At 40.2% G+C, this 72,089-nt stretch overlaps 2 long non-coding RNA genes and 1 pseudogene across 3 annotated transcripts; 1 reads left to right on the forward strand and 2 right to left on the reverse strand.

Annotated features, from left to right (window-relative positions):
- Nucleotides 15,723-16,443, reverse strand: Gm19243 (predicted gene, 19243; annotated as a pseudogene).
- Gm32216 lies at nt 27,394-49,053 on the forward strand. 2 transcript variants are annotated; one of them, XR_867577.2, is made up of 4 exons: nt 27,394-27,478; nt 41,045-41,285; nt 46,751-46,924; nt 47,827-49,053. It is a non-coding gene; the product is annotated as a predicted gene, 32216 (long non-coding RNA). The 2 variants fall into 2 exon arrangements; XR_375986.2 differs by having other exon boundaries at nt 27,403-27,478; nt 46,751-49,053.
- Nucleotides 43,795-55,957, reverse strand: Gm40130. The gene is made up of 3 exons (XR_867576.1): nt 55,844-55,957; nt 53,196-53,906; nt 43,795-43,887 (listed from the first exon to the last, which is right to left on the reverse strand). It is a non-coding gene; the product is annotated as a predicted gene, 40130 (long non-coding RNA).
- Nucleotides 55,958-72,089: the final 16,132 nt, after the last annotated feature.

The raw sequence follows: 72,089 nt of genomic DNA on the forward strand, positions 1-72,089 counted from the left end.
CCCCTAGATCCCTAACCTCAGAAGGATTACTGGCCTTACAGCTAGTGGAAAAGGCTATTGAAGAACAGTTCGTCACTTACATAGATTACTCCCTGCCGCTGCACCTGTTAATTTTTAATACGACTCATGTGCCTACGGGATTGCTATGGCAAAAATTTCCTATAATGTGGATACATTCGAGGATTTCTCCCAAACGTAATATCTTGCCATATCACGAAGCAGTGGCTCAGATGATTATCACTGAAAGAAGGCAGGCATTGACTTATTTTGGAAAGGAGCCAGATATCATTGTCCAGCCTTACAGCGTGAGTCAGGACACTTGGCTGAAACAGCATAGTACAGATTGGTTGCTTGCACAATTAGGGTTTGAAGGAACTATAGATAGCCACTACCCCCAAGATAGGTTGATAAAATTCTTAAATGTACATGATATGATATTTCCTAAGATGACTTCCTTACAGCCTTTAAATAATGCTCTATTGATTTTTACTGATGGCTCCTCTAAAGGGCGAGCTGGATATCTTATTAGTAATCAACAGGTTATCGTAGAGACTCCTGGTCTCTCGGCTCAGCTCGCCGAATTAACAGCAGTACTGAAGGTTTTTCAGTCTGTACATGAGGCTTTTAATATTTTTACTGACAGTTTATATGTTGCTCAGTCAGTACCCTTATTGGAAACCTGTGGTACGTTTAACTTCAATACGCCGTCAGGATCTTTATTTTCAGAATTACAAAACATCATTCTCGCCCGGAAAAATCCTTTTTATATTGGCCACATACGGTCTCACTCTGGTCTTCCTGGACCTCTGGCAGAGGGTAATGATCGCATTGACAGAGCTCTAATAGGAGAAGCCTTAGTTTCAGATCGGGTTGCTTTGGCCCAACGTGATCATGAAAGGTTTCATCTCTCTAGCCATACCCTAAGGCTCCAACATAAGATCACAAAGGAGCAAGCGAGAATGATTGTAAAACAATGTCCTAAATGTATTACTTTATCTCCAGTGCCGCATCTAGGAGTTAATCCTAGAGGCCTTATGCCTAATCATATTTGGCAAATGGATATAACCCATTATGCAGAATTTGGAAAACTAAAATATATACATGTTTGCATTGATACTTGTTCAGGATTTCTTTTTGCTTCTCTGCATACAGGAGAAGCTTCAAAAAACGTAATTGATCATTGCCTACAAGCATTTAATGCCATGGGATTGCCTAAACTTATTAAGACAGACAATGGGCCATCTTATTCCAGTAAAAACTTTATTTCATTCTGTAAAGAATTCGGTATTAAACATAAAACTGGAATTCCTTACAACCCCATGGGACAAGGAATAGTTGAACGTGCTCATCGCACCTTAAAGAATTGGCTTTTTAAAACAAAAGAGGGGCAGCTATATCCCCCAAGGTCACCAAAGGCCCACCTTGCCTTCACCTTATTCGTCCTAAATTTCTTCAAGGGCCAGTCTGCAGCGGATCGCCACTGGCATCCAGTTACTTCTAATTCTTATGCATTGGTAAAATGGAAGGACCCCCTGACTAATGAATGGAAGGGTCCAGATCCAGTTCTAATTTGGGGTAGGGGCTCAGTTTGTGTTTTTTCACGAGATGAAGATGGAGCGCGGTGGCTGCCAGAGAGATTAATTCGTCAGATGAACACAGATTCTGACTCTTCTGGTAAGTATCATTCTAAAGACTAAAATTCCTTTTGTGCTTAAAATTCAGCTGAGAGCAAAAGCTCCCAAAGCTGTTCTCCAGCTACTCTCTGAGCCAGCTCCCGACAGGAGGCCGGAGACTAGCCTCAGCTTTACAATTTGCACTTGAATAAAGTACCTAGACTTCCCGGAAAGAAGTTCTGCTTTCCTACTTTCTCACTGTCGAGATTTTGTCTTTCAAGCAGGTAAATCAACATTCTCGAAGCGGACCAGCGGATGTGCATCCCCGCCCCCCTAGAGCACACAGGTGGCTGCTGTTATCTCCTTTCCAAGGACATTTCCAGCACGTGGCTTTCAGTCTGAGTTAAAAATTAGGTTTACCAAGAGGGCTAGAAAAGTAGATATTTCTATATTAATAAAGATTGGTTTTTATTTTGATAGACAGGCTTAGTCCCTTAGCTGACCTCTGGCTTTTCACCCTTGCTGTTACTGCAAGGTGTCCTTAGGCTGTGGAAAAAACAGGGATGAGGAGGAACGACTTGCAGCTCCTATTCTAGCCACAAATCGGGGTGTTACTAACGACATAATTCTTGCTTAGGCTTTGCTAAATCTGAGGTTGATAATTCTCCTTTAGGAGCTGCACAGCACTCAGAACTGTGCATACTGGTTTGTGATCGTACAAATTCAGTATGGGCATCGCTTGGTGCAGAATAACTGCAGGGGAAGGTCCAGCTTGACCATTTCTGAGTTTCCTGTGAGATAAACCCGGTTTGAAAGAGGTTGGTATCATATTTTGGTTAAAAATCAAAAATATTTTTCGGCTCTGCCTCACCTCCCCAAAAGATACCCAGAGCCACAGGTGTGGGTCTTATCAGTACCCACGGGAGGAATCGGGTCCATGTCCACCCAAGCCAAGGTTAAAAGCCCACTCATCTACGGATGAGAAAATCATTTGATCACCTCAGTTAAGCGCTGCCTTATTTAACTTAATTAATAGGGGGGAGAGAGATTGGAGACGTACTATTGAAAGGGCAAGCCCTTCACTGCCTCCCACCCAAATAAAAAAAAGCCAATTGGCCTTGTACTACAAGAGCCAGTCGAACTCCTTCTCCCTGTTTCCCACCTATCATCCAAAAATGCGGAGGTCAACTAGAAAGTTACCTACCAAGTACTAATTAGCATCTTAAAGTCAGAGCCTGCAGCTCCAGGCCTTTCAGTTAGTTGTTTACTAAGAAAGGACAGTCTTAAGCCAGATACAGTTTACCATAAGAAAAGTTAAAGAATCCCAGTGAAGCAGGTTTTTTTCTTTAGCCCTAGATTCCAGGCAGAACTATTTGAGCATAGATAATTTTTCCCCCCTCAGGCCAGCTTTTTCTTTTTTTTAAATTTTGTTAATAAAAGGGAGGAGATGTAGTCTCCCCTACCCCAGCCTGAAACCTGCTTGCTCGGGGTGGAGCTTCCTGCTCATTCGTTCTGCCACGCCCACTGCTGGAACCTGAGGAGCCACACACGTGCACCTTTCTACTGGACCCGAGATTATTCGGCGGGAATCGGGTCCCCTCCCCCTTCCTTCATAACTAGTGTCCCAACAATAAAATTTGAGCTTTGATCAGAATGAATTTGTCTTGGCTCCGTTTCTTCTTTCGCCCTGTCTAGATTCCTCTCTTACAGCTCGAGTAGCCTTCTCAGTCGAACCGTTCATGTTGCGAGCTGCTGGCGGTCGCAACAGTAGTAGTCATTCTAATATCGAATAAAATTGACTTCCAACCCAAAGTTATCAAAAAAGACAAGGAGGGGCACTTCATACTCAACAAAAGTAAAATCTACCAAGATGATCTCTCAATTCTGAACATGTATGCTCCAAATACAAAGGCAGCCACATTCATTAAAGAAACATTAATAAAGCTCAAAGCACCCACTGCACCTCACACAATAATAGTGGGAGACTTCAAGGCCCCACTCTCACCAATGGACAGATCCTGGAAACAGAAACTAAACAGAGACACATGGACACTAACAAAAGTTATGAAACAAGTGGATTTAATTGATATCTACAGAACCTTTTATCCTAAAACAAAAGGATATACCTTTTTCTCAGTGCTGCATGGTACCTCCTCCAAAATTGACCATATAATTGGTCACAAAACAGGCTTCAAAGGATACAAAAATATTGAAATTATCCCATGCATCCTATCTGATCACCACGGACTAAGGCTGATCTTCAATAACAACAAAAATAATAGAAAGCTAACATTAACATGGAAACTGAACAACACTCTACTCAATGATTCCTTGGTCAAGGATGAAATTAAGAAAGAAATTAAAGACTTTTTAGAGTTTAATGAAAATGAAGCCACAACATACCCACGCTTATGTGAAACAATGAAAGCATTTCTAAGAGGAAAACTCATAGCTCTGAGTGCCTCCAAAAAGAAACTAGAGAGCACACATTAGCAGCTTGACAACACACCTAAAAGCTCTAGAACAAAAGGAAGCAAATTCACCCAAGAGGAGTAGACAGCAGGAAATAATCAAACTCAGGGCTGAAATCAACCAAGTGGAAACAAGAAGAACTATTCAAAGAATCAACCAAACCAGGAGCTGGTTCTTTGAGAAAATCAACAAGATAGATAAACCCTTAGCCAGACTAACTAGAGGGCACAGGGACAGTATCCTAATTAACAAAATCAAAAATGAAAAAGGAGACATAACAATAGAACCTGAGGAAATCCAAGACATCATCAAATCCTACTACAAAAGGCTATACTCAACAAAACTAGAAAACCTGGTTGAAATGGACAACTTCCTAGACAGATGCTAGGTATCAAAGGTAAATCAGGATCCGATTAATGATCTAAACAGTCCCATTTCCCCTAAAGAAATAGAAGCAGTCATCAATGGTCTCCCAACCAAAAAAAGCTCAGGACCAGATGGGTTAGTGCAGAGTTCTATGAGACCTTCAAAGAAGGCCTAATCCCAACTCTTCTCAAACTATTCTACAAAATAGAAACAGAAGGTATTCTACCCAATTCATACTATGAAACCACAATTACTCTGATACCCAAACCACACAAAGATCCAACAAAGAAAGAGAACTTCAGACCAATTTCCCTTATGAATATCAATGTAAAATCCTCGCAAACCGAATCCAAGAACACATCAAAACGATCATCCATCATGACCAAGCAGGCTTCATCTCAGGGATGCAGGGATGGTTTAATATACGGAAATCCTCAATATAATCCACTATATAAACAATTTCAAAGACAAAAACCACATGATCATCTCATTAGATGCAGAGAAAGCATTTGACAAAATCCAACACCCCTTCATGGTAAAAGTCTTGGAAAGATCAGGAATTCAAGGCCCATACCTAAGCATAGTAAAAGCAATCTACAGCAAACCAGTTGCCAACATCAAACTAAATGGAGAGAAACTCGAAGCAATCCCACTAAAATCAGGGAGCAGACAAGGCTGCCCACTTTCTCCCTACCTATTCAATATAGTACTTGAAGTTCTAGCTGGAGCAATTTGACAACAAAAGGACATCAAGGGGATACAAATTGGAAAGGAAGAAGTCAAAATATTACTTTTTGCAGATGATATGATAGTATATATAAGTGACCCTAAAAATTCCACCAGAGAACTCCTAAACCTGATAAACAGCTTCATTGTAGTAGCTGGATATAAAATTAACTCAAATAAATCAATGACCTTTTTCTACACAAAGGGTAAACGGACTGAGAAAGAAATTAGGGAAACAACACCCTTCACAATAGACACAAGTGATATAAAATACCTTGGTGTGACTCTAACTAAGTAAATGAAAGATCTGTATGAAAAGAACTTCAAGTCTCTGAAGAGAGGAAGATCTCAGAAGATGGAAAGATCTCCCATACTCATGGATTCGCAGGATTAATATAATAAAAATGGCTATTCTGCCGAAAGCAATCTACAAATTCAATGCAATCCCCATCAAAATTCCAACCCAATTCTTCACTGAGATAGAAAGGGCAATTTGCAAATTCATCTGGAAAATAAAAAACCTAGGATAGCAAAAACTGTTCGCAACAATAAAAGAACCTCTGATGGAATCACCATGCCCGACCTAAAGCTGTACTACAGAGCAATTGTGATAAAAACTGCATGGTACTGGTACAGTGACAGACAGGTAGATCAGTGGAATATAATTGAAGACCCAGAAATGAATCCACACACCTATGGTCACTTGATCTTTGACAAGGGAGCTAAAACCATCCAGTGGAAAAAAGACAGCATTTTCAACAAATGGTGCTGGCACAACTAGCAGTTATCATGTAAAAGAATGCAAATTGATCCATTCCTATCTTCTTCTACAAAGCTCAAGTCTAAGTGGATCAAAGACCTACATATAAGACCAGAGACACTGAAATTAATAGAGAAGAAAGTAGGGAAAAGCCTCGAAGATATGAGCACAAGGGAAAAATTCCTAAATAGAACAGCTATGGCTTGTGCTGTAAGATCAAGAATTGATAAATGGGACCTCATAAAATTGCAAAGCTTCTGTAAGGCAAAAGACACTGTCAATAAGACAAAAAGGCCACCAACAGATTGGGAAAGAATTTTTCTCAATCCTAAATCTGATAGGGGACTAATATCCAATATATATAAAGAGCTCAAGAAGCTGGACTCCAGAAATTCAAATAACCCCATTAAAATGGGGTACAGAGCTAAACAAAAAATTCTCAACTGAGGAATACCGAATGGCTGAGAAGCACCTGAATAAATGTTCAACATCCTTAATCATCAGGGAAATGCAAATCAAAACAACCTTGAGATTCCACCTCACTCCAGTCAGAATTGCTAAGATCAAAATTTCAGGTGACATCAGATGCTGGCGAGGATGTGGAGAAAGAGGAACAGTCCTCCAATGCTGGTGGGATTGCAAGCTGGTACAACCACTCTGGAAGTCAGTCTGGAGGTTCCTCAGAAAATTGCACATAATAGTACCAGAAGATCCAGCAATACCTCTCCTGGGAATATACCCAGAAGAAGTTCCAACTGGTAATAAGAACACATGCTCCACTATGTTCATAGCAGCCTTATTTATAGTGTCCAGAAGCTGGAAAGAATCCAGATGTCCCTCAACAGAAGAATGGATACAGAAAATGTGGTACATTTATACAATGGAGTACTACTCAGCTATTAAAAACAATGGATTTATGAAATTCTTGGACAAATGGGTGTATCTGGAGGATATCATCCTTAGTGAAATAACCCAATCACAAAAGAAGTCATTATATATGCACTCGCTGATAAGTGGATATTAGCCCAGAAACATAGAACACCCAAGATACAATTTGCAAAATACAAGAAAATCAAGAAGAGGGAAGACCAATGGGTGGATATTCTTCGTTAGAATTGGGAACTAAATATGCATGAAAGGAGTTACAGAGACAAAGATTGGAGCTAAGACCAAAGGATGGACTATCCAGAGACTACCCCACCTGGGGATTCATCCCATAATAAGCCACCAAACCCAGACACTATTGAATATGCTAGAAAGATTTTGCTGAAGGGACCTGGGTATTGCTGCCTCGAATGGGGCTATGCCAGTGCATGGCAAATACAGAAGTGGATGCTCACAGTCATCTATAAGATGGAACACATGGCCCCCAATGGAGAAGTTAGAGAAAGCACTCAAGGAGCTGAAGGGGTCTGCAACCCTATAGATGGAACAACAATATAAACCAGTGCCCCCAGAGCTCATATCTCTAGCTGCATATGTAACAGAAAATAGCCTCGTTGGCCATCACTGGGAAGAGAGGCCCCTTGGTATTGCAAACTTTATATGCCCTAGTACAGGGGAATGCCAGGGTCAAGAAGCAGGAGTGGGTGGGTAGGAGAGCAGGGTGGAGGAAGGGTATTGGGAACTTTCAGGATAGCATTTGAAATGTATATAAAGGAAATATCCAATAAAATTAGTTAAATGGCACCTACTGATGTACAAATAGTTATTTTTGGAATGAATGGATCTTCATTTTGCAACCTGAAGGTCTTAAGTATAATTAAGTATGCATTTTTATGACATATATACTTGGTAGTTGGCAGCATGAGAGTTTAAATGCTTGTTCTCTGTTGCAGAATCTCTGTCTTCTATCCTGATAGCTGAGCACAAAGAATATCCAGTTTTGGGTTGGGGAGCATCATGGTTTACCTATCCATGAACTCCTCCATGCTTAAAACAGTGTGCAAAATATCTTAAGTGTTTTAGGTGATGATAAGTACTTTGAACACGTTGGTGATAGGAAGTGGAGCAAAAGGTGACTGATAGGCTTACAAACCCCAGCTTAACACTAACTCTGAGCTGAGATGTGAACAGCCTGGCAAAGCCAGATAGATGTAAGTGCTTCAACTATCAGATCCTTTTACAATTTCTGTATTTTTATTCTATGTGTATTGTATGTGTGTCAGGGTGACTGTGTAGGATTAGTGGTGGTTATGAGCTTCCATGTGGATACTGAGAATTAAACCTGTTCCTCTAGAAGAGCAGGCAGTGCTCTTAACCACAGAGTCGTCACTCCAGCCCCAACAACTGATCTTAGAACCCCCCATTCTTTTGTCTCCTTATATAAAGTCTTGTCTCTATAAAACAAAACACCTAAGAAAAATATGATTAAAAGAATAGGGAGTATTACTTGAGCTTAACATTTTAAAATAAAATAAAATTTAAAGGTCCTGACAGTGACTATTTCTTTTGCCTGGATATTTCCTTCCACTGGATACATAGACTCATACACACACACACACACACACACACACACACACACACACACACACACACACACACACACATGCATACAGGTCTGCTTAAATATCATAGGCTGGATTCCTCTACTCTATCCATTTATCTTGATTTGCCTTTTCATAACAGATTGAGGTACTGGACAGTATACTTCATATTCATTTGGAGCTTGTCATCTTCAACATTAGCTGTAAGGCTCCTGGAATAGTACCTTATCTTTACTGGAATGCCACCATATCCCTAGAACTAATAATAGTACCTAACACATTATAAAATTTTACTAAAGTCTACTTTATAGACTAGATAAATCAATTAAAATAATTCAAGATGGCATCAAGGCAGACTGCAAAAATCAACATAATACATAGTACACTCTAAAGAAAGAGACTGAATTCATACACATCAGTGACTAACAGAGCAGCATCTATGCTACTAGAAACATTATTTATATCAAACAAAACCCAAGACATTTTGTTTATCTTGAAAGAAATTCCTTGTATGTAATTTTTTTCTTGTGGAGAAAGATGTTTATATAGTTTTTAATACTATCTTGAGGTTGCCATGGGAACCGTATGCTTTACATGATCAATTACTCCATTTAGGAAACCTTCCAATGTCATTAAGAAGAAACAACCTTCAGAAACTTTAGAAGGTATTGCTGGTGATTTTCAATATAGTCTTGGAAACTATAAGATGCAATATCAACAAACACATGAGGCAGGGAAGAAATGACCTGGCTATTTTGTCTACAAATAATGAAATTTTTTTAGTTTACTAATTATTTACTTCCTAACTTTATAGGAAAAGTATTTGTGGTGAATTGAATTTAAAATGCTCTATCTTAACTGACTAGATATTTGTACATGGATGTAGCAAGAAGTTATTACATATTAAAGAATTATTAGCACGGGTGGTTTGAATGAATGCTATGAAGACTATTTTTAAATAAGGCTTTTGTCTGTTTGCTTTTAATCTCCTTTGTTAGGAAAATCTGAATGTAAATACTAGATACCAAGGAAAGGACTCTTCAAGCAGTACCATTATGAACTGAATTATATTCTCTAAAGCTGATAACTGAAGCTCTAAGTTCCAATGAGACTGAACCCATATGGAGTAAGGAATTAAACATGGTCATATGAATGGGATCCTGATCCAGTGGGATTTGTGTCATTTGTTTTAAGATTAGACATGAAAACAGATTGTCCCTTTCCTGTCCCCCCACTCTCTTTCTGTCTTCCTCCCCATCACTGTCACTATCTCTTCCTGCTTCAATTCCTGGGGAAGCCATGAGAAGTGAACAGCAGACAGATCAGGAAGACAGCCCTCTCTCCATCAAAGAAACCAATCAGTCTATACCTTAATCTTGGACTTCTCAGCTTCTAGAATTCTGAGAAAGAACTTTTTGTCATTAATAAAACTACTCAACTTAAGTAACTTGTTATGGTATTCCAAGCTGACTAATACAGAGGCCATATAAGCTAAATATGAATAAGTGTTGAAAGTAGTATGTCACACACACTCAGTCCACATGAAAAGTCTCAATGCATGACTCTAAAGTATTGCTTGTATTGTAAATCTGTGCCCACATACTAAATGGCATATAAGAAATCTTAGGGCAAAATAAAATGTTTAAATGAGAGGATTAAATTTTATAGCACCAGTCAGTACTGCTGTGTAACAATGCCCCCAAAGGAATGGTTTTAAAAGGTATTACATCATCTGGGTTACAACCCCTTCATGCATCTGAATCAGCCATGGGTATAATCAGTGGCTTTCCTGCATTTGACTGGACGACTGTCTTCACATATTCCAAGGCCATTTGGCATCAGCTGGAGCAATGAGACTCTTTTTTCATATGTCCTCTCAGTCTCTGAGACTGGTCCAGGCTCATTCATGTGGTAGCAGCATGGTGACATGTTTTCAAAAGGAAAACAAACCATCTAGGGCTTATAGGGGACAGGCTGTTACTACTATAGCATCTTAGCAGAAGCAAGCCACAAGACCAACTCAGGTTTAAAAAGAAAGGAAATAGGCTTTCTTTTCTTGGTAAGACCTGCAAAGTTATCTTCTAAAGAGCATGGATACGGAGAGCTGTTAGTTGTGGCCTCAGTGCACAGGATCTCCACCATCTCCACAAAAGAACTGGAAAAGCAATTAACAAAGAGAATCCATGAGTTGAAATGAAGGTGGGCGGTGGGGACCAGGTGGGGCTAAATCAAGGCTGACATTTCCTAAGCATAATAATCATGGTTTAAGGGGTAATTATGCATACAAAAGAGTGGGAGTGGACAGATTATTTTAATTTTCTTAATGAGAGAAAATTCACCACTTTAAGGAAAATCTAAGTGTGCAAGATCTTAATTGTATAGCCTTGATAGGAAGATAGTCATTGTTTGAAGTAAATCAATTCACATTGTGCTGAAATCAGCTTCATTTTCCCTTCCTATTGTATGAATACATCCTGTTTATAATTCCCTTTATGGAGCAGATTCTCTGCTCAGCCTCTCTGCCAATTCTGGCTGAGTAGGAGGCTGTTAAATGGCATAGGGGAGGCAGGAAAGAGGCAGCTGTCTTTCTACATCCTGAAGCTCAAGAAATACCCGAAGCTCTTAGTCACACAGAGATGAGACTTGAGTTTTAGAATGAGGAGAACAGAAACAGAACTTTCCCATGACAACACCTTTGAAACTAGAGGAGACAAAACCTTTCAATTTTATTTTATTTTTTCTAGTTTGATGGAGCTCAAGTAAAGTGAAGTTACAGCCATACTTTTTAATCTTATATATGGTAATTTTGTAAATTATAACCAATAGATCATTTAACAAAAGCAGATTCAATTCCTATTTGAAGCACAAGTATGATAAGTATGTATTTCCTATATTTGGCTACACATCACATAGAACAAAAATGCTCTTCTTCTGTAATTATGTCTAATTTCTACTTTGCATAGAATCTTTCTGAGGAGGTGACAGCATCAGCATGGCCAATTTCATGATCCTTTCACATCCCTCTGACTGACTGCACGTAAGCTCATATGATATACATAATTCTGGGATTTTGAGAAGAGACATTTCACATACACAGTGTCTACTGTGGACTCTGAAGTCCACAGGGATGCCCAGCCTCACTCCTGGACCTCAACTGGAATCCGCAGGGATGCTCAGCATCACACCTACACCTCAGGTCTGTTAGGTCTAAGCAGGCTTTCAGAAATGACAGTGCCACTGACAATGTCCTACAGGGCTTAGCCCAGGTTGGACCATGATGGGGTAAAAGGAAGGATTGCTATCAGATAACAAGACCTGAAAACCAGATTCCTCAGAAATCGTCTGAAACAGGTTTATGTTTGTCAGGACTAACTACATTTTCATGGTGCAGTGTGTGGAAATTTTAGTTGATCTGTGATGAGGTCATACAACTAGACCTTTACAGAGTTGGTACATGTTTCTTCTAGCTTCCTTACCCTGCACCTTCAAGGGTGTTGTGTTTGTGTTTGGTTTGGTTTGCCTTTTTAAGATCAGTCATTGAATCCCAACCATTGACCTTTCACCTTGAACCCCTGACATCTGTACTTAGCAATTCTCCTTTCCCCTAGAAGATCTCTCCGAAGTGGATTGTGGGTAGAAGGGTTGCTCTCTCTTGCCTTTTCTACATGTTTTGTCAATATTATAGACAGCTTTCACTTTTCTAAGCAAAAAAAGTAGGTGTTTGATCTAGGTTTGGGAACTACTAAAGCAAAAATTTGATTTTTTAGAAGTGAGATATGGATCTTCTTCTATATTTAATTCTACTGAAAATATGCTACATAGGGAAAGCAAGATGGCTTAGTGGAAAAAGACACTTAGCACTCCCCGCTGCCAGGCCTGGAGTTCTATCCCAGGACATACGTGATGAAAAGAGAGAACAAACTCCAACAAGTGGTCCTCTGTTCCACAAGTAAACACACTCAAACTCTCTCTCTCCTCTCTCTCTCTCTCTCTCTCTCTCTCTCTCTCTCTCCACACACTCAAACTCACACACACACAGACACAAACACATACATATACACCATGGTAAATGAATAAATATAATAAAATAAGTTAAATATTTCAAAAAAGAATTTTACTCTGCCATTTTCTGATGATATTCAGAAAGATCATTTTATGTATAACTAGATTTAAATATGATCCTTCAAAGAGAAAATGTCAAAAAGAAGCTCTTTTTTTCTATTTTCTGTGTTTTGGTCTACATTTCTACAACTATCTCCTTAGCACTTGCGACAAAGAAAGGTTGAAGAAGAAAAACAAATAGAATGGGAATGAAAACTCAGTAGTGATTTAAAGAGAAGACTTTAATATAGAACAATCATGTTTGCTTTACATAGAATCATTTTTTCATTGAAAGATGCATTATTTTCTCTGACAGAATGATCAAAACTACATGATGATAGAATCATCCAAAATGTAGGTCAAATTTGATTCAATTCCATGAAATGCTTGATAGTCAATTATAAAACAAATGGTCCAGAGTGGCAGTGAGAGCCTCATGCTTCCTGGAGATGAGACTTGACTTCTTGGAAACGATGGACCTCTCTGATTGCCCTATAAACATGCTTAATGCTGCATTATTTCTCAAATAATAGAAGATAGGAACATTTTATTTATTGACTGGCTCAAAAGTACAGTCCATCTCTCAGCTACTCATCTATTTAGTTCATTTGTAAAAATATTGGAGGTGAACTAACAGTTCTTACTTTATTCTGCTATATCATAGCAGGATCAAGATAATAGATACCACAACCAAAAATGATATGGAAGTTGTTCCACAGACTAAGAATGTGTGGATAGAGTTGTGGTTACAGGTGCACTGGTGTAACCATTGTGGGTCAATCTTTATTTTAAGACCAAACACAAAATTTTATTTACTCTGTTCTAGTGTAAGTCAGAGTTGTTGAAAATTAGTTTCCAATTTTGCCAGGGGTCAGATTGAATATACAGGACCACTGGGTCTTTGGTAGTAAGCATTAGGCATTGCCTATAATTTTCCTGTATCTTTTGATTGATTCAGGCAATGGGAGTTGAGTGTGTGGGACAGAGGTAGAGTACTTGCCTAGTTTGCAAAAGGCTCTAGGTTCAATTCCCAACACTGCAAAAAAGCAAAAACCAAAAAAATCCAAAATCACTATTTATCTTGTTCTGCGTTGGCTTCCATGAAAGAAAAATCTAAGATAATCCTGTCTTTAGATCAATCAAGGCTGCTTTGAAGGTCAGAGGATACGAAAGAAAGAGAACAGAAAGAATACACAGAAAGTAGAGAAAGGTCACTGGGAGCTCCTGCTTTGCTGATTATCACTCAGGACTGGTGGGATTCAAACCCCACTGGGAAACTGTGAGAAACCGTACAGAAGGTGACCAATTGACCTGAGTTATTGCCTGACAGCAGCCCTTGGGGAGGCAAGCTCATCTTTGAACATTTTGTTTATTCTTGTTCCCAGGCACTGCACATCTACTATAGTCTTGAAAAGCCAACAAAAATGGCACACCAAGTGGTTATCCAAAACCACAGTCTTCTTTCTGTCTACATTGGCATATCGTTTGTTGTTGTCCTTATTCAGCTCAAACTGAGGGAACCATGAGGGTGAGATTCTTTGAGTATAGCTTCTGCCATCCCTAGAAGACAATCTCACAACAAACTCCATTCCTCTGGCTATTACAATGTTGCTGTCCCCTTTACTGCAATGTTTGCTGAGACTTAGGTATGAAAATTGTTTTGTAGATGTTTTCATTGGGACTTGGTATCATAATCTGAATTCTAATTGCTTGTGGCTCTCCATAGTGGTCTCTGTGTCACAGAGATGTTCCCTTGCCGAGGGGTAGCCACCATACTTACCTGTGGGTGTCTGTTTAGATGGTTGAGAGGGATTATGCTGGTTCAGGAAATTGGTGCTTGTAGATCCTCCTCTCAGATTCATGACTCCACTAACACTGAATACCTAACGAAGTTTCCAGTGCCAGGCATGGTTTCCTTCTTGTTGGGTGATCTTAAGTCCAACAAGAGAGTTGTTGGCTACCACAAAGGCATGACATGCACATTACTGAACCCTGTGTTACTGTGCCATGATGGTTGCTGATGTGGTTCATAGGCATCTCCCAGCACTTAATCCTTAAAACACAAAACTACAATACTTCTAACATTTGAATGCAAATAGACCATTAATTAAGGAATCTTCAAGGAGAATTTTGTTATGAATTATAAGATATATCTTATTTTACTCTTCTTTATGCAGGGGTTGCATTGAAAGCATATGTATTATCTTATATATCCTGATGATAACCCGATGAAATCGCTCTTACTGCCCCTTCTTTATGTGATAAATGCAATTCTACTCTGCCATGAAGAATTTTTAACTTTTATGTGTTTTCCTTAAATTCTGTATCCCTTCCTGTTACTCTGATTTTCCACAGGAAGGAATCTAATTCCTTTTTTTGTGAATGGATGAACCCTCAGTTATTACTGTTTTGGTACCACCTTGGGCAGAGACCCCATGCAGCAGCTTTGCACAGGGGCCAGCACTTCATGACTCACACCCATGATAACACAAAGGTGGGGTAGAGAAAGGATTTAGAAAAGGAGAGTGGGGATCATGGCAGATAGCACTGCAGGAACAGAGCCTTAGGAACTGGATTCAAAGATTCAGCCAAGGATGGCCTTCTCCATGCTATTACACCGTGAAGCTAAAGAGACCGTTTATGCTCAACTTCCATTCAGATTTTTATTTTTATTTTATTTTATTTTTTTTTTTGTGAGACAGGGTTTCTCTGTATAGCCCTGACTGTCCTGGAACTCACTTTGTAGACCAGGCTGGCCTCGAACTCAGAAATCTGCCTGCCTCTGCCTCCCGAGTGCTGGGATTAAAGGCGTGTGCCACTACACCTAGTAGATTTTTATTTTTTTTAATAACACTTAAACCTCAGTTTATTTACCCTTTTTCTTAGATTTATCTGCTTGGGTTAAGGAAGAAGGGAACACAAATACGCCCTGATCCAAGTGTGGAAGTCAGACACAACCTGAGGGAGTCTGTTTTCTCCTTCCACCATTTAGGTTCTGGGGACATAAGACAGGCTTGTTGTCAAGTGTCTCTGCTGGCTGAGTCATCTCTCTGGCCCTTAAATATCACTTTTGAATGGAATTTAATCTTCAAGACCTTCTTGACCCGAAAGGATCACTCTTCTGGTTACCCTGGAATACTTGAGGCACCCCCTTCCTATCAGTTAATCAAGACAAACACTATATAAACCACAATGCATTTAATTGGGAAGGTCCCCACTCATCTTGAGTTAGGGGCTTTCAGTGCTGCTTCCTCCTGAAGGAGCATCCTTCTGTCAGCCTTGCTTTTCCACCTGTAGGCTGACAGAGGACAGTGGAGCAGCCAACACACAAGATGACTGTCTTAGTCAGGGTTTCTATTCCAGGAAAAAACATCATGACCTAGAAGCAAGTGGTGGAGGAAAGGGTTTATTCAGCTTACACCTCCAAATTGCTGTTTAATACTAAAGGAAGTCAGGACTGGAACTCAAGCAGGTCAGGAAGCAGGAGCTGATGCAGAGGCCATCAAGGGATGTTTCTTACTGGCTTGCTTGCTTCTCCTGGCTTGCTCAGCATGCTTTCTTATAGAACCCAAGACCAGAGATGAAACCATCCAAAATGGGCCCTCCCTGCTTGATCACTAAGAAAATTCCCCACAGCTGGATCTCATGGAGACATTTCCTCAACAGAAGCTCCTTTCTCTGTGATAACTCCAACTTGTGTCAAGTTGACACACAAAACCAACCAGTATAATGACGGTCTGTGCATGGCTAAAGACTGTGGTGATTTTATTGCAGCCTGGGCATTTCACATCTGTAAAGTAGGAATTGGAGCTCCGCACCAGGTGATTTTTCTTGTGTTTCCTCTTCTTTTCTGGAGAGGGATGAAGGCAGTCCTTTGTGAGAGGCATGGTCTCTGAGGGAGGTATTCACTGCCAGAAAGCAAATTCAGATTTCTAGGATAAAACTAACATTCGGTCTTACCTAACCTAGATGTTGTTCCAAGTAGAATGTGTTAAGCAAATGAAGAGTTCCTTAATCAAATCCCACAGTAGCATGCCTGACTGACAGTCCTAAGAACTTTGATGAATAATGTTGAGAGGTTGCCTAGTCTAATGCATTATGCTTTTACTTTAGCAATTCAGCTTCCATTTTTACTAAAATGCATTGGCAGTAACAGAAGACTTGCCTGTGAGAAAACTTTCTGTGTTAAGAGAGGATCTCGTATAGACTAGGTTGGCCTCGAGCTCCCTATATAACAGAGGATAACCTCAGACTTTTGAAACTTCTGCCTCTGCCTTCTGAATGCTGAGATTGTAGGCATGTTCCACAATGCCTTGTCTAGGTTGTCCTGAGAGTAGAAATCAGGACCTTATGCATGTCAGGCAAGCACTTTTATCAATGGAACTATATCCCAGTCTCATCTAAATGATTTTATTATATGACCATTAAAAATGCCCATGAAAACATTGTCTTAAGACTTATCTCATTTTTTCTATACATACTACCAAAGGTGGTTGAAAACAAATTATTAGTACTAAATTACTAATCTATATATTTTAATAGCAATAAAATAGAGATAATGAAAAAATCTGTGTTGTTTTATTCCTCTGAATCCTTCCTCTTTGAAGAGAAGGGCTTTTATGTTGAAGTTGTCTCCATTTTCAGTTTCATTTCCCTTTCATATTCTACACCAATTTTTAGAAATATATAAAACACAAAAATTTAAGAGAAAAAAATCATCCTATTATTATCTTGCAATTGCAGGCACTTATGGAAGTGTGGCTACCCCATCCCTTCAAGAGATAAAAGAAAACAAAGGAACTTGGCTGCACAGTAAGCCTCACATAATTAGCATGGGGATTTTTGCTGAAGAGATGGAGGCATTTTAAATTATTGTTCTTGCCTAAGCTGATATTTTGAATGAGATTTTAAGTTACAGAATCAGTCTCAAAGCATCACAGTCCAAATATAAACATAATACCAGTTTGTTTTATTTCATAATATTTTCTTCAGGAGCTCCCATGAACAATTACATTCTGGAAAGTTTTTTGATATGGCATATGCTTGACAAAATTATGTGGGTGCCTTACAGTTGAGTGGAAATTCTACTGTACTCTAAAGCATCACACAAAGAGGAATTCTGGTAACCGTCAAGAGCATTCATTCTTCCTGGCTATGTTTGTGTATTCAGCATGCAAGAAGGCTCTGGCTCTATGAGGATGATCACAAATCCAAGCTTTGCCATCTTTGTGGCTTATGTAAGACTTAGAAGAAGGAGGGGAAAAAAAACCCTGTTTTTCATTTAGCTCAAGATTTGCAAATCGAATCCACTGTCCTTCAGACTTAGAATTCCATTGCAGGCTTCATCTTTCAATATATCTGGAAGTAGTAGCCACCACTAAATTGTCTCAGTAGCATCTCTTTGTGGATTTCCCCAGCATGCTCAGTGAATATATAAAGACAAAGACAAACTCAGATGGTCATCTTCGCTTGCCTATGTTTATCTTTGTTGTTGGTTTGTAATGGAGGAAGTGAAAATGGATGACTTCTATCCACAGTAACACTGAAATACAGTGCTGGCAAGATATCTAAGCAGGTCAGAAAGGTACTTGTCACCAAGTCTGATGACCCGAGTTTGATCTCTAGTGCCCACATGGTGGAACTCACAAGGAGAAAAATGACTCTCAGAAATTGTCCTCTGGTTTCCACATGCATGCTGTGGCATGTGCATTTCTGCCTGCAGTCAGACACATCACACACACACAAAGCAAAGAAATGTTTAAAGAATTTTTAAAAGAGAGACTAGCATTGGTGAGGCAAGTATCTACAGTGTTTTTTTTCATATCACCAACTCTATAAGATTCTCTGTCCAATATTATGAAATAATTTTTTTCTACAATGTAAATGTAAGATACCCAGTTGGTGCTGGGCAGTGGTGGTGCATGCCTTTAATCCCAGCACTTGAGAGGCAGAAGCAGGTGGATTTCTGAACTTGAGGCCAGCTGGGTCTACAGAGTGAGTTCCAGGTCAGCCAGGGCTACACAGAGAAACTGTCTCAAAACAAACAAACAAACAAACAAACAAACAAACAAACAAACAAACAAACCCAGTTGGCAAGAAGACATAGGTCTGGGGAGATGATCAGTTCGGAGAGGGCTGATGATGAAAGCGAAAGAGAACCTGGCTTTTATTTCCAAGCCCACATGAAGAAAACCAGGAATGATACTGAATAGCTTGCAATCATGACTCTGGAGAGGCGGAGACAAGCAGACCAGTGGATTCACTAGTCATCAAGCCTCATCATGTTTGGTAAGCTCTAGACCAATGATTTTTCAACTTGTGAGTCATGACCCCTTAGGGGTCAAATGTCCGATAACTTGTATGTCAGATATTTACATTATAATTCATAACAATTGCAAAATTACAGATATGAGCTAAAAATGAATTTCATGATTAGAAGTCATCACAACTTAAGGAGCGGTATTAAAGGATCACAGCATTAGGAAGGTTGGGAACCACTTCATGAGACCAAAGAGGGACATTACCTAAAAAACAAGATGGGCGGCACCTGTGAAAGAACACCCAAGGCTGTCCGCTGACATTCATATACATGTACATACACGTGGACTTCCCCTGTGGCTCATGTGTGTGTGAAACACATGTACATATGCACACATGCACACACACACACACACACACACATACACACACACACACATACACACACACACACACAGAAAAGCTTTGTTTTAGGAATGAACTCTTGCATGTCTTACAGCAGTCTGCATGCTTGGAGATGCATAATGGAAAGATAGTCACAGTCTTTCAAGCACTTTGACTATTATCTATTCAACTATCACTATCTCCTTTGTTGAATGGCTTATAAAGTGGCTTTTATATAAAAAAAAAATCACCAACAAAATCCCTAATTGGTAAGAGTAAGAAGGTTATTAGACATGAAAGAAAATCCTTTGGTCTTTAAGCAGAAAGTAAATTTCTCTTCAAAGGTCAAAATCCCCGATACAAATTGAATAATGAAATGTGGCACAGTGTCTTGATCAAAACACTAGTTGCCACCTTTGATGTGCTTCCTCCACATTGGGTGTCCCTTGGGAAGGCCTTGTGAAAGCATCAAAGAAAGGAAATGCAAAAAAAAAAAATCCTCTTCTTGTCTGTTATCAGTGAGTGAAAAGTAAGTATGGTTAGACCCACTAGAGAGGCCTTACTCAGATCAGCTTACACATGCCTAATTACGAAGACGTTGAGAAAAACATTTCTTATGTTGGGATCATGTTAATACTTTTTATATTTGCAGTGTGTGTGTGTGTGTGTGTGTGTGTGTGTGTGTGTGTGTGTGTGTGTAAGTAAGAGTTACTTTGGTCTATGAGAATCCGATCTGTGACAAAGAGATGCTCACATTTTCTGAGGAAGTCACACAGTGCATACAAACATGAATACAGAGGAACATAATAGAGAGGAATGGAAAGCTAGAGTAATTTAGGTCCTCAGTTGCTCGGAGGTGTTACCAGATCATGCCTTTATTCCCCAGTGAGTACTTCTAATTATGTGTGCAAGACATACCCAAATAAAATGCTATGTTTCTGGGAGGCTGAGGTTAAGATGCTATGTCTCTTTCTTTTTTTCTTTTTTTTATTAGATATTTTCTTCATTTACATTTCAAATGTTATCCCCTTTCCTAGTTTCCCCTCTGAAAATCTCCTATCCCCCACCCCACTCCTGCTCCCCAACCTACCCAATCCCGCATCCTGGTCATGGTATTCCCCTATACAGGGGCATAGAACCTTCATAGGACCAAGGGCCTCTCCTCCCATTGATGACCGACTAGGCCATCCTCTGCTACATATGCAGCTAGAGACATAAGTCCCACCATGTGTTTTCTTTGATAGGTTGTTTAGTCCCAGGGAGCTCTGGGGGTACTGGTTAGTCTATATTGTTGTTCCTCCTATCAGGCTGCAGACCGCTTCAGCTCCTTGGGTCCTTTCTCTGCTCCTTTATTAAGGACCCTGCACTTTGTCCAATGGATGACTGTGAGCATCCACTTCTATATTTGCCAGGCAGACCTTCTCAGGAGACAGCTATATCAGGCTCCTGTCAGCAAGCACTTGTTGGCATCCACAATAGTGTCTGGGTTTGGTGATTGTTTATGGGATGGATCCCCAGGAGGGACAGTCTCTGGATGGTTGTTCCTTCAGTCTCTGCTCTGAACTATGTATCTGTAACTCCTTCCATGGGTATATTGTTCCCTCTTCAAAGAAGGACTGAAGTATCCACACTTTGGTCTTCCTTTTTCTTGAGTTTCATATGTTTTGCAAATTGTATCTTAGGTATTCTGAGTTTCTGGGCTAATATCCACTTATCAGTGAGTGAATATCATGTGTGTTCTTTTGTGATTGGGTTACCTCACTCAGGATGATATCCTCAAGATCCATCCATTTGTCTAAGAATTTCATAAATTCTTAGTACCCCATCATGTTAATGTACCACATTTTCTGTATCCATTCCTCTATTGAGGGACATCTGGGTTCTTTCCAGCCTCTGGTTATTATAAATAAGGCTTCTATGAACATAGTGGAGCATGTGTCCTTATTACAAGTTGAAGCATCTCTGGGTATATGCCCAGGAGTGGTATTGCTGGATTTTCCCTGGTAGTACTTTGTCTAATTTTCTGAGGAACCTCTAGACTGACTTTCAGAGTGGTTGTACAAGCCTGCAATTCCACCAGCAATGGAGGAGTGTTTCTCTTTCTCCATATCTGCTGTCAACTGAGTTTTTGATCTTAGCCATTCTGACTGGTGTGAGGTGGAATCTCAGGGTTGCATTTGATTTGCACTTCTCTGATGATTAAGGATGTTGAACATTTTTAGGTGCTTCTCAGCCATTTGGTATTCTTAAGTTGAGAATTCTTTGATTAGCTCTGTACCCCATTTTTTAATAGGGTTATTTGGTTTTCCAGAGTCTAACCTTTTGAGTTCTTTATATATATTGGATATTAGTCCTCTATCAGATTTATAATTGGTAAAGATCTTTTCCCAATCTGTTGGTTGCCATTTTGTCTTATTGACAGTGTCCTTTGCCTTACAGAAGCTTTGTAATTTTATGAGGTCCCATTTGTCTATTTTTGATCTTACAGCACAAGCCATTGGTGTTCTCTTCAGGAATTTTTCCCCTGTGCCCATATCTTCGAGGCTTTTCCCCACTTTCTCCCACATAAGTTCCAGTGTCTCTGGTTTTATGTGGAGTTCCTTGATTCACTTAGACTTGAGCTTTGCACAAGAAGATTAAGAATGGATCAATTCGAATTCTGCTACATGCTAACCTGCAGTTGTGCCAGCACCATTTGTTGAAAATGCTGTCTTTTTCCCACTGGATGGTTTTAGCTCCCTTGTCAAAGATCAAGTGGCCAATGGTGTTTGGATTCATTTCTGGGTCTTCAATTCTATTCTATTGATCTACCTGTCTGTCTCTGTACCAGTAACAGATGCAATGTCTCTTACTCAGAGCTGCATACATTCTTTAGCCAACAGAAAGTTTATATGAATGCCTGCATTCTTTGGCCAGTTTTTCATTATGGGGTTTTGGTGATTTCCCACATCGCAAGCTCCTGTTTACCAACAAAATATACGACTTCATGTTTGTTCATATTTCAGTCTTATCACTCTGTAGAGTTTTCCCTTCATGAATTTTAGGTATTCCATCTGAACCAATATATCTAAACCTGTGGGTCATGACCCTTTGCAGGTTGAATAACCTTTTTACAAGGGTTTCCCAAGACCATCTGCATATCAGATATTTACATTGCAATTCATAACAGTAGCAAAATTACCATTACAGATTAGTTGGGGGTCATTACAACATTAAAAGAGTTGAAAACCACTAATCTAAATCAACCTGAACCACAGACATAGGCTAACTATTTGGGGGCTGGCCCAACTTTAAAGTGGGAAATCCATCCTTAGGAAGAATTTTCTTCTGGGTAGACACTCAGTAGGCACTTCCTAAATATACATGGTTAGGTTGATGATGCCATGCTCACTAAAAACTGTGCCTGTCACACTTTTAATGGCATCCAAGTGTCACTTAAATATTTAATTGTGCTCTTTTTATGTGTGCTCTTCTCATTTTCCAGAAGTTTTGGTTATAAAACAAGACCAAGAAAAAAATCTGCTGACTTTTCCATAGATGAATAAGAATTTTCATCTTCCAGCAGTTATAAGGAAAACAACCTAGATATGCTTTATATCTTTCTCTTACTATTAGAAAACTCTCTCCATATACATAATTATCGTGTAACAAGCGTCATGTGATTCTGTGTGTGTCTCTGTGTATGTGTGAGTGCAGGTGCACACATGTCACATGGTGCACACGTGGAGGGCTGAGGACAACTTTTGGGGGTCAGTTTTTTCTTTCTACCATGTTTGGGGACTTCTTATTTATAGCTCAGTTAAAATTCTTTTGGCTGATCTTCTTTCAAAGCTTTCTCTTTCCACCCATTTTCTTAACTTTAATTTATAACGTAACTTGATATATGTGCATTCCTAAAGTCTCCTTTAAAATACTCTTGGTTACCAATGAAATATTGAGGGAATGAAAGATTGAGGAAGAATGTTAACTATCAGTTGTACCGGTGCATTTGAAATTTGGACTTAATTCAGAGCACAGATCAGGAAGATGACCCTTGATTAAATTGTCTCTTTGCCCGTATGCATGTTGTATAACCACCTAGCAGCCCTGGAAGTGACTTGTCTGATAGCAAGAGCTTTCTTTTCCCCCAAGTTCTTCCATGTTCCCGGACCTTAGAGCACCACATTGCCCTTTGCCCTTTTCTCTTTGCACTGGAGCATTGTCCAGTAGACATTACTCATCTTTCAAGACTTCCTGCAGTTGGAAGCTTGGGATTCCTTCCAAGGATTTTCAGTCAGAAGTGAATTATTATGGACACAAGAATCGGTACATATTATATTTTCTAAGGTCAGATGATAAATTGGTTTAAAGCTTTCAAAATTTCCATAGGGGTGAGTCATGTTTTCTTCCAGTGGAGGCCAGACTTTTTGTATCATCATTATACATTGAGGTGATTTGAATGAAAATGGCCTGCATAGGCTTGGTCCCCAGTTGGTGGAACTGTTTGGGAGGAATTAGGAACTATGGCCTTGTTAAAGGAGGTGGGTCACTGGGGCTGAGTTTGAGGTTTTTAAAGACTCATGCCTTTCTTTCCCAGTGTACTCCTTGCCTCCTGTTTATTGCTTTTGAGATGTGAGCTTTTGGATGTTGCTCTTACTGTGTTTTGGCCCCTTTGCCACCATGGACTCTAACTCTCTGAAACTGTAAACCTAAAATAAACAACTTCTTTTATAATTTGCCTTGGCTGTGGTGTCTTACCATAGCAATAGAAAGGTAAGTAATACACACATGGATGTTTTATGTGTTAAAGTGGAGCTAACAGAGGCTTATGAATCTAACACTTGAGTTCTGACAGTTCTTCACAAATGCAATTTCAAACAAGGGGCAGAAGTTATTGGAGTCATTAGTGGAATGGAGTCTACATGGTTGATGTGAGACAGTAGCATGTGGTGTGAGGTCTGTGAGATGATTTGCACATGGTAAAGCAGTGTTCACATATAGAGTTGACTGAATCGATGGTCACTCTGGAAGTAATTTAGTTTCCATTCCATGTCCCATGACAATCACTCATTTTTACCAAGCTTGCCACCTTATGGTTCTGAGGTCTGTGACACAGATGACCTTGTCACTGCTGGGCTTACTCTTGACTTCTTTACTCACTGTGGTGGCATATTGGATATTGGATAGCTTATTTACTTTCTTGTAAGTCTCACTTATCCAGTCTATAGAAATAGGACTTTGATTTTAATTAATTAGGTTGATTTCAGGGTTTATGAGACAAGCTATTACAAAGTGGCTATTATGGTACCAGTTACATAGACAATTATGCATATTAATGGAACTTATTACTCTGAGCACAGGGAGATGATATAATTCTTGGAGTATGGCAGCTGACATTTCATTTTTCTTCCCTACAAAAGGGTAACAGAGTGCTGTAGGGCACAGGGTGCCTGCTGTAAGAACACATGCCAGTGTTGGACACTGCATGGGACTCCATCATTAAAGTGATTACCCCCCCCATTTATCTTGAAGTCATTCTAATTTTGATTTAACTTCTTAACCTTCTGTTCTTTCCATATTCTGCCATAATTGGAGGGTACACACATGTCATAGTTACTTTGATTTCATTTTTCTCTTCAATGTCTGATATATGACAGGTTTTGACTTGTGCCATTACTTATAGGGATAATTTTGTAAAAGAGAATAAATAAAACTAAACTTAATTATACATCTATTCAACATCAATGTAGTAAAGAGCATAAAAAGATATAAAATACATCCTGAAATGGAAGTTTTATATATGTGGAGATGGTTAATGGATTAATGATGTGGAATAATGAAAATTTTCTTAAGATTTTGGAAGCTTTAATTAGTTTTAAAGACCTGTGCTCATTTTTGCCTTTACTGTTAATGAGGACATTATTGATGGGTAGCTGTAGACTGAAGGTTTAAGACCAAATGCATTTGGGGAGGGCGAGAGCAAATGAGAAAGCTAATAGACTGAGTAGTCATTTCTCTGATAGACATGTTCCTGTATGAGTTTGGAGAATAGTGAATTACATTATTTTTGCTATACATTAATTTCCTGTCTAGCATCTCATCCATGAATGTTTACTACAAATAGGAGCCCAAAGGCATTCATTAAGTTGCATTTATGGATCAGTTGAGATATAGGATCATTCTTCACAATGAAATATTAGTCAGCTATTAAAAACAAGGACATCTTGTATTTTGCAGACAAATGGAAGGAACTAGAAAATATCATCCTGAGTGAGGTAAAAGCACATGTAGATCCCAAAGCACATGTACTCACTTATAAGTGGATATTATCCATGAAGTATATGACAACCATACTATAACCCACAGTCCCCCACCCCAAGCCAACTATCAAGGAAGATCCAAGAAAGAATGGTTAACTCTTTCTTTTAAAAGATATCAGAATTGGATGGGAGGAGGGAACTTGGTAGAAGAGGTGAAGAAGAGGGGAACCTATTGGGGAGGGGATCTGATATAGGGAGAGCAGATGAGACCAGAAATCAGTGGGGGCAGGGAAAAGGATGGGGAAAGGGCAGGCTGTCTATGGCTGTGACTATAGCTGAGACTCCTAGCAGTGGGGATATAGATTCTGAAGTGGTCACCTCCTGTAGCCAGTCAGGACTCCCAGTGGAGGAGTAAGGACAGCAACCCACCCACAAAACCTTCAATTCAAAATGTGTACTGCTTATAAGATGTACAGGAACAAAGATAGAGAAGAGATAGAGGTAATAGTCAACCAATGTCGGGCTTAACTTGAAACCCATCCCATAGACAAGAACCAATCCCTGACACTATTAATGATACTCTGTTATGCTTGCAGACAGGATCCTAGAATGACAGTCCTTTGAGAGACTCTACCCAGAAGGAAATAGAAACAGATTCAGAGACACCCCAGCCAAACATTAGCAGAGTCTTGTGGTAGGGTTGGAGGGAGGATTGAGGGACCTGAAGAGGACAGGAACTTCACAGGAAGACCAACAGGTCTAAATAACCTATACCCTTGGGACTCCCAGAGACTGAACCACCAACCAGAAAGCATAGGTTGTACATAGCTCCCTGACCCCTGCAAATATGGAGCAGAAGTGCCCTTCGTGTTCATGCAGATCTCCCAGCAACTGGAGCAGAGGCTGCCCCTGAATCTGTGGCCTGCCTGTGGATCCCATTCTCATAACTGGGCTGCCTTGTTTAGCTTCAGTAGGAGAGGATGTGCCTAGTCCTGCATTGACTTGATGTGCCAGTGTGCGTGTGTGTGCGTGTGTGTGTGTGTGTGTGTGTGTGTGTGTGTATGTGTGTGTGTGTGGTATGTGATACCTAGAGGGGCCTCCCCCTTCTCAGAGGAGAAGGGGGTGGGGGAATGGGGAAAGGATCTATGCAAGTGTGTGTGTGGGGGGAACTGGGAGGAAGGGTGTACTGATATTCAGATGTAAAGTGAATAAATGAATAAATAAATTAACTAAAACTGATCTAGGATAATTCACAAGAATGCACCCGTGTTTGGTCATCCTTCTGACCCTCTTCTATCTTCAAAGTTTCTTCATTACATTTGCTTTATTTCCCCACACTTAAAACTCCATCGTAGATAAATAAACAAGAGGAAGAAAAAGATGTTCCCTTCTGAGGCCTCTATACTCAGGAAGTCATTTAGTTATTTTCTATGGATCTCTTCTCATATTTCCTGTCTTCATCAATCTGGTGTTTTCCCAGTCCCATCAATACATACACTTTGGTTAGGCTTCTCTCTCATCCTTAGTGACCCCAGTATGGCAAGTGCTGGTCTTGATGTCGAAGGCAGGCACAGGTGAATCAGCCCCAGGTTGTGAGAGTGAGAGAGCTGGCCCAGGTCTGCAGTGGCTGCAGCACAGTGAAGTTGGCTCTGGAAGCATGGGCATGTGCTGGCCCTAAGGGCAAGAGAGCAACAGAGCTGATCCTGCCTCCTGTACATGGTGGCATTGGGTGGCCTAGCCAGAGCAGTGTGGGAGAGCTTGTGCTGGTGATGCTGATAAGGGAGAGCCATCGGGTTGATCACTCACCCCAAAATCTACGTAACCTGTAAATGGTTGGTGAATGTGAAATGGTTCATCCAGCTGAGCCAAAGCTGCAGGATCTCCATGACACAGGGCAAAACCAAGGTAACCAGGAGGAGTCCACATGAAGGTCCAATATTGATGGTGTCACAGAAGCCAGTGACCTCACACCAGACCAATGACTCATTGCAATGAACCTTGGCACATGAAGATGTATGAAGAGAGGGATATACTGTGAGCTGTACTATGACACACTATAGCTTCCACAACAAGGTATTTACTGTGCTTTGTTGTGTTTATTTATTTATTTTTGTCTGTTTGTATGCTTTTTGTTTGGAGTGGGAGGTTGGAAGGGTGCAGAGGCCAGATACGAGGGGATAGGGAGATGAATGGGACTAGGGTACTCACAAAGGATCAATAAGAGGCCTTTTAAAATGTTGTTTAATAATGTTGGTATACATTCAATCATTTATTAAAAATTGTGAATATTAATTTGACATTTTTGGTCAGGAGCTATTCTTCTAGTTTCCAGCTGTGTTTTGTCTTTATTTTCTCAAATATCTCTGTTTTGTGTGTCTTCGGAGCCTGTTCTAGTTTCAGTGATATCTTTAGATGAGCAGCAAGGAATAGGGCTAATAGGGCTGCAGTCACAGCTAAGCTTTGTTTAACTGAAAGATACAAAGCAAAACAGCAAAAGGACAAATTGTACCATTGTGATGTTGATCCATTCTCTCTGAGGCCCCTACAGCAGAAACACAGGACTCAACTGTTTCAATGCAGAGTGATGGCAACATATGCAGTGTTGTGCACAAGGAAGAAGCAATAGAGAATCAAACCCTAACTTTTTATTGGTGGCTGCTCACATAGGTACATTCAGCATAGCACATACCCTACATTTCTAGAGTCTCAGAAGACAAGGAAGCATTCATTTATAGTTTATTGGTATAACTCGTGTAGGCAGAGACATCATCAAGTTAAGGACTGACCAAAGCCTCCTCAAATATAGTTCCAAGACACAAGTCCAAAGTTTTGTAAGAAGATCTCACAAAAGTGTCTTGTCTGCACCCATAAACATTCCTCGACACACTACTGTAGGCATTGAAAGCCTTTTAAAAGCCTTTTAGCACTCCTCTGATGAAATGTTCTGATTTCCATCTGTCATACTCCAAAGTCAGATCAGATTTAATGGTGTGTTCTGAAGGATCTTCCTTATGGCTGTGTACAGAGTATGTTCTCAGTTCATTTTGTAAATCATTAGAGAAGTATATGAAATCTCTCTTAATTTTGTCATATTCCACAAGCCCAAAGCTATCAACCTCCCCTGGTCTATACTTTACATACTCTAAACTCTGCTCTTCTTTCCACATTATGTCACATTTTCTAGATCTTTGGAATATATTCTTTTTTTTCCCCCTGAAAGTTCTTCCTTTCTTAGTTACCAGACAGAGCTAAATGTTAGATGAAGAGTGAGGTTCTAGTCTCTTATTCATTATAATGACTTTCAGGCAGAGCTTGTTTACTGTGTTGCTTTCATATGGATAACAGACCATTATTTTAAAGCTTTAATTTTTTACATTTATTTATTTGTGTGTATGTGTATATATGTGTATGTGCATGCCATGGCACTCACAGAAAGGTTAGAGGACAATTTGAATGAATAAGTTCTCTTCTCTCAACACTTTGAGCCTCAGAGTTGATCTCACGTTGTCAAGCTTGGTGATAGTCTACTTGAAAAGGAATTTTAGTCCAACTACATGGTTGCTCTGGCTGGTTTGTACACCCTTACATCATTCCCAAACAATGTACATAAGGTTAGTTTGTAGAAGGAATCAGCCATGTTTGAAAGTAAACTGCAAAGCTTCTGCAAGGCAAAAGACACCGTCAATAAGACAAAAAGACCACCAACAGATTGGGAAAGGATCTTTACCTATCTTAAATCAGATAGGGGACTAATATCCAATATATATAAAGAACTCAAGAGGATGGACTTCAGAAAATCAAATAGCCCCCTTAAAAGATGGGGCTCAGAGCTGAACAAAGAATTCTCACCCAAGGAATACCGAAAGGCTGAGAAACACCTGAAAAAATGTTCAACATCCTTAATCATCAGAGAAATGCAAATCAAAACAACCCTGAGATTCCATCTCACACCAGTCAGAATGGCTAAGATCAAAAATTCAGGTGACAGCAGATGCTGGCGAGGATATGGAGAAAGAGGAACACTCCTCCATTGTTGGTGGGATTGTAAGCTTGTACAACCACTCTGGAAATCAGTCTGGCGGTTCCTCAGAAAATTGGACATAGTACTACCGGAGGATCCTGCAATACCTCTCCTGGGCATATATCCAGAAGATGTCCCAACCGGTAAGAAGGACACATGCTTCACTATGTTCATAGCAGCCTTATTTATAATAGCCAGAAGCTGGAAAGAACCCAGATGTCCCTCAACATAGGAATGGATACAAAAAATGTGGTACATTTACACAATGGAGTACTACTCAGCTATTAAAAAGAATGAATTTATGAAATTCCTAGGCAAATGGATGGACCTGGAGGGCATCATCCTGAGTGAGGTAACCCAATCACAAAAGAACTCAAATGAAATGTACTCACTGATAAGTGGATATTAACCCAGAAACTTAGTATAGCGAGATATAAGGTACAGTATGTAAAACATATGAAACTGAAGAAGAACGAAGACCAAAGTGTGGACACTTTGCCCCTTCTTAGAATTGGAAACAATCACCCATGGAAGGAGTTACAGAGACAAGTTTGGAGCTGAGACAAAAGGATGGTCCATCTAGAGACTGCCATATCCAGGGATCCATCCCATAATTGGCCTCCAAGCGATGATACCATTGCATACACTAGCAAGCCTTTGTTGCAAGGACGGTGATATAGCTGTCCCTTGTGAGACTAGGCCGGGGCCTAGCAAACACAGAAATGGATGCTCACAGTCAACTATTGGATGGATCACAGGGCCCCCAATGTAGGAGCTAGAGAAAGTATCCAAGGAGCTAAAGAGATCTGCAACCCTATTGGAGGAACAACATTATGAACTAACCAGTACCCCAGAGCTCTTTTTTTTTTTTAAATTAGGTATTTTCCTCGTTTACATTTTCAATGCTATCCCAAAGGTCCCCCATACCCACCCCCCCAACCCCCTACCCACCCACTCCCCCTTTTTGGCCCTGGCATTCCCCTGTACTGGGGCATATAAAGTTTGCAAGTCCAATGGGCCTCTCTTTGCAGTGATGGCCGACTAGGCCATCTTTTGATACATATGCAGCTAAAGACAAGAGCTCTGGGGTACTGCTTAGTTCATATTGTTGTTCCACCTATAGGGTTGCAGTTCCCTTTAGCTCCTTGGGTAATTTCTCTAGCTCCTCCATTAGGGGCCGTGTGACCCACCCAATAGCTGACTGTGATCATCCACTTCTGTGTTTGCTAGGCCCTGGCATAGTCTCACAAGAGAGAGCTATATCTGGGTCCTTTCAGCGAAATCTTGCTAGTGTATGCAATGGTGTCAGCATTTGGAAGCTGATTATGGGATGGATCCCTGCATATGGCAATCACTAGATGGTCCATCCTTTTGTCACAGCTCCAAATTTTGTCTCTGTAACTCCTTCTATGGGTGTTTTGTTCCCATTTCTAAGAAAGGGTAAAGTGTCCAAAAGTAAAGACACACTTTGGTCTTCGTTCTTCTTGAATTTCATGCGTTTGGAAAGTTGTATCTTATATCTTGGGTATCCTAAGTTTCTGGGCTATTATCCACTTATCAGTGAGTACATATTGTGCGAGTTCCTTTGTGATTGGGTTACTTCACTCAGGATGATACCCTCCAGGTCTAGCTGCATATGTATCAAAAGATGACCTAGTCGGCCATCACTGGAAAGAGAGGCCCATTGGTCAGGCAAACGTTATATGCCCCAGTACATGGGAATGCCAGCGCCAAAAAATGGGAATGGGTGGGTAGGGGAGTGTGTGGGGGGGGACTTTTGGGATAGCATTGGAAATGTAATTGAAGAAAATACGTAATAAAAAAAAAGGAAAAAAAAGTGATGTCTAATTGAGGGGCAGACAAAGTGATGAATCAGAGAAAGAAATGATAGAATGAGGCAGAAATAGGATACACCCAACTCTCATGAGAATTACAAAGGAAAAATAAAGTCTATTTAAGAGCAGTGTAGGGAGAGTCAGTCAGTTCTGTTCACTCATTTGAGTTGAGTCAGTCAGTTGGAAGTCAGTACAGTGAGTGCAGTGCACTGGAGTTGAGGTCCCCTGTGATTTCATGCAGTTCAGTGCAGGTCAGCAGTGGCAGTTGAAGCCAAAGAATTAAAAAGAAGCCAGAAGATTAGAACAGAGTGCCACAGTTAGTTTGAGGCCAATAGAACAATTCAGTTAGAAGCTGAGAGAAGCCAGATTGAATCAGTTAGCTTGGAGAAGAGTTTGAGCCAGAACAGCTGAATTGAACCAGCTAGCCTGAGTTCAGAAAGAACTAGAGAGGGTGAAGTTATTTAATTGTAAGCCTCTGCGATAACAATTACATCAGACAAATAAAAAGTTACTTTTTATATCTACTGAGCCACCTTGCTGGCTCTATTTCAGTACTTCCAAGGGCTTGTGTCTGAGTTTTGTCAGAATGCCTCAGGATCACATTTCTTTATTTAACAGCTGACATTGAAAGATCCTGACAGAATGTAAAAGGTCACAGAAGCCCTGAAATTGGCAAAATAGATTTCATTGTTAGTAGAAATAGCTTCACTGATTTAGAAAAATAGAGATGCACAATGCTCTGGCTGCTCCTCGAACCTGTGTGTCTGCCAATGTTCTGAACGTTCCTTGAACCAGGTGTGTGCCCACTGCTGCACCTCACTGCCAGGTGTTTGTGATATTGGTTGCTATATTGGTTGCTGGGATAGAGTTGGAAAATCTCCCCAGCAACCACAGTCGGGGCCAATCCAGAGTTGCTGCACCTTCATTAGACTCCTTCCTTGTTTCCCTCCCATACCCATTTCTTGGGGGAATCAATCATTTTAGAATAGACATTGTTTAGATCTGGAAATCCCCTACTTTCCCCTTTCTCCTTTCCCCCTTAAAGACCTATAAAAACTGGGACCCTTTTTCCCTCAGGGTCGACTCCTCTAACCCTGCGTGGGATACGAGTCATTCCCAGAACTCTGGCTTTCCCTGAATAAAGCCTCGTGTGGTTTGCATCAAGCTTGGTTTCTCGTGACTTCTTGGGGGTCTGCTATTATCCCAAGGCCTGAGTGAGGGGCTCCTCTCGGAGTCTTTCAACATCATCACAGTGCAGAAGAAGAAGACATTTAGTTTCTGTGCTCAGAAACAAGCCTCAGCCATGTCTTATTTAATAAGAACGACTGGATACTGAGATGCTAACTCACACAGAGAAAAATGTGATAAAGATGACTCTGTCAATTTAAGATTAAAAAAAAACAAACACCTGGGAAGCCAACTTGACGTTCAAATTTGTTAGATAAGTATGTTTGATCCTTTCAGGTAAGCAGAGATGAGAGCCAGATTGGCTGGAAGTTTCTGTGATAAGCATGGGCTCAAACCAGACATCCGCATTTTAACTGAGCATGACAACATCAGAAGGAGGGGATGCACTCTTATGTGGGGAAGATAATTCTGAGACCAGCATGAAACTCCTCCCCTGGTTTGAAATGCTAGCAATTTGCATTTTTTTTTTTTTTTTTTGGTGTATGTAACATTGTATTTCACTGTATTTAAATGCTTATTTTTGGGATTATTGTTAAAGTTGAAATCATGTTACCTTGGAGACCAGTCTACTTCCTAAAGCAGAATTTAAAAGTTTCAGCCCTGTTTATTGAATTCAAAAAAATCTATTGCTTCAAGTATCCTTAAAATGTAGATGAAAAGATCCATCCGTGCATTGCTCATTTATTTTCCACGCCTCCTCGTGGAAAGACATCTCATTTCCGAGCAGTTAGGGACCCTAACTGGTTCTGGTACCATAGTTCTGAATCAAATCACAAACAAACATGTTACATTAAGTAGTGTTTATTTTCAGTGATTTTGAAATATCTTTAAGAAAAGATGTTATCTTGAAATGTATAGTGATTTCATAATTTTAGAAATGCTGATTTTCTAGTGTTCTAGAATTTAATTTTATTTTCAGGGAGAAATTGGTTATTAATTAATAATGCACTGAAGAAGAAAGTTATTACAAGTACACTTACTAGCTTATAATTCATTACATTAAAATATCCCTTTGATGAAATTTACAGTAAGCTGTTATAATCAACAGGATAAAATTACTTTTTTTAAAAGGCTTTTTTTTATTAGATATTTTCTTCATTTACATTTCAAATGCTATCCCCAAGCCCCCTATACCCTCCCTGCCCTGTTCCCCAACCCACCCACTCCTGCTTCCTGGCCCTGGCATTCCCCTGTACTGGGGCATATGATCTTCACAAGACCAAGAAATTACTTTAATAGCTAATTTGAGATAGACAATTGTGTGTGTCTGCGTGTATGTGTGCAAGTGCATGTGTGTGTGTGTGTGTGTGTGTGTATGTGTGTGTGTGTGTGTGTGTGTGTGCATGCACATGCAAAGGGCAGAGATTGATGTTAGGTGTTTTCCTTGATCGATCTCTAATTTATTTAGCCAGGTTGGGTCTCTCACTGAACCCAGAGCTTAACTATTCTGCTGACCTAACTAGCAAGCTTGGTCCAGAGATCTCTCTAGTGTGTATTTTTAAAAAGCCACGTTATCACCTTCTCGGGGCCACGCTCTTAGCTCGGCTTCGAAAACAAGCTGCCACTGGTCCCACTTGACATTGCTCCTCCAGTGCTCAGCTGGTTCTCTGACCCCTAAGAGCTGTGATTGCTCCTCCAATCCCTCATAGCTAGCTCCGCCAAACCTGTAACGACCGACTGCCCCAGGGTTGTGCCCTTTCTCCTGCCCACCTGTGTCACTGGGGATGGAAAACACCAGACAGCCTTAATATTTTAAAACCAGCCATATAACACAACTGCTGGGCAAAGAATCTATTGCTCTAAACTAATTAGAAATCTGCCAGTGGCAGAGGCCACTACCAGTTCTGTAGCCCCAGACCTTACATGCCTTGTGCTCCTCCCTTCAAAGTCTGGCCGGAAAAAGCCCTTTCTCTATTTCTCCCTCCTCTTCCTCCTGGGATCTGGAAAATTCAACCTCTTTACCTTCCCCCTGTGATTGGCTTCTGCCCTCTTTATTGACATGGTCAAGAAACAACTAGGAAACTAGAGTTTAGTAACAATCCCTCCATGTCTCTGAGATTACCGACTGGCTTTGTAATTGCATGACTTTTACAAGGTCTCAGGGTTTCTGAACTTGATTGGGAAGCACTCTGAGCATCTTCCAGATCCCATTTCACTTTTCCTTAGCTCTGCATCATTGCAAAGTGCTGGTCCCTGTGTTCTGTTGAGAAGAATTGGAGGTAGAACCAACGGCTAACAATGACACGGAGATGATGTTTCTTAATACTGCTGCTCAAATGCACAGATCATGGTGGAGGGTGGTGACTCCCTGCTTGTCTGAGCTGGGATTGGCAGTTTCTGCCATTTTAGGCTCTGAGTACAAAACAGTTCTGTAAACGTGTACTTTTCCTGACTGTTCTCCGGGAGAAGCGATGTGTGGAGGATGAAGTGTTAAGCAGAAATGTGTATTGCTGCCTGTGTTATTTATCAGTTCTCTAAATACAACTCCATTGCGGAGGGAAAGAAAGAAAAGAAATTGCCAAACTACCAATATAGTAAGTAAATCAACAATACTAAAAGAAAGAGGAAACATTATTTTGCTGTCTTTCGAGATCTCAGAGCTGTGTTTACATATGCCCACAAGCATAGGGTGCACAATTTGCACTGCTTAGAGCAACAAAATCTTCGTCTCTTTGTACAAAATGTCAATTTCAAGCCAAACTGCACAGATTTCCAGCTCAGGAAGCTGGCCCAGGGTCCCATTAGCTTAGGCTATTTGCCTAAACAGAAGCCTGTGAGGCTGAAGGGTGAGATCGAGTCCTAGAAAACGCTAGAGGCATTCAGTTGCAGTCAGTTTTAGCATTGTCTCCTGATGGCATTTAAGACCTTGTGGGTGAATACCTGAAATAACTCATATATTGCTTTACCATTGATTTCTCATTTTTCAGGTCATCTGGAGAGCCCAGAACTTCCTGAGAAAGTTTAATGAGTTTTATGAAATAGGTGAAATAACATTTGGTATTCAATCTTAAAAGATTTTACTTAGCATAATTGAACATATTTATGCCCATGTTAATATAAAGAATAATCAATGTAAATAGAATATTCACTATCTAAAACATTTATCTCTTCCTAATGGAAAAACACAAAATTTTCCTATCTTCTAGTTATTTGGAAGTAAAAATAAATTATTTTTAACCATTTTCACCCATTGCATGATGAATATGGGGGAGGGGTTCTCCTACCCGATTGTAACTTAGGACCCATTGACTAAATTCATTTCATCCTACATTTTTTTTTTGGCCTGGCCTTCATTTATGGTATATTCAGAGTTTCTTGAAAATTCCTTCTCTGAAAATTATGTCACCAATAGGAAGTTTCTTGGGTATATTAGGTGGCTTAAATGTAAATACAATGGTGAGCAATTTAAGAGTAAATACAAATTTGGGGGCCAAAATAAAAATTTGAGCAAGAGTCCAGACAATGACTGATGTGGAGATAATAACTCATCAGTATTTAGAATTTTCAAAGGAACTAAGGTGCAAATTTTCCTACAATTTCACCTTTTCTCTGAGAACGGCTTCTTCCTTTCCACAACAGAACACGACTCCTTTCCCAGTTTTGTGCTTCCTCTCTGCCATATTTCATTTGGCTGATTTAACCTGCTAGCTTCTACTTAGCTGCCCGAGATTTGTCGCTGGGTTCTAAGAATAGAGCTGGAGACCAACACCATTATTATATATTTAAAGTACAAAACTGGGGACAGCTTTAAGGAGCAAATCCACATCTACAAACATAGTCAGTTGTTCTCTAATACAATTGTGTTCCCAGGAAACCTTACATTATTAATCACTGTGTATGAACGGTTGATTGACAGCAAGGAGCTTAGAATTGAGACAGTTTCAGAACTGTAGTCACAAAGTTATTTTTCCACTAGGAATTTTAGTGTTGTGAGCATTTTTGGCTTATGAACAATTTACAGTTGTAATATAAAAATTAAAGATAAATCAATAAAAATTAAATTAAAAAAATTTCAAACTAAGCCCCCTGAATTTTAGATTATTAAGACCAGTGAAGTCGTAATGACTTACTGCTAATGTACAGGCGATTCTGCTGGTCTGCCCTCAGGGACCTAGCAGGTGCTTAGATCATGACCTGCCACCATTGCCACCATATGTGCCAGGTGTGTGAGGTGATAAAGGGGTCCCCAGACATCCCAGATCTCTCTCTATCTCTGTTCCTGGCATTTCCTGGTTAAGCTCTGCATGTGCCGCATTTTAAACAGATCTGTTGCATGGAGTAATTTCTCAGGGGTGAACCTTAGCTTGGGCCTACCCAAGGTACCTCCTTGCTGCATTATATTTCATAACACTTACCATTATCCAAAAGAAGTTTTATAACTCATTGCTATGACAAAGACCAGGTTAAAATGAAATATTTTAAAAAGGCATTAGGTCACAGTTAATGATGCTACTTACAACAGTCAGTGTTGGGTTAGACATGAGTAAAGGGTAGACATACATTCAGGATAATCTTAGTCCACACCTTGCATCTTAATACTTTAAAAAAATTGCGTGTAATTTTGGTTATCTGCTCTATGTTCAAGTTCAGAGCTCTGTGTGCCTTGCAGGCCTGTAAACCCTGCACTCAGGAGGCTGAGGTGGGTGGATCATGAGTTCAAGATCAGTCTCTTATCTTAAAAAGCCACAATAGATAGATAGATAGATAGATAGATAGATAGATAGATAGATAGATAGATAGATAAATAAATAAATAGTTAAGGTCAGGATGGGTATGGTGGCACATGCATGCCTGTAATGCCAAACTTGTAAGAGGATTGCAATACGAGAACAGTCTTATATTTGCACAAGGAGAAGACTACACAATGACAATGTGAGACTGTTTATATGCTCATGCTGTTCTAACATGATAGTTGATCTAGCAAAATAATATTTCACTAAATCTTTAGTGGATAGAATGCTATAGTATTAACAAATACTTTGTAGAGTATGTCTAGGTATAGTTCCACTCTATTTGTTGTAAGGGAATAGATATGTTGTATAGATAGGAAACTGTACTATTTCTAGTCTCTTGGCTGAATGGCCAAACTTTCAAAGGGGAGAACTAAACATTGATATGGTGGCTTTCCGTGTAAGGCTTAACTTTTAAAGAGTGATTCAACATGGCATTGTTTAGTCATGGTACTACAGACTTGGTGCCAGATGTTAGGGATTTGTAAACAGGCAAGACAAGGGCTCACCTATAGAGGCAAGACAAGGGCTCACCTATAGAATCTTACTATTTTTTAGGATAGAAACAAACAAAAATCTCCATGAAGTCTGAAGTTTGCTACCAGCTGTTTAGTACCACGTGAGAACAGAAACATCAGCGATAAATTAATTCATCACAGAGAAAGGAGGTGTCAGTTGCTTCTTAAGGAATGGGTTGACCAACAGATTGGGAAAGGATCTTTACCTATCCTAAATCAGATAGGGGACTATTATCCAATTTATATAAAGAACTCAAGATGGTGGACTCCAGAAAATCAAATGACCCCATTAAAAATGGGGCTCAGAGCTGAACAAAGAATTCTCACCTGAGGAATACCGAATGGCAGAGAAGCACCTGAAAAAATGTTCAACATCCTTAATCATCAGGGAAATGCAAAACAAAACAACCCTGAGATTCCACCTCACACCAGTCAGAATGGCTAAGATCAAAAATTCAGGTGACAGCAGATGCTGGCGAGGATGTGGAGAAAGAGGAACACTCCTCCATTGTTGGTGGGATTGTAAGCTTGTACAACCACTCTGGAAATCGGTCTGGCGGTTCCTCAGAAAGTTGGACATAGTACTACCAGAGGATCCAGCAATACCTCTCCTGGGCATATATCCAGAAGATGTCCCAACCGGTAAGAAGGACACATGCTCCACTATGTTCATAGCAACCTTATTTATAATAGCCAGAAGCTGGAAAGAACCCAGATGCCCCTCAACAGAGGAATGGATACAAAAAATGTGGCACATTTACACAATGGAGTACTACTCAGCTCTTAAAAGGAATGAATTTATGAAATTCCTAGGCAAATGGATGGACCTGGAGGGCATCATTCTGAGTGAGGTAACCCAATCACAAAGGAACTCACACAATATGTACTCACTGATAAGTGGATATTAGCCCAGAAACTTAGGATACCCAAGATATAAGATACAATTTGCTAAACACATAAAACTCAAGAAGAACGAAGACCAAAGTGTGGACACTTTGCCCCTTCTTAGAATTGGGAACAAACACCCATGGAAGGAGTTACAGAGACAAAGTTTGGAGCTGTGACGAAAGGATGGACTATCTAGAGACTGCCATATCCAGGGATCCATCCCATAATCAGCTTCCAAATGCTGACACCATTGCATACACTAGCAAGATTTTGCTGAAAGGACCCAGATAGAGCTGTCTCTTGTGAGACTATGCCAGGGCCTAGCAAACACAGAAGTGGATGCTTACAGTCAGCTATTGGATGGATCACAGTGCCCCCAATGGAGGAGCTAGAGAAAGTACCCAAGGAGCTAAAGGGATCTGCAATCCTATAGGTGGAACAACAATATGAACTAACCAGTACCCCCCTGGAGCTAGTGTCTCTAGCTGCATAGGAATCAGAAAATGGCCTAGTCGGCCATCAGTGGAAAGAGAGGCCCATTGGTCATGCAAACTTTATATGCCTCAGTACAGGGGAATGACAGGGCCAAGATGTGGGAGTAGGTGGGTGGGGAAGTGGGTGGGGGAGAGTGTGGGAGACTATTGGGATAGTATTGGAAATGTAAATGAAATAAATACCCAATTATAAAAAAAAGAGAAAAAAGGAATGGATTGGTTTACTGGGTGACAGTTGATGACAAATAGCAAGATTCAAAGGACAGATGACAGCTAATGTGTCACAGCTACACTGGCTATTTAGAGAGGGGAACTTGGGTGTGTGGGTAGACCAGAGAACATCTGAAGGTGTAAAAGGAGCTGATTGGTGAGTCCATGTAAACTGAGTTATGGGAGCACAGAGTCAAAGACTATGAGAGATGAATCAGGGAATTGCATTCTGAAGATAAAGGTAAGTGCTTTCTGTCATTTAATGTCTGCAGCAGGAGTAGGTTCTTCTTATGTGTCCTCCTATCTATTCTTTCTCTTTGCTCTATCTTTATCCCATGTGGCTGTTTGCTTCAAGTCTACACTGGAGGGAATGGAAGCCACAGTCACTGTTGCATCAGAAGACGAAATGCCACAACCAGAGAGAGTCAAGTTTCAGAGCACTCCCACAACTGCCTTCCTTCCATTCTACTACGATGTCTATGAGATGTCAGCATTGTTCAGAAATAATGTGGCGACTTCAGTGAGGGGCTACCTGGTGGGCCCATGTCAAGGTGTCTTCCCTGAGAAATCACACCATGGGACAGACCTAACATAAGGGAAGTTTATTGTGGGTGGAGGGAGGGAAGTGGGGGCCTGGAGAAGGGGTAGAGGCAGAGAAGGTGGGTCAGAGAAGGAGAGAAAGGGAAAGAAGGGCCATCTGGGAATGCGTGGGAAGAGAGAGAGATAGAGAGAGAGAGACAGAGAGACAGAGATAGAAGAAGAAGAAGAAGGAGGGGAAGGGGAATGGGAGGGGGAGAGGGGAGGGTGAGGAGGAGGAGGAGGAGGAGGAGGAGGAGGAGGAGGAGAAGGAGAAGGAGAAGGAGAAGGAGAAGGAGAAGAAGAAGAAGAAGAAGAAGAAGAAGAAGAAGAAGAAGAAGAAGAAAGAGGTGGAGGAAGGGAGAAGGAATGGAGCGGAGGGAGAGGAGAGGAATGGAGAGGAGAGGAAGGGAGGGGAGGGGAGGAGAGAAGAGAAGAGAAGAGAAGAGAAAGAGAAGAGAAGAGGGGCTGGAATAATATGCAGTCCTCTCTCTATACTGGCTTGCACCTGGCAGGCAACGACAGCAGTTGATGATACAAGCTGTTGCTAGGTCCCTGTTGGGAGGAGCCTGGCAGAATAGTCTGTAAGTCAATATCCATGGTTCCCTCATGATCAGACAGTGGGACACATGCTACCTTTTCTCTCCATGCACACAGCTCTGGCCACCACCACCACCATCCCCACTCCCCCAGCCCCCAGATCTACCATTATCTCCTCCTCACAACCACCACTCTACCCCTACCTCCTCTGCCTCCTCTACCACCTCACCTCCTTCTCTACTACCTTGTTAATCCTTCCCTCCCTTCTCCTCCATCACCACCACTATCACCACCAGCTCCTCCCTTTTCTTCCTCTTCCTCCTCCCCTTTCACTTCTATATTTATTGGTGGAAACAAATGAAGAGAAGGAGGATAGGCATGTGAGAACTGTATAAGCTGGACCACCCTAATGTATGCAGCATTCCTTGTGGGAGGAGTGTGTCAGTGATGATGCAAATGCAGAAATTCTCTATTTTTAAAGCCCTGCTTCTTCCCTATTGTAGATCACAGCTGTCAGGATATGGTGGTGTTTCCTGAGTGAAGAAAAACAAAACAAAAGAGATAAGAAGAAGATAAAAAGGCCCCATTTCTGTTATTTGAATCCTCATTCAGTAATCCCTACTTCCTCATCCTTCACAGAGAACTGATTCAGTATGCATGGTGCTTGCCCAGGCCCAGGTGTCTGTGATCGTGAGGCAGCGCCCACTGGAGTGGGTTCACGAGCCCTCTGTATTGACATTCCACGTGTGTTTACTGGGACTCATCATTCTTCCAGAAGATGACCTTGCAGTTCAGACAGTGAAGCACAATTGCATTGCCACTTGAGTTTCCTGGTTTCCCGATTTCTTCTGCATTCCCTCCTTGGGGGAGGTCCCAATATGTAAGTATTCTGTGGAGAGGTGAGTGCCAACATCTGCCAGGGCTGTGAGATGCTGGGTGCTTTCTCAGTAGACCAGACCAGCATATCAAACAGTCTATTCTGCTGAGCCAATGCCTGCTAAAAATCCCATTTTCTTTCTCATCAGGTTGGGAGTGATTGGCATCAGGTTATCGCTTTCCTTGTTGGTGACTTCTTAGGTCCTCTTCCATATAGACAGACAGACTCGTTTTATGTGAAAATCTGATCATAATTATCCTCATCTTCAAATTTGTACGAAAGAAACTCAGGCCACGTTTTATTTCTCTTACTACCGGTATGAGACGAATACTTTCTTTTTTGGCCTAGCTAGACCTTGTTAATAACTTTGTTTAATTTGGTTAATTATGCACATTCAATTCTTTTAAATGTGTTTTAAAAGTTTATAGTTATTGTTATCATCCGTGTTTTCACTGGTGTATGTGTGTGCTCACATCCATGCACTTGTGTGCATGCACATGGATGCACATGGAACAGCACACTTGTGTGGCCAGGGCTCCTTTTCCTCATTTAAATGGCTCCAGGAATCAAACTCAGGGTGTTAGGCTTGTGCTATCCTTACCTGCTGCGCCATCTTGCCAGCCTAAGGACACGCCAAAATTTTAACTAGCTTATTCGACTGGACAATGACCTGTGAGTTAGGCAGCATCAGATTAGAATTGCTCCGTGGAAGCTGGAGGTAGGGACAGAGATAAAACTTGTATAATGTTTTTGCAGAGGCAGTACAAAAAATTATATTTGTCTGGTTAGAGTAGAAAGGCTCTAATTGGAGTTAGCTGCTGTTTTCTGATTGATTCAAGGTAAGTTTTCTTTCTGAATTTATATTTAGGTTTGGTTTGCTTATGTAGGAACTCAAGGCCTTGGTATTCAAGCATAAAGCTCCTTCAATTATTATTTTCCAAACATTGTTTGGGGTTGGCAAGATGACTCAGACAGTAAAGGCATTTGCTGATATACCCAATGATCTTAGTTTGATCTCTGGGTTTCTCAGGGTCGAAGAAGGGAACTGACTCCCACAGGTTATCCTCTGATCATCACAGGAGCATTGTAATGTGAACCCCCCAAACAAACAAACAAATAAATAAATAAATGTAAATAACCACTCCCCCTTTCACATAATATTAGTCTTCCATATTTGCTGTTCTCTGGTTATCTATTTCTTTTTCTTATTACTGCTTGAGTTTGGTTACTATATCTTGTTAACTATTTTACTATTTTACTGTCAGAATTGCATGTAGCATTGTCCTATCATATGTTCAAAGAAAGCATTAGCTGAAACGAGTAGGTAAATTAATTAAAGACTTTAATGGATCATTAAAGCAGGAAGGGAGGGTAGAGGGAGGGTAAAGGAGCTAGAGAGACATGGTGTCTCTCTGCCCTGAAGATCATTGATAAAGGCTAATGGAAAGGACCTGGGTGTCTTTAACAATGATGCACAGCCTCTGAACCAGCCATTCCATATGAATAGATGAAGTCAGTATGTATGTTAACTCATGAACCATCTCTGAAGTCATCATGTTCCAAGTAAAAGCTACTGTGAGATGATAAAGGAAACTAGTCAGTCCGGGACCTAGCATATACATAAGTAATCCTTACTAGCCCTAGAGCTTCTAGAAAGGTCTTCCTATTATAGCAATAATAATTAGGACTCTTCAAGAAGATATCTACTTTTCTTAAGATAGCCAGATAACCAGTTTCCCTTAAGCCCTTCAGGAGTAGTCAGAAGCTGGGTATAAGCCAAACTTGTTTGATGGTTCTTTTTTTTTTTTTTTTTTTTTTTTTTTTTTTTTTTTTTTTTTTTAGAACTCTCTGAATTTCTTTTACACAGACATACCCATGCACGTACACACACATGCCTGTGTGGTTCACACACGTACCAAATAAATAAATAGATATAAATAAACCCCCTTTCACATAGTGCCAATGCTCCATAGTTACTGTCCTCTGGTATTTAGGCATGTTCAGGTGAACATTACCTACCCTCATCATACTATATTGCAATGCCTTTATCAATAGCCTCATTTCATTTCATCTTGGGCCATATTACATCAGTCTAAGAAGGGTGCCAGGAGCCTCCTCTCTGCCTGGAGCAGAGCAGGTTGAGACAAGACACAGAGTAGGACTCTGGCTCCAGCTCTTTAACTATACTGAAAGGCTGATGATAACTTTTAAAAAGTCCTTAAAACTTTCTGAGGATAAAAAGCTGCTGGCTAAGGCGATTGATACCTGTAGCCTAAGAGCAGCAGGTGGGGGATTAAGCAATGTGGCCTTCTTTCTATCTCAGCAGGAACAGCACAGCTCTAACTTTCAGCCTGCTAGTATAAGTCACAGTCAGAAAAAGGAACACTTTGAAAAGTGATTATAGCCTTTATTACTAAGTTGTAAGAAGTTTCCTATGAAAGATATCTAAGGAAAAGGGAAAAAATGGAATGGATGAAAAAGGGGGATAAGGGAAAATTTTTCTTCTCTTCTTTGTCTAAGAAGTGTTCTGTCCAAAATGTTCTCCTCAGCTCAGTTCTGACCCTTTGTCCTCAGCACTTACACTTCTTTCAGGATACGTGATCACCTGTTAAAAAGTTCATCACAAGTTTACACAAATTCAAATTATTAATCCAATAAGAAGTTTACAACAGTGAATGTTTATATCCATATCCATTAGGAGTAATTATCTGGCTAAACATTCATCACTTGTCTCAGCTTCACAGGTTCATTGAGAGTTAAAAACCATAACTAAGTTATTAGTGAAGTTTTGTATAGATAAACCCAGTCAATATTCTATCTTCTGTACTAGTAGCTATAATAAATCATTAATTTCCTTTTTATGACCTTTGGTTAGTGGTTTTACAACCTCTCGGAATATGCTTTGAGTAGTAGAAAGACTGGTTACTACCTAGAAGCAATTAACTGGTGACACAATGGGAGACTAGCAGAATTCTCATTGCAGTTTTGACTATCAGAAGAGACCTAATAGCAATCCTACTATAAAAGAGCTTAATGTTAGGAATTCTTATAGGATCATCATAAAGATTTAAGAAGTCATCTATTTGTCTATATAGTATTACTACAAGGCAGCATATTTTCGTAGGTCTGCAGAGATCGTCTCAAAAGGTGGGTTAATACATAGTGATTGTTATATATGTTTAATAATAACAGAAAAAACATATTAATAGCAGGAATCTTTCCTAAAATGATTTTCTCCTGTGCCTTGCCTACTGCAGTTCTGTTTTAGATGTTAATCTAAGGTGGTCATCTCAGCAAGACCAATTGCTAGTTATTAGCTTGTCCTGTGATGGCTCCTGACAGAAGGGTGACTCCAAAAGAAGTCATGTTGAGAAAGACTGTGGTCCATAGCTGTTATTGTAAGATATTTGTATAATTACTCCAAGTTCTTAAGTTGTTATTGTGATTAATTTATACATTGATATTTTCATAATTATGAATGTGTATGTATAATATAGTATATCTAGGATTTGATATTACCTAGAGTCTCAGGCATCTAGTTGCTCCTTACTGGATGCTTTCTCACCAAAATCATGCTAGAACTTCAGTGTTTAGGCTTTGTTCAGTTTTCCCATCAGCCCAAGTTTCCTTATTCCCTATTTAGAGCTAATGACCCCCAACTCCAGCTGCCCAATTAGCCTTAGCCTTTCTTCTTCATATAACTGATGAAACTAATCATTGAAAACCCCTGAGGTGTTTTCTCTCTCTCTCTCTCTCTCTCTCTCTCTCTCTCTCTCTCTCTCTCTCTCTCTCTCTCTCCCTCCTCCCCACTATTTGAAAAAAAGAAAATTTCATACCCAGGTCTATAGGTAGAAATGCATGCTTTAACTTATATTTCCTACTTCCTTGATTTGTCGTGCTAGTACCCTGAAAACCCACTAAACATATTTTAAATATTCTTTTTTCTTCCTTATATCACAACCATCATGACTTCTTATCCAAGAAAGGACACAAGAATGGCTCTTACACACTGCTTCTGTTCTCTTTGGATCCTCTCTACTGCCTGGCCCATGCTGTAGTCAGAGCTTGCCTCCCTGAAACGCAAACTAGTCTCCCACCATACCATCAAGAACACATTTGATTTCTTAAATGCAAAATGCATTCTGTCACTTTTCTACTTAAAATATCCAGAGATTTTAAGGTGGGAAAAATAAGGCCAGAAAAGAGTCACAGTCCATAGTAGCCTGGTCCATCTTGCTCCCTGGTCCTACTTACTCACTCCCATTTCTTCATCATTTGTACACTGGTCCATCTTGCTCCCTAGTCCTACCTTACTCATTCCCATTTCTTCAGCATTTGCACACTTGCTAAGCTTCCCTTCTCCTATGATGACTTTTGCCTCTGCTTTGCTCCTACCTAAGATGCTCTTCTCTCTCTTGCCACCCAATAAATTGGGTTTTCCCTTCAAATCCCATCCTAGCCACCACAGCCATGACTTATTCACTGCCACACTACCCCATGAATGTGCATTTACAGTTCCAGTCATAATCACAGTCTCAGTCTCTTTAAGAACAGGAACCATGTCCTGTTGGGCTCATCAGTTTTTCTTTAGAATTGGCACAATGATCTCCATATACTCTATTGTTAAATTTCACTGAGACATGGTGAACATATAAGCAGCATGTATTAATACTGGAGAAGTTTTATTGACTGATTAAAAATATTCAAAAAAGAAACACACAGGTTTACCATAATTGAAATAAATATTGTCTATCTTAAACACTGTTACAGACCATCTGTGGGAGGCTGGGTATATTTACACTCTTAGAAACATTTGAGATTCTGTATATCTGGAAAGTATATTAGTAAGTGTTGTCTAGAAGAATAGAACTGGTGCAATGAATCTATATAGAGAAAGGGGATTTATTAGGGTAGCTTACAGACTCTGGTCCATCTAGTGCAACATGGTTGACTACTAATGGAAAGTACAAGAATCCTGTACTTGTTCAGTCCATGAAGTTAGATGTCTCAGCCGTTCTTCAGTCTGCACCAGAATCCTGAAGAAGTAGGCGCTAATGCCAGTGATGGAATAGACTTGTTAAATATATTTACCATTTATTTTTAAACATTTTAATAATTTTTTTTCTTATTTTATGTGCATCTGTGTTTTTCCTACATAAGTTTGTCTGTGTGAGAGTGTCAGATCACCTGGAACTGGAGTTACTGACAGTTGTGAACTAACACATGGGTGGTAGGAACTGAACCCAGATCCACTGAAAAAGCAGATAGTGGTTTTAACTGCTGAGAGATCTCTGCAGCCCCTATTTAACATTTATAAAAGTCCCCAAAACCCTCCTATCTCCCTCCATTGGCACATACCAGGAATAACTCCTCCCATGTTAGTATGATGGTGTGATCCCTTAGACAGGATTTGGAAGGGAACAGATCCCCTCATAATTATAAGGGCTTTTGCTCATATCTTTTCATAGGACTAGCCTGGGCCTATTTGGTCCTTACCAGGAATGTCTGATACCATCACACTGACCAAGAAGATGTCCTGCTTCTTGCTGACAGATCATGGATGGAGGAGGCAGAAGAGATGCTACCCCTGACAACACAAGATCTCCTGGAAGGACATCCATGTCCTGGTGGCTGCTGCACAGGTCACCTGACCTCCACAAGCTTTCCTCTCTCTTATTCTTATGGCGGTTTTTGTTGTTCTTCATTCCAACTTTGCTACTGCCCAGCCTTTTTCTAACACTCCCAATACCCACTACTGGAGATTTCTTGCTAGGGAGACATACTACAGACACAACAGAATTATAGGACAGCCCTTGTGAAGGATGATGGACTAGGATTGAGAGTCCTCTAACTTGATGATTTTATCTCCACTACCTCCAATTCCTTCTTCTGTGTTCCTCATGGCCTCTGACCATGAGGCCTCCATGTATGGAGATTTCAGTCATTGTGGATGCCAAATTGAATCCACTAGCCATGGCAGCATCACACTCACCAACCTTAAAACTCATTTTCAGCTTTCCATCAGCAATCCCTGGGACAAATGGGAGTCCTGCATATGCTCTACCTTCATGAATTGGCTAAATACCCTGAAGTTGACTTTTTATGTCTCTTGCCAGCTTGTTCCTGTCTCCACATTGGTTCTTACCCATGTAAACATTCTTTGATAGGAAAATCAAATTCAGAAGGAGGTCTAAGCCACTCTCCCCTGGCTGCAATACATCCAATATACAGCTGGCATTCTTCCCCTAGCTACCCACTCCAACTCCTCTCAATGCTTCTCCTACACTTTCTTCCCCCAGCGCTATTGGCGGCTGTTCCCATTAGCATCTCACTTCATGAACCTCATGGAGCCTGATCCACACAAGAGTTATGAAACATCCCTCTCCTCAATCTACCTCTCCCCTTTGCCTTATTGGACCCTCTTCAAAAACTCATCCTACATTTTCCGGTAATATCATTGTCACTAAGCCAATATGTGTTAGTACCCTCTCCCTTCTCTGGTGCAATAGCCCTAACAATTCCTGCATTAAACTCCCTTTTCCAGATTCCCCTGGTTTTAGGCTGAAGAAACTACCTCGATTCACAGCTGGTAGGAGACAGAAAAAAGAGGTGAGATCTTCATCTCTTTACTGTAGACTAGCCAACAGCATCCAGAACAAGTTTGAGCAAGCAATGGCTTCTACTATGGACAATCCTGAGATTCTCCAATGACAGATCACATCCCTAGTGGGGTTGTCCTTCAAAGTTGGAGAGCTCTGGGCTTAATGACTGTGAAATGGAGGGATTTTCATTTTGTTAAGGGAGGAATGTTGTTTTTATGTCTGTGAATCTGGGCTGTCAAAACAGGACATAGAAATGCTCAAAGATCTAAAGCGAGATCTCTGAGCATGCTAAATGCCCAGCCTCCTACCCTGTGGTACTCAAACCCTCCCATGCTTGGCTTCACCCCTTCTTGGCTCTGTACTGGCCATTGGAGCCATACTCCTCCTGACATCCTGCCTCATCCAGTTTCTAAAACGGCAGATGAGGCAGATGAATAGCATTGCAAATCTCACTGCCAATTGTGTTCTGGTTCAATACCAGTCCATTCCCAATATAGAGGCTATGGACTATGATTACATCTCCCATTTATAGAACAAAAACGGAATGACGTAGGGCAAGTGCAACTGGGGAATGGTCCAGGAACAACAGTGATATCGAGAAGCATCCAAACCCTGAAAATCTTGTCTTCAGTAGAGACTGTTCCCTCTCTAGGCTCAGACTGCATGTCCTGGTATTGTTGGCCAAATTATAAATTTAAGCACTGCTATCCCTTTTTATGCAAATAAAACATTCTCAGCCTCTTGGCCCAGGCCAATAATGTACACTCACCTCAAAAAACCACTCCCCAATAAAGAAAGACACTGTTTTATGGAAAGCCAAGAGAGCTGTTTCATTGACTATCATCTAGAAGAGCTATTTTGCTTTCCCACATAAAGAAAAGCTGTACCACTAAAACCACCTTGAAGAAGTGCTCCTCACCCCCACTCTGCCTTTGCTGAACATCTGGTGAACTTATCCACCCAGGCAAACTTTGTTCCCTTCATTCTGTCCCTGACCAGTGCCCGACTCCTAAAAGGCAGAAGCAGAGCCGGATTCTAATAGGCAGAGAGCAAAAGCATTCTTCTTCCATGTTCTTCATATAGACAGCTGTCAGGAGGTGTGGCCCAGACTGAGGTGGATCATTCTACCGCAAAAGGTCTTGATTAAATGTGGGTTTTCCAACTTCAGATGATTTCATTTAAAAATTCTTCACAGGTATATATTCCCAGACACCTGGGTTCTAGTTAATTCTGGATGTGGGGAAGCTGACAACCAAGAACATCCAACACAGATGGTATTTAGACACATAAAGCTTAACTTGTTTAAATTAGGAAAATATTATATTTATTTATCTACTAAGGGTTTTTCTTTTTTTTTTTTTTTTGGTGGTTGTTCTTGTGTGACACAACATGTAAGAGGAGGTCAGAGGGCACCTTGTGGAAGGTGTTACTTCTGGAAATCAAATTCTAGTCATAAGATTTGGTGGCAAGTGCTTTTATCTGCTGAGCTATCTTGCTGACCTTCAGACATGTTTTTATATATTTCGGATCATTTTACATCTTAATCATCTCAGAGCCTGATGCTGTGTTTAGAAGTTGTCCAGAACAGTAGATTCACTAAAGACAGCTAGGGAGCAGACTGGGCTTGAAATTTATAACCAGCTCTATTTAGCTCTGAGACAAGGTCATGTTATGTATTGCATATACAAATTGGAGGAAATAATTTCCTATCCCTGAATATGAGTTACGTCATCTATAAAATTGTATCTAATGAGATTATTGAATGATTTATTGAATTTAACATATGTAGTTACAACTATTTCTGTTTACTACATAGTAAATAGAAGGGTTTCCCTATTTTTGCTCTTGTATCATCCTCTAAAGAAACCTGCATGTTTTAAAAGACATACCAAATAGATTCTCACCCACCCCCACCCCAATGGAGAATATGTCTTAATACTGAACTATAACTGAATGAGAGCTAGCTTAAAAAGAGAGAAGGGCACAGTGTGTCAATCAAGGATCTTAGGACATACAGATTAGTGTCATACATATTTGTGTGTATGTGTATGTCATGTGTTGAGTAGGACTTGGGAAGGCCTGAAGAGTCAGTCAGATCTACTGGGTCTTAAGTTACTCATGCTTGTGATCCCCTAATGAGGCTGCTGGAAATTGAACCCAGATCCTCTGCAAGAGCTGCAAGTCCTCTTAACTGTCAAACCATCTGTGTAGCAGACCAATGCCTTCTGGATGGCTAAGAACAAAAAGGAGCAATGATGCACTGGTTCCTTGATTTCTAATTGATTATAATTTTCTCGAGTTATTTATAAAAATCATCTGAAGAAATTCGTTGTGCTTATCTGCTTCTTTGATGGAAGGGAAGGGTACATTTATGTTTCATGACCCACTTATTTTTCAGTGCACTCTTAACATTACCTGACCCTGTAAGGGTGCTTAAGACAGTGAGGAAACCAAGACAATCTCGCTCTTACATTTATGAATAAATCATATGGCTAAAAGCTATTATCACCATTTATTTGTCTACATTTATATTTAGAGAGGGTTGTTCCTGGATCATCTCAGCAGAATGAAGGATCCTGAAGAGAGGATTAAGTGGGTAAAGGGACATGCTGTAAGTTAGTGAGGAGGAAAAAAAGAGTATTCACTAAATATAAAGAATAAGAACCAATGACACGTTTGTCTTTGTCCTCAAGTGAGTGATAATTAAATCAGCATATGATGGAGATAATTAATCACGAGCAATTATACCCACTATAAAATTTTGTTTTTACACATAATTAGTGAATATAATTTTCATATACAACTTAATGCACAAACACACACACACTTTAAGGGTACCTCAATGAGCTATAAAATCTCTCCTCACAGACACTAGTCTCTACCAATTCTTGCAATAAAAATATGGCTAAAATTATTTAGTGCTTTAGAGGTAGCAGCTGCTATGGTAGCTATTTTAAATATCTAATTCTAGTAACATTTTTTTAAACATAGCCACATCTTAACTATATTTCAAACTACACAAGGAAAGTGAATTTTGCAAAGGTTAAGTAAGTAGCTTTCCTAAGATCTTTAAGGCTTAGTAAGTGAAAGAGGTTTGTTTGAGTTCAAATTTACTTGAAGTCTTAGTCCTCTCTTGCCATGTTCAGAGCTATCTTGCATTTACTTCTTATTTTTTAATATTCCTATTTTTATCATATGTATTACATTTAAGGTATTTTCTATATAGTTATTTTTAATTTTTGTAACCTCCCCTCCCCAGCCTGAAACCTGTTTGCTCAGGTTTCAGTATTAGAGAGCATTGGGGCTGCCCTATCGTCCTGCCACTCCCACTGCCTCTGCCTGCCACCTAGCTGTTCCGGAGCTATCACGTGTTCACCTGCATCTTTACTCCAGGATGATTTGGCAGGAATCGGGCCCCCTTCCCCTCCTTCATAACTGGGTGCACAAATTAGTAAAATTGAGCTTTGATCAGAATTTTGTCTTAGCTTCCTCTTTCTCTCGTCTGTCTAGCTCCCTCTTCTCTTCAAGATTCCAAGATGTCTTTCCAGAACAGAACCCAGACATATGAGCCGCTAGCCGGACACAACAAATTTTAATTGGATTTCTCATTGATGCACTCCCATATAATTACTTGTTTTTCCCTTTTATATCTGCAGGCTTCTGTCTTTGGGTTTATAGGTTCTTTTTATTTATTTTCTTTTTTTCTTTTGGCCTAGACCCTGGGCATGAATTCTATCCTTAAGAGCAGTTAGTTTTCCCAGTGAGACTCTCTTGGAGGAAGCTACATTTCCATTTACTAGTTGTTATTAATTGGAGAAAACTTTGGGAAATGGATTGTGTTCATTTCTCTCAGCTCTGGGATCCCATGTGATGTAGACCCATGCAGGCTTAGTCTTGTAGTTCATATATGCATAGACCCCGTTGTGGTTAGAATGTGCCTTGTTTTCTGGGTGTCCTTCATCCTCTCTGAATCTTACCCTCTCTCTGGCTCCTCTGCAGCATGTTTCCCTGAAAGCCAATGGGAAGGGGTTTGATGAAGGCATCCCATTTAAAACTGAGTTTTCAGAGGTCTTTCACTCTCTGCATATTGCCTGGCTGTGGATCTTTTCAACATGTTTATATTTTTATAATCAAATTGAAAACACTGGCCAGACCATGGTGGGTTGTGACTCTAATCTGTAAGGACTGTGATCCTGTTGCTTAACTGAGATGAAGGGATGGAGATGACCCTGCAGTAGTGATTCACAGCTGTTTCTCTTTAGCGCTTACGTGTAGATATGAGTTAAAAAAAAACATCGATTAACATGCAATGCAAACCTTTGCTTCTAATGGAAATATACACAAAAATATTATTACATTTCAACAAGTGTGAGTAGCTGGGAGAAAAAAGAAAAGGTACATTGCACGGAAGCATCAGCAAAAGTGTCCTTAGGATTTTGTGCTATGTTTAGCTAGTGTGGCAGTAGCCCTCAGCAACCATCCCAGGGGCAATAAAGTATCCATCAAGTTATTCACGATGGAACTCAGGGGAGCGAAGCATACTTAAAACTTTGAGAAGGTTCTAGCTAGAAAAGCTAGGTTGGCTTTTTCTCCCAGGGGCCTGACTCATTGTCCATGAATTGCTATTTTTTTTCTTATAAATAATCTATGTCTTAGCCTTCTCCACTCACCGACTATCCTTCTCTACCAAAATCACCCAGAGTCTTGTAGGATTTGCTCACTGTGTTTATAGAGTGAAATAGAAGGAAAAGAAAGGATCCTGAAGGCAATTGTGAAAGGAAGGTTCTTTATGGCACAATTGTCTCTTTATACTATTCTATAAAATTTAAGGACATAAAATAAACACAATAAGATTTAAGTGGCTAATGATTTTTAGTAAAAGAAAATTGCTAAAGTAAGTGAGAATGTTGAAGTCATCCCTGGGTCCTTGGATTCTGATTTTTTTTTTCAGTTCTATAATATAAATAAACCAATTTCCCCAGCTTTTGGAGTAAAAAAAAGGTGAAACCTTTTTTTTTTTTTTTGCTTTATTACTAGCCACTGAAGCAAACACTGACATCCTACATCTTCTGCCTATCTGGATCCCAGAGATCCATGGCAGATGTAATCACAAGAGTTCCTGCCTCTCTAAGTAGAATGCAAACTGTGATCTGAACCCTGACCACATCACAATATGTATTTCTGACCTTCTTACCCTCACCCAAGTTTATTTAAACTGTAAAATACAATGCATCTAACATTCAGGGTATCTCGGTGATGACCAGGAATTCATAGACATTGGCATGGTCTACAACCCCTGGACCACACTCACCAGATGCTGCTCTGATTTCCTCTTCTTAGCTCTGCCAGCTTTGTCCATCATCTGATGATTCATTTTCATTCTCCCTAGTCTACCACCATTCCGTGCCCCATAATAGACTATGGAGAACACATAGCTCATTACAGCAAATCTTCTCTGTCATTTCCTTCTTTGAATGTTCTCTTCAGTTGCAGCCTGTATGAGACCTTGTCAGTTCCCTGCAGTCAGGTTCCCTTGCAAACTTCCTGCTTGATGTTCTGTGTTGTTGTTGTTTTTGTTTTTGTTTTTTTCTTCCAGTAATGGTCAGTCGGTGAAGGGTCTCAGGAGAAGTTCATGAAAAAGAAATGTTTATTTATTAGTATGTATGTAAGGAAATCACATCATCACATGACAAGTGGAAGACATCTGAAAGGAACAGAGAAGCAGTGGGCTCAACCAAGCAGGTGGTGACAGTAGAGGGTGAAGCCCGTGGACCATTGGGTTTACTTGGGGGGCACATTGAAATGTCAAGGCAAAATGCAGTGGGGTTTTCACTGGTGTTATTTGAAGGTTACTGAGCACAATTAAAGAAGACTAAGAAAACAACTGTCTCCAGAGGGACCAACCTGTCTCGTTGGTGCACATAACGTGGGTATTAGTCTATTTGTGGTTTAGTTGAAGCAGCAGAAGAACACGAAGATGTGGCTTACAATATGCCTGGTTACTGTGTCTTCTGCATTGGTCCTAGGAAGAGGCAGGACAGTAGGGTTCTTAGTCTTTTTCTACCTGATAACTTTCAGGTTATTGTTTCTTCTTCTTAATGTAAGAATCACAATCTCTTCAGATTTTTTTTAAACCATGAAATCATCAAATAATCTCTTGGCCAAATGCCCTGTTGATCCTGTCCTGTATCTCTAATTATTTCTGTCGAAAATCTCCTGAGAACTTTTGTTTGTATTTAGATTTTTTCTTCCTCATGTTCTGCACTAAGGGTATTGCAAGAGTCAAGCTGTCATACAGCGCTCTGCTAACTCAGGCTTTTCAAAATCAACACTCTTAATGGCTGTGTAGGTATCTTCATGTCCAGCTTCCTGTCTTGCTCTACTGCTTGACAAATGCTTTGCATGATCTGTCCCTCATCCTTGACACCCTCTCTTGATGCTGCCCACAAGACACTGTACTCTTGTGATTTTTATTCAGTCTCATAGAAATGAATATTATATCGAATTTTCCCATTTCCCTTTCTTTTCTTGAATCCTGGGTATCAGTGTGTTTGTAATTCGGAACTTTTCTTTTTATATATTCTTTAACATGAACAGTTTTATATCCACCTGCCAACTTTTCCCATCCTTCTGTTCTCAGCTAGTTCTTCCTCTGAAGTGATTTGTATGTTTGATCCTTCCTTGGTACTTATGCAGCAGAACCCAAACAGAACTCTGGATCATTCACACAATATCTGAAGACTTTCCATGTCTACAGTGCACTAATTGTTTTAGATTTTTATTACATATCTATGAGTGTTTTCCTGAATGTTTATGCACCATATGCATGCAGTGCTCACTGCAGTCAGAGGAGGGCATTAATTTTCCTGACTCTGGAGTTACAGGCTGTTGTGAGCCCCCACATGGGTACTGAGAGTTGAGCCCAGGTTTTTTGGAAAAGCATCCACTGTGCTCTTAACTTCTGAGCCATCTCTGCAGCCCCTGTAATGCATTTTCTCAAGTATGTTCTATATTCTTCTGACTGTCGGCAAATCTCACTGGCCCTACTCTCAAAGTACACAAGTCTTCCCATCTTTGTGGCTATCATCATAATCCATAGTATTATTGTCGCTCTCAGGCACTACGGGGGTAACCTCCTGATTTCTCTGCTTTTGACTTTGTTCCACTGATGGCATTCTCTACCTGGGAGCCAGAGACATAGTTCAGAAATGTGATTGGTATGATGTCTAAGTTGAATCTTCATGGCCTGAAACACTTTCTGATATGTAGTTAGCACACAAGAAGTATCTTTATGAAAATATTTTTTATTAATATATAAAGTAGTAGATTTCATCATGGCACCCTTGTATGTGTTTCATTATTATTTTTCCTCATTCTTTCCCTTCTATTTTCTTCCTCCATGTCACCTGACCTTCTCCAACTGGTTCCCAGTTTTCCTCCAGATAGCAACTTTTCTGCTTTCTTATCTGTGAACTCCATTACTCTGCTGTCCCCTCTCTGACACTCCCTTGAACTCCTCTGATGAAAACATAAGCAGATATAACAAAGAGACAGAGATGATCCTTAAGGTAAGGGGCTAAGTATATATTAATCACAGTCTTAGTTTCAGAGTTAAAAATTTAAACGTATGCTAGTGCCTTTAGTAACTGAGCCTTATTCTTACCCACAAACATAAATTTTAGAAATTTTCTGTATCTCATATTTTTCTTTGTTACTCAGCAATAGCTCATCAACCCCTAGGGTGATCCTAAGGTGAACTTATGGTTTTCCTGTAACACAGACCTCAGCTATTAATTAACACGTCTTGCTTTCTTCTATTGACTGGCAGGTAATGGTGCATTAATTCAAGACATGTGTACACCCGTGACTCTTAAAATTACTTTTCTGAAAACAGAACAATGCTGCAACTTAATGTCTGAAATGTAGCTGATCCAGCAAAAATATAATGACAATAGTTACCTTCAGAGCGGATGCCTAGAGAAGGTCCTCGGTGGATGGACACCATCCGTATCGTCTCCCAAATCATATGATGAAGGCAACCTATCAACACATAGCTCCCGTAACAGCCATGACATCCATGCCTGAGAAAAGAAGGGATTTTCAAAAGTCAGCATTTATACCAAGTCTAGTAGTAGTTTGCTATTTTATTAAAGTAAGACAAAAAATGAAGACCTAAAAAGGCTTTTTTTCTTTTTCTTTTTCTTTTTCTTTTTCTTTTTCTTTTTCTTTTTCTTTTTCTTTTTCTTTTTCTTTTTCTTTTTCTTTTTCTTTTTCTCTTTCTTTCTTTCTTTCCTTCTTTCTTTCTTTCTTTCTTTCTTTCTTTCTTTCTTCCTTTCTTTCTTTCTTTTTTTTTGTTAAATTGTTCTGTCCTACTGATAAAACTCAACTTCTTGCAACCAATCCACTGACTGGTTAATTAACAAGAGCTGAATTAAGCTCCCAGGCCACGAAGCATTTAATTTGCCTTGGAATCCTGATCTAGTTAAATGCCAAGTCTCTGGAGGAGACATTATCTTGATGCATTTCACCCTTGGTACACTGTTTGGAGTCGAAGAAATCAGTAGAAACCAGTGCTTAGGTAAGATTGAATTGTGTCCCTGTGATTGTTAATCTCAAACATAAGAGCAAGATTCAGAAAGATTGGCAATTCATGGGTCTGAAAGTCACCTTTTATATGTAACATAAGGGAAAACAAGTTGATCAAAACCCCAGGGAAAGGCCTCTCAGCATTTCCCATGACCTCATTGAAGCAAATGTGAGAAAGTAATAGAAAGTTACTGATTTTTTTTTTCTTTTTTAAAGCTAAATTTATTTTTAAGATCAGGAAAGACTTTGGTATTTAAGGGAAAGGAAAACAGTCTTTATTGTAAAACAACAGGTGCCAAGATTTTACGGCTTCAGGTCAGCATCCTGGGGAAATGTGGCAGTCTCAAGAAGAGCAGAAAATTTAAAGTCTATGTTTAGCACTCTTCACCCTATTTTTGGCTTTACCCGGTGAAGAGAGGCCATGCTTAACTGTTTTAGGTCCTGCTGATAGGAGTGGGATCCTGGCTAGCGTTCTGTGCAGGACAAACATTAAGTCACTCCATTATATTTTGTCTGAGGTGCCAGCTTTAACTCCTGCCCCATCATTCTAGTGGCATTGAAGAGACGAACTTTATGTCCATACATTTCAACTACCTTGACTCACAGCGAGGACTGATGAATTTGCCCATCAAGGGAAGGGGGATGGCAGCTCAGGCTTGCTAGGAATTTATTGAGAGAAACTAATGTCTTTCCACATCCAACATTCTTTGTAGAGATTCATCTCCAATCCAGTGGCAGAAGTTAGCAATACAACCAATTGCTGAGAAAATGAAGTGGCATGATGCTGAAGTGAGCAGAGAAAGAACTCTGGGAAGCTCAGAATCAACTAGAGCTGGGGGGGGAGCCAGCACTTGCAGAGATCATTATCTCAGCGGGAGAAAAGACTTACACTGTTGGATCAGAGAGGAGAATAGGGATTTGGTCATAACAAACAAACTCTATCTATGAGTTTCTAAGGGCAGCACGTGGAGGAATGTCAAGCTATATGTGTTTGTGTCTGAGGCAAGGCATGGATACAAGCATCTAGGCACAGACTTCTTCAGATAACAACAGAAATTTACTGTTGGATCTGTCCTTGACAAGCATGAGAAGGCAATAAAACAGAATAGGAATAGACCAAAATATAAAATTTTATTAAAAGATGTGAACTCAGGACTCCTTCTTTGAGCTTAGTTCTCAGACATGCCAAAGAAAATGTTCCCCCCCACATCTGGTGCCTTCTACTAAAAAGCCCTCAAAGAGTTTCTGTTGCACTGTGACTTTGATTTCACAATGAAAGTTTCTTTTAAGTAAAGAAGAAACAGGCTAGCTCTCAAAGAGGGTTGTGTTTGTTGCTCTGAAGTGTGTGAAGAGCCCCAGTCTGAGGAGGGTGGGCTGTTAGCGCGCTTACCTCTAGGATGTTAGAACAGTTACTTCTCAGTTCTTTTTCTATTTCTTAATGTGGACCTTTTAAATAGACAGCCACCAAATGTTTTTATGTCTTTTGTGTGTCTAATCTCTGGTGATGAGAGTTTACAGACTTCTGGACATCAATAAACTAATGTTTGCTCCACTGCAAAGAGTTTTAGCCTATCATTGTAACCTTGAGGATCTTGTTAGCCATATGGTATCCCAAAATACCAACAAAAGGTGTAAGAAATAAGAGAATTATCTCAAAAGACTGAAACTGGAACTAATATATTATTTATTTGCATGTGTACATATGCATAAAGAGAAATATATATATTATTTAATTTTCTCTGGGATTTTCTTCAAGTAACATTCTGCTGCTGTTGTTATTGCTGCTGCAAAGATGTTGAAAATACACAGGGTCTTCAGCATGAATATAAGTTCTTATCTGGAACAAGGGGAAGGTTAACATGTTTTTTGGATGCTACTGGAAATGGTAGTTTGAGTGCATTGATGTATATGCTGAATGTTTAAACATATTATGACAATAATTTTAGAATACTAGATTTGCATGGCAGAAAGGAAGAAAGTCTATTATTTTTTTTTTTTTTGCCTTTGTTAAAAGACTCTATTTACTCTCGCCTTGGCTACTTTTCTCATTTTCAATTTTGATAGTAATGACGCCAGATAGATGGTACTTTCCTTTTGTGCCTCCAGACTGAAAGTCTACCTCTTACCATCTCTTGGTGATCTGTTTGGATGAGTCACGCTGTCTTGGCTTCCTCATCTCCACTCTTGGATGACACCCTCTATCCCGCAGTGCTGAGATGAACGTTAAGTGAGAAAATGCTGTGCTAAGACTCACACAGGCTTTCCCATGTGTAGGCAACACTAATTCATCATCTCCTTTTAATCTTCTTGTGTTCTGCACAGTCACCGAACATTCTGTAAAGCGCCCAGGACTTCTCACACGCTTTGGAAAGAGCAGAACATTTAGTCATCGTTGCAATTTGGCTTTGGGCATAACCAGAAAACTGGCTTACTCATAGGAGGGTAAAAGGTGTGGGCTGTAGGTACTAGACAGTGATAACCGGCCCCAGATGCATGGTGTCATATAGTGAAAAGGTGACCTCATCGTTTGAGTCAGAGACTCAGATCTTCTGGGGTGTCCCTGCATGTGGACTGAACAAGCTTCCTTTTGGCTCTACTGGAAGCCTTAAGGGGATGGAGAGAAGGGGGTGGACACAATGTTATGGGAAGCTGTTAATGTGTAGGCAAACAGGCTACTTGGCTTTGTCAGTTTGACTGGATGTTAGAATCATCTAGGTGACAAACCTCAGGAAACAGATGTCTATGAAGGTGTTTCCAGAGAGGAGAAGGAGGAGACTAATTCCTCCAAATAGGCAGAACCTTGCAATGGCCAGGCCAGACACAAAAAGATCCCAGGGGAAATCAGTGTGCACTGGCTTTTCCAATTCTCAGACTCTCCAGTATGCTCACAGCCAGTTTTGGAATATTTGACCCCTCATTTGTAATCCTCATTTCTTAAAAGCCTCATCCTTTTTTTACATTGTGGGAGTAGGGGTGGGGGTGGTGTGTGTGTGTCCTATTGGTTCAGTTCCTCTAGGGAGTTCTAATTTATCACTATAGCTTCAGGTGAGTTTAGAATGGGTCAAATGTAGGAAGTTCTGCAGTCCCCAGGGTATAGTTTATTAGCTAGAACACAATTAGAAACTTGCGGGACCCATCCTGTAGAAAATTTTGGCAGCTGATTTGGTTTTGAACAATGTTGTTGAAGTTTTAAAAGTAAAGTTATCAAGTGCAGGACCACAGAAATTCCCAATCTGGTCTCCCAGAGTCATGAAGAGGGACTTAAAATGATTGAGTGCCAGCTACATTTATACATTTATTCACACACACGATAAGAATTAAAGAATAAGAGTCCTTGAATTTGGAAGGGATTAGGGGACATGGGAGAAGTTGGAGGGAGGAAAGGAGAAAAGGAAATGATGTAGTTATATTTTAATTAAAAAACTGGCAGTTTGTGCATGGTACTGGTATAGAGACAGACAAGTAGACCAATGGAATAGAATTGAAGACCCAGAAATGAACCCACACACCTATGGTCACTTGATCTTCGACAAGGGAGCTAAAACCATCCAGTGGAAGAAAGACAGCATTTTCAACAATTGGTGCTGGCACAACTGGTTGTTATCATGTAGAAGAATGCGAATCGATCCATACTTATCTCCTTGTACTAAGGTCAAATCTAAGTGGATCAAGGAACTTCACATAAAACCAGAGACACTGAAACTTATAGAGGAGAAAGTGGGGAAAAGCCTTGAAGATATGGGTACAGGGGAAAGATTCCTGAACAGAACAGCAATGGCTTGCTCTGTAAGATCGAGAATTGACAAATGGGACCTAATGAAACTCCAAAGTTTCTGCAAGGCAAAAGACACCGTCAATAGGACAAAAAGACCACCAACAGATTGGGAAAGGATCTTTACCTATCCTAAATCAGATAGGGGACTAATATCCAACATATATAAAGAACTCAAGAAGGTGGACTTCAGAAAATCAAATAACCCCATTAAAAAATGGGGCTCAGAACTGAACAAAGAATTCTCACCTGAGGAATACCGAATGGCAGAGAAGCACCTGAAAAAATGCTCAACATCCTTAATCATCAGGGAAATGCAAATCAAAACAACCCTGAGATTCCACCTCACACCAGTCAGAATGGCTAAGATCAAAAATTCAGGTGACAGCAGATGCTGGCGTGGATGTGGAGAAAGAGGAACACTCCTCCATTGTTGGTGGGATTGCAGGCTTGTACAACCACTCTGGAGATCAGTCTGGCGGTTCCTCAGAAAACTGGATATAGTACTACCGGAGGATCCAGCAATACCTCTCCTGGGCATATATCCAGAAGATGCCCCAACTGGTAAGAAGGACACATGCTCCACTATGTTCATAGCAGCCTTATTTATAATAGCCAGAAGCTGGAAGGAACCCAGATGCCCCTCAACAGAGGAATGGATACAGAAGATGTGGTACATCTACACAATGGAGTACTACTCAGCTATTAAAAAGAATGAATTTATGAAATTCCTGGCCAAATGGATGGACCTGGAGGGCATCATCCTGAGTGAGGTAACACATTCACAAAGGAACTCACACAATATGTACTCACTGATAAGTGGATATTAGCCCAAAACCTAAGATACCCAAGATATAAGATACAATTTCCTAAACACATGAAACTCAAGAAAAATGAAGACTGAAGTGTGAACACTATGCCCCTCCTTAGAAGTGGGAGCAAAACACCCTTGGAAGGAGTTACAGAGACAAAGTTTGGAGTTGAGATAAAAGGATGGACCATGTAGACACTACCATATCCGGGGATCCATCCCATAATCAGCTTCCAAATGCTGACACCATTGCATACACTAGCAAGATTATGCTGAAAGGACCCTGATATAGCTGTCTCTTGTCAGAGTATGCCTGGGCCTAGCAAACATAGAAGTGGATGCTCACAGTCGGCTATTGGATGGATCACATGGCCCCCAATGAAGGAGCTAGAGAAAGTACCAAAGAAGCTAAAGGGATCTGCAACCCTATAGGTGGAACAACATTATGAACTAACCAGTACCCCGGAGCTCTTGACTCTAGCTGCATATGCATCAAAAGATGGCCTAGTCGGCCATCACTGGAAAGAGAGGCCCATTGGACACGCAAACTTTATATGCCCCAGTACAGGGGAACGCCAGGGCCATAAAAGGGGAGTGGGTGGGTAGGGGAGAGGGGGTGGGTGGCTATGGGGGACTTTTGGTATAGCATTGCAAATGTAAATGAGCGAAATACCTAATAAAAAATAAAAAAAAAAAAATAAAAAAAAAAAAAAAAACTGGCAGTTTGAAGGCTTGCTAACTGGGAACAAGGCCACTTTTAAACTACTGGGCCTAGAATTCCCTCAGTGGTCATCGTTAGAATACTAATCTAAGAGCCACTGAAAATGCCTGACAGCAGATATGGAAACTCTAGTTTGTCTCAGCATCACTATTTGGTTTTTGAATGTGATCATCTTTGGAAGACTCAACCATCCTGGTGAGGCTCAGGAGAGAGCATGGCATACAGTACTGACATTAGAAATAGTGGTTGGCACTGGACATGGTACTGCATGCCTTTAGTGTCAGCATTTGTGAAGCAGAGGCAGGAGGATCTCTGTGAGTTTAAGGCCAGTCTGGTCTACACAGCAACTTTCAGGCTAGCCAGACTATACAATGACACCATGTCCCAAAACAGAAAAACAAACAAACAAACAACCTATACACAAACTGCAACCACTAAAACAACTGAAAAAAATAAATTACAGCTACTGTTGATATCAATCTATCATTCTACAGCCAAGAGCTATCACTTCTTTTAACATAGGTGTAAGTCAATTAAAAATATGTTAAATACATAAAACTTTCATCCTGGATTCCTTGTGTCATGTGTATATCTTTTCTGCAAGACTTCTGAAATTATCTTAGTTGCTGCAGAGGTGCTGCATAAAAATCGCAACCCATGAAATACGCAAGCTCGGGCACTTTCCCCGTGTCAGCTCTCCTCTCTCCAGCAACATCCTACGAAGTGCCACCATCCCCCGCTACTGCTTATGTCCGTCTGTTACTGTGGTCACAGAGCTTTGCTGTTTTGTGTAGCAGGAGCCCGTTGGAGACCTGCTTAGGAGCAATTCCCAACCACTAGAGAATGTACGCTTCCTATCTTCTCGGAGCAATGTTTCAGTTCTTAGAGGACTGAAGCAGAAGCAGAAGTGGAGCTGACTGCTTCTAACCAAGGCGTGTGCCTAGCATATGGCAGCTTGTCCCAGTAAACCGTCAAGGAAAGGACTGGGGTGCCCTGCTGATAGAAATACTTGGGCCAAATTATCATAGGAGAAGGAAGTTATGGTAAAAGAGTTCTTTTTCTTTTAAAAAGAATATTTTATTTTAAATGAAGTTTATGAGTTTGTGTGTGGGTTTAAGAATACGAGTGCGGAAGCTTTCAGAGGCCAGAAGATGGCGTTTTCTTCCTTGGAGCTTGAGTTGTAAGTGGTTGTGAGCCTGCTTGACTCTTGCTAGAAACTGGACTGGGTTCTTTATATATATTGGACATTAGTCCTCTATCTGATTTAGGATAGGTAAAGATCCTTTCCCAATCTGTTGGTGGCCTTTTTGTCTTATTGACGGTGTCGTCCCAGTACAGGGGAATGCCAGGGCCAAAAAGTGGGAGTGGGTGGGTAGAGGGGTGGGGGTGGGGGGATGGGGGACTTTTGGGATAGCATTGGAAATGTAAATGAGGAAAATACCCTAATTTAAAAAAAAAAAGGAAAAGGAAAAAAGAAAAAAGAAACTGAACTGGGTCCTCTGCAAGAATAGTAGGGAGGCTCTTCATCACCGAACCATCTATCCAACGTCTTATCCGGGAGTCTCCTGAGACTCCATGCCCATTAATAACAGTGATTGTGCAATTCCAGCTATTATAGCCCTGAAAAGGACTTCATATTTAAAGATTTAGACATTTCAGTGGTCATAGGGCTGCAGGTCTCATGGAGTCAACAACCTAGATCAACATTCTGGCTAAGTTTGAACAGAATGAAAATAGGCCATAAGAGAGATGATCGATGTCAGTACTGAACACATGGCATCAGTACACAGGGACTGTTTGTGGCACTTAGACAAAATGACAAAAAACAGCCAAACGATTAGCAACCTTAAGTTTGGTTGAAGCACGCTGATTACACATTTATTGAATATGGCCCTGAAATTTTTTTCTTTTAGGGGCTGGCCACTGTGATATTGACCATGCTCAGGTGGGTAAATGGGCAACCCATGTTTTTTTTTGTTTGTTTGTTTTGTTTTTTTTTTTGTTTTTTTTTTTCCTTCTTTTTTGGTGGATGATGACTGCGAGGAGGTCATAAACGCAGGGACAGTGGGAGCTCTCTGGGAGGACTTGGAAGTGAGTGTGACCGGGATTCATGATGTGAAATTCCCAAATAATCAATAAAAATATTATGAAGAGAAGACAAAACAACAACAACAACAACCTACAACCTCCTAGCTTGTCATGGAGGCATTGAGAAACAATGTCTTCCATTGAAGAGAATTAGATTGGTTTGTTTATTTTGTTTTCAGTCTTCTCTCTCTCTCTCTCTCTCTCTCTCTCTCTCTCTCTCTCTCTCTCTCGTGCGCGCGCGCGCGCGCGTGCGCGTGCGTGCGTGCGTGCGTGCGTGTGTGTGTGTGTGTGTGTGTGTGTGTGTGTGGTGTAAGCTCGAGGTTCAGCTTGGATATTGTTCTTCAGGAGCTGCCTGCCATGACTTTTGAGGAAAAAAACACCTCACTGGGACAAAGATCTTTGAAGTTTCAACTAGGTTGATTGTCTAGAGAAACCCAGAAATTTCCTTGCTTCTACCTCCCCTGAACAGGGATTACAATCAGGTTCCTCCAGGCTACATTTTTTAATATGCGCAGGCAGTGGCAATCCAACCTAAGTTCTCTTGCTTGCATGGATTGAGTTATCTTCCTCACCCTTTGTTCTTAGTGCTTCCTCACTGTTTTCTCTCCCTCTCCCTCTCTCCCTCCTCCCCTTTTTTTTATTCTGAGGATTGAAGCCAGGACCTTGTGCATGCTAGGCAAGGTGCCCTGTCACTGAGCTACATGCCCAAGACTTACTATATTTTTATTTTGAGTTAGGGCCTCACTATATCACCTAGGGTAGCTTTGAACTCACTTTGTAATCCAGGAAGACCTTGAGCCTGTGATCCTCCTGCTTCAGCCCTTTAAGTAACTTCAGTGACAGACATGATAGTTTAGGCCATTTTTCTGTATCCATATTTATGCTTTTCCACGTAGGCTGTTCAATATTCTTTTAATTTTTAGTCAAGTATTCCCACTAATATATGAAGCTATAGATTGTTTTTAAATCTCTGCACTATTAAACAACTGGGAAAATATAGTAGTTAAAGGATTATACAATCTAATCTAATAAATAGTCATATTTCCATTTAAATTACAAAAATATTATTGATATGTTTTATTTTCCTCTCTTTCTCTATCTCTGTATCTGTATCTGTCTCTGTCTCTCTTTTGCCAGGGTTCCTTTGTCTAGTCTTGCTGTCCTGGAACTTGCTTTGTAAACTATGCTGTCCTTGAACTCAGAAATCTACTTGTCTGCCTCCCAAGTGCTGGGATTGAATGTGTGTGCCACTACTTGCCCAACATTATTAATATGTTTGATTAAGACATTTTCTCACTATTCTTGGTTTATATCTATAACTTCAAAAGAAAATTCTTACAAAATATATTGATTTTAATTTTGATGTGGTTCCAGTTTCTGCAACTTCGATGTATCTAAGGAACTTGGCTGGCACACTTTATGAATCCTCATGCTGGCTCTCTGTTTACAGGAACAGTTGGGCAGCATGGTTATTCTACTTGTGGTTCCTGCCTAGCGGATATATTATTCCAAATCTATAATGGCTCATTTGCTGTCAAGTGCGTGTGGAGAAGTCTAGGAAACACACAGGAGAGTCTATGGCACTGGGTGTCCTCTTTAGCAACAGTGTTGTGGTAATTACTCTTACTGTGACAACCACATGTGCTTGCATATGTCACATATATGCTCAGTCACTGGCAGCATCAGGTTTTGTGCAATATATTTTAGTTAAACCATCTAAATTTTTATTTCAGATCAGCACCAACAAAAGTCGATGCTCTGGCTGCAAGAAGTACTAACTTAGTGGATTTCAACTAAGCAAAATGCTATCTGTCCTCAAATACTTTGTGTATTCCTTTTCAGTAGTATATCTCAGAACTGTGAGGAAAGAGCATTCAGGAATTTTACAACTTTAAATTATTAATAAAACTGGAAGTTTTTCTCTTATAAAAAGGCTTTAATAATATTTCTCATTTTTCCTCTTGTTTTGCAAAATCTGAAGTCACCTTGGTAGAAGAGGATGGAATAACTGTGTGTCAGCGGAAGTCTAGTTTGGGTGCTGCTCAGTGGTCAGGCAGAGGAAGAGGCAGTGAGCAATGAGGAGACTGTCAGTCAGGCCCTAGGGCTGAGAGGAGCTGCTGAGCATTTCTTATACACCTGTAGTGGGACTGGGAAGGAGTGAGACTCATTTTTCAATGACTTTGACTTCAATTCTCTAAAATAATTACTTAATAATTAGGGTTGACCATAAACAATGCATAATGATAGTTTTTCTTTCTAGACACTACTAAGCATATTATGGATGATCTCATTCCACTTTAATAGCTGCCTGTGGTAGGAGATCTTTTTATTTACATTTATGGTGAGGTGTTTGAGGCACAGAGAAAATTGCCCACTGTTTCAGGAGCTTAAGTTGGGGCACATGAAGCCATGTGGAAGGACCCTGTGGAAGGAAGTGAGATATTGGCCATCCACATGTCCCTGCTGAGGTGGAAGGTAGGGGGAGCAAGCAGAGGTATCTTTACTAAAGAGTCTTCTTATATCAGCAGACTGCAATCTTTGGAATTTGAGACTCTTCTGAGAAAGCCAAACATGCAGTTCTTAGGAAGGCTGATACTAAAACATCTCCCTCAGTGATAACATGACAGGTAGAAGCCAAAATGTGTGGGAGGAGGGCAGAGGGGAAAGGAGGTTGGTGTGGCGATGTGGGGGAGGGGCGGTGAATGCAAGGAAAGACCAAAAGGATAAAGCAAGCATTTCTTCTCACTCCCATACCTTCACACTTGCTCCAAGTCTGTCTAAGCTGAGGGAAAAAATAGAAATTTCTCTTCTACTAGGACATCCCATATTCAGAGAGCATGGTGCAATGTTACTGTGGAAAAATGCCAAGCAACAGATCTGTTTATATAGAGCTGAGGCTAAAATATCTTGTAAAGCAAGGTGGAACAGTACGTACTGGTGATATATGATGCTGTATAGATTCTGATTGCAAGTCAGTTTACTGTGATTTAAAAACTCCCAATGAAAACCTGTCTGTCCACCAATGGCACACAATGCTGTCATCCATTTCCACCCTTGGTTCCACCTGGGATGAACCCAATGTGATGCCCATACAGGCGTAGTAAAGTGAAGCGGAATGGTCCACAGGGAAAAGCTATGTATCTTAGCGTTGGAAAGAATGCCCATCTTTATATAGGGTTTGGATATGATGGAATCATCAACCCAATAGGGAAAAGTCAAATACATCTTTCTAATGTTCAGAAAAGCAAACTATTTTTGTTTGAAATTTTCTTAAACAATGTGAAAATGTTGCATCATGGGTATCTTCCTGCTGCTCTGTTTAATTTGATTTTTTTAAAATTTATGTATATATAGCTGTGTATTTGTGTGTGGATATGTCTGCATGCATGTTCGGGTGCCTGCAGAGGCCAGAAGAGGGTGACAGATCCCCTGGAGTTGGAGCTACAGCTGGTTGTGGGTCATTCAGTGAGGGTGCTCGGAATTGAAGTCCAGTCTTTTGCAAGAACAGTAAGCAGTTCCTTTCACAAAACAAGTAGGAGTTGGAACAGAGAAACAAGGTGAACATGCTATCCCTAAATTGCATTTGGAAGTCACCAGAAGTCTGGTACACAGGAGGAGCTAGAGAAAGTACCCAAGGAGCTGAAGGGGTCTGCAACCCTACAGGTGGAACAACAATATGAACTCACCAGTACCCCCAGAGCTCGTGTTTCTAGCTGCATATGTAGCAGAAGATGGCCTAGTCGGCCATCAATGGGAAGAGAGGCCCCATGGTCTTGCAAGCTTTATATTCTCCAGTACAGGGGAATGCCAGGGCCAAGAAGTGGGGGTGAGTGGGTAGGGGAACGGGTGGGGGGAGGGTATAGGGGACTTTCAGGATAGCATTTGAAATGTAAATGAAGTAAATATCTAATAAAATTTTGAAGAAAAAAAGTAATATATTCACCTGTCTATCTTCACACAATCCCGTGAGTATATGTGACACCTGAGGCATTGTGAGTAAGTACTGGATTAAGTTATAAAGGAGTTCCTGGCTGAGGGTCAGTAGCTGGTGACTAGGGTTTAGAGGTTGTAGTCTAAAGATTTAGCCTTGTGCTTATTATCCTATTTCAGAAGCTTTCAAAACCATTATTTAATGTCACGGTGGAAATGGAAGTGAGGCCTTGAAAGATGAGTGCTGGTTCTTTCTTGTTTGTGCTTACAGAAGACCTGTAGTTTAACAGCAAAGGTGGTGAGTCAGAGTGACAATGCACAGAAACTTAAAAATTTATTGTAAAAAGAGGACTTAAATGGAAGTCATGTGAGCTGGTCTTTGAAATATGCTCTAATAGTGTTTTAAGATTAATGCTCTAGTCCTTGACATAATACAACTCTTTGAATAGAAACAGTTTTAGGTCACTTGTTACTTTTCATTCAAAGTCCCAGATTTATAACAACTGTGATGTCTTTCTTCTCTTTTTTCTTTCATCCACTGACTTATTTATCTTGAGTGTGTTTGTGGCATCAGATACCCTGGAGTTGGAGTTACTGGAGGCTGTGAGCTGCCTGATGTTGGCACTTAGAGTCTCTGAGAGAGCAGCATGGGCTTTTAACCACTGAGCCTTCGTCCCAGCCCCTCAGTTCTTTGTCAAAAGCACCAGAGAACCCTATTACGTGGCCTCACATAATTATTCTTTCTTGATGGGCATTTATGCTCTTTTTTTTTTTTTCGTGTGTGTGTCACAGACAGTGTCACAGTGAATGCTTCATATGCTCCCACACAGCTCTTCTTCTTATTGATGAATACAATTTTTGGACGATAATCATATGATCATATTTTATTGTCCCAAAGGGCACTATTTTCAAATTCCCTGAATGTTTATACATTCTATTTCTCAATTTTTGACGAGAACAAGGAGATACTTAAGGCTGGGAAACTTTCAAAGATATTTATTTTGCTAACATTTTTTAGAAGGAAAAGTTCTGGCATGGATCCTCTGGGCATGTTCCATCCTGGGAGATGACATCACAGTGGGAGCAAGTATGAAAGGGAGAGATCACACAGTAAGGTGGGACACTATCAATGGAGCACCTACCTTGCTTTTGTTTGTTTCATTTTATCTTTGAAGAATTGTCTTACTATACATCCAAGGATGATCTGAAATGTACTGTGTTGCCCAGGCCAGCCTGGAACTTGTGGTACTACTGCGTTATCCTCGTGAGTACCATTTTAAAGGCATTCATCATAAAGGCTAGTTTAGATTTATTGTTTTAAAGTAACCCTCTATCTACTAACCAGTCCTTTGTTCTCTTTTTATTATTTTCTTAGTCTTTAATTTTCTTACATCTTTCTTTCTTTTGGTCTTTGCTGAGAGCAGACTGATCCAAGGGCTTTCTCAGAAGAAAGTTCTGTGCCTTACTTCTGTGTTAAGGTTTGATTCCTGAGAACCTAGCTTTTCCTCTAACGAGATTAGAGTTATCAGTCTCAAGTGTTGCTCTTGAGAGTCCCTTGTGTTCCCTTTGTGCAACATAGTTTGCTTAGCCTCTGGCTGATTCCATTGTATGATAGTTTTTGCTGACTCTGGCCCATTTCTCTCATGAACATTTAGTATTGTAGATGCTGCACTTCTTGATAGGCTTGTTTAGCATAAGACATAGCTTGTGTAAGACCTCCTGGTCCAAAGCTTATCTATCCTCTTATCTTCTGATCCCCTGGCCTTCCCTCTCAGAACCCTGTCACTGAAGAATGACTAGCTAGTCTGAATCAATTCTTCTTTATTATTATCTCTCCTTTACTAACTTTGGACTTGGCTTGTTATTTTTCTAATGCACAACAATGTCATGTTAGGTTGCTTAGTTCTAATCTTTCTTTTTATGTAGAGGATTACTGCAATAAACTTAGAATTATTCTTACTTAGAATGACCTTTTCTGTATACTCATTAAACTTTGGTATGGTGGTATGTCTCTATTTTCATTTGTCTAAGACAGTTTTCAACTTTTCCTTATTTGGTTATACAGTAATATTAAATTATGTTAGTTATTTAATTTCCACCATTGTTTTTCAAAAAATATTTTAATACAAAATATGATTCTGAACCCGGGACCCCATACATGCAAAGCATGTGCTCTACCACTGAGCTACATACCTCTCCTGGGCATATACCCAGAAGAAGTTCCAACTGGTAATAAGAACAGATGCTCCACTATGTTCATAGCAGCCTTATTTATAATAGCCAGAAGCTGGAAAGAACCCAGATGTCCCTTAACAGAAGAATGGATACAGAAAATGTGGTACATTTACACAATGGAGTACTACTCAGCTACTAAAAACAATGAATTTATGAAATTCTTGGACAAATGGATGTATCTGGAGGATATCATCCTTAGTGAGGTAACCCAACCACAAAAGAAGTCATTATATATGCACTCACTGATAAGTGGATATTAGCCCAGAAACATAGAACACCCAAGATACAATTTGCAAAACACAAGAAAATCAAGGAAAGGGAAGACCAATGGGTGGATACTTCATTCCTCCTTAGAATAGGGAACAAAATACCCATGAAAGGAGTTACAGAGACAAAGTTTGGAGCTAAGATGAAAGGATGGACTATCCAGAGACTGCCCCAGCCAGGGATTCATTCCATAATCAAGCCACCAAACCCAGACACTATTGCATATGCCAGCAAGATTTTGATGAAGGGACCCTGGTATAGCTGTCTAGTATGAGGCTATGCCAGTTCCTGGCAAATATAGAAGTGGATGCTCACAGTCATCTATAGGATGGAACACAGGGCCCCCAATGGAGAATCTAGAGAAAGCACCCAAGGAGCTGAAGGGGTCTGCAACCCTATAGGTTGAACAACAATATGAACTAACCAGTACCCCCCAGAGCTCGTGTCTCTACTGCATATGTAGCAGAAGATGGCCTAGTCGGCCATCACTGGGAAGAGAGGCCCCTTGGTACTGCAAACTTTATATGCCCTAGTACAGGGGAACGCCAGGGCCAAGAAGTGGGAGTGGGTGGGTAGGGGAGCAGGGTGGGGGGAGGGCATAGGGAACTTTCGGGATAACATTTGATATTTGAAATGTATATAAAGAATAGATCTAATAAAAAAATAAAAAAAAGAAAAAAAGTAAAAAAAAAAACCAAAACAACAACATAAAAACCAAACTATGATTCCATTACTTCCCTCTTCCCCTCACGCTCTCTCCTGTCCCTCATGTGTTCCCTCTCTTCAACCCTCTTATGTACCCTCCTTTCAAACTGATAGCCTCTTTTCTTTGATTATCACTGCTTTATCTCTTCCTATATGGAAAAACCTATAAGTACAACCTGCTGAGTCTATTTTTGTTGATGATGTGCGTGCGGTTTCCTTTTGTAATGTATATCTTCCTATGATTGCTTTCTAGTTTCATGTCATCTCAGTCTGAAATGGCACGAGATAGGGTTTCAGTCTTCTAACATTTGTTCATACTTTTGCTACTAGATGATACATCCTAAAATATCTCTTGGATATTTGGAAAAAAGGATATATTCTGCTCCCATTAATGAAAGGCTCTAGACAAATCTGGTCAGGCTGGTTAGTCTAAATATAGCCTGAGTGCAGTGCTTCTTTTTGATTTTCTGAAAAGTGAGATGTTGAAGTCTCCACTAATCATATCGCAGCATTTCTCTTCGTTTAGATTGTGTAATGCTCATTTCATACATGTAGATGCTCTAACACTGATTAGATTTTTTTTACAACTACTGTGTTTTCCTAAGGAATTGACACAGTTATCATTGTGTAATCCCCTTTGTGATACCTTATAGTTTTGTCTTATTGTCTCCTTAGTCTAAGTATAATCATCTCTGAACTCATTTAGTTTGTCAAAATATCCAGAGAAGAAGCCGTAAGCACATATTTTAAATCATGCAATGATAATACAAACTTAAATAGTCGACAAGGCAAGGAAAAAGGTTTCAATAGCCAATTAAGTAATCTTTAGTGAAATCTAAGGATATTGTTTAACTTTGCTATTGGGATTGCTGTTTGATTAACAAAACAATAAAGCCACAGGAAGGGAATCTTTCAAAATATAGACTCAAGTAATTCAATTATTGTGATATTAAGATAATTAACCTCACAAATGTTTCACTTTAGAAACAATTAAATAAATTACATGTTCATAGGGCTACAGACCCAAGAATCTCTGTTTGCCTACAAGCCCTTGGTAAGGTAACCAAAACAAAACAAAGCAAACACCCTT

The sequence above is a fragment of the Mus musculus genome, chromosome 3 (assembly GCF_000001635.26).
Source record: "Mus musculus strain C57BL/6J chromosome 3, GRCm38.p6 C57BL/6J".
Taxonomy (NCBI): domain Eukaryota; kingdom Metazoa; phylum Chordata; class Mammalia; order Rodentia; family Muridae; genus Mus; species Mus musculus.